The sequence below is a fragment of the Oreochromis niloticus genome, linkage group LG3, assembly GCF_001858045.2.
Source record: "Oreochromis niloticus isolate F11D_XX linkage group LG3, O_niloticus_UMD_NMBU, whole genome shotgun sequence".
Classification (NCBI taxonomy): Eukaryota; Metazoa; Chordata; class Actinopteri; order Cichliformes; family Cichlidae; genus Oreochromis; species Oreochromis niloticus.
In genome coordinates, this window is record NC_031967.2 from 84,563,904 (window position 1) to 84,623,410 (window position 59,507).

Sequence of the window (59,507 nt, forward strand, 5' to 3'; positions counted from 1 at the left end):
TTGGATCTTCTTTTGCTGCTGGTTCAGTCAATATTGTTTGGAGAGAGATAAAACTAACAGCTTTAGAATCAGTGCAAAAAGGACATAACACAAAGCACGGACTCGCCGACAGATCAGAATCAGCGAGCTGTCGGCTTTCAGCCCCGACCGTGAGAAAGGCGACATCTCACTGATTCTGATCCGTCGGTGGTTCGCGCTTTGTGTTTACGTCTTTGTGCAGAATCCATGTACCTGCTCTCATTTACTGTTTTAGCTGTTTGGTGTTGTTGAAAATTTGTGAGGTTTAACCTGAGATTCTGGCTTTTCGGGCAAAATAAATTTATATTAAAAATCCATTCAGGATTTTAATGAATCGATATCACGTTATCCAAGCTAGAATCGATTTTAATCGATGAATCGATCATCAGAACCCACCCCCTGCGTTTACAAAAGTGCTCAGATGTTTTCAGAGATGTCACTATTTCTGCTAACAGTCAGCTGACAGAGTGTAACAAGCTCAAAGCAACATGTGGAATATGTTGTTTACATATTCCACATGTTGCATTCGCAGATTCTCAGTTTCACCGAAAGATCGTCTCTTTCCGCCTGGTCTTCTGTGTCTGTGCTTCAGTAACATAAAGAACGAGCTGACATTTTTCTCACGACACCAGCGATCAGCTCAACAGGCCCTCAGTTTACCTGCATTCATCCTCCTCCTCACCTGTCAGCTGTTTAACACCTGCTGCTAATTCAAGAAACAGGCCCACGTTACCTGGTATAGTCACAGTTTAACTGGGCAGTCGGCGCAATGTCGGCACATTTTCTGCACAAGATAAGTAAATGTAGTTTTTTTCCCGAGCGCAGAGCTGCTGGAGCTTGTTGCCCTACAAAGCGCTTCACCGGCACACAGCTTTGAACCTCACCTGAGTTTTAGCTCTGAGTGGTTCAACACTGGACTTAATTCACTCAGGTTCTGTCTGTCGGGTCACGTTTACTTTGCTGTTTTATTTACAACTGAGCACATCAGTTTGGCTGAGGTTAAAGTTACGTTTCATAACTGCATAGTCTTACAGACGTTTAATGGTTCACTGGCACATGTGTTAGACTGAACCATTCGCTTTTCTTTATCTGGTGTGTTTGGATTTAACAGTAAATTTTGAGATTAAACTGACTTTTAAAATGTTTTATACAAAGAGAAAAGAGAAGGCGCGTTTCCACCGAGAGGAGCAGAGTTTGCAACAGCAAACAACATCCCCAAGAACCCGAAGAGTACAGTCCTGGCCCCTAGCCCTGCCAGTGTAGCAGAAATGATGACGGATGATGATGGCAGCAGCAGCCATTCTCCTCTGCGTGAGTAGCTTAATGTTGTTCATGTGTAATTTACGTTGAGTACGCTAAACACATTATTGCATTAATGCACGCAAGGTGAACTAGCAAACACCACCGTAGTTACATGCGGCTGTCTTCTTGTTTGATGGCAGATGCTCCCTTCACCCTGCCCAAAAAGGCTAAAATGACCAAAGAAAAAGTGAAAAACAGTTAAACATGAGAGGTTTTTGGACAAAGTTTGTGTTTTTTCAATTGTTTAAGCACTGCTTCCAGCCAAGAGTGATACCATATATGCCCTATAGCTGCAGAAAAGGCTAACATTGTTATCTTTTTACAAAAAAAACAGCTGAACATGAGAAGTTTTGACCAATTTGTGTTCTCCATTCTTTAAGCACCGGTTGAGCACCGGTTCGAGCACTGTTTAAGCACCGGTTTGGTACTGGTATCGGATAAACCTAAACGATACCCATTCCTAGTAATCTGTGATACTCCTTAACTATAATTTATCCAAGTTAACTTCAGTTAACCATTCAGACAGTTCTTTTGCAATGACAAACATAAACCCTCATGTCGCCGGTAAGTTTCCGCTGTGCCAGCTGTTTAAATTACAGCTGCTTATACAGTAACCATGGTAACCACGGACTCTGAGCGGCTGGATCGACGGAGGTCAGACAACAATTTTACATGTATGATCTTAAAACAGGACACAGCCACTATACGTCCTGGCCTCATATCAAATGTGAACGCAGACTGAGTCTATGTTTGACGTTTGCTTTATATCTAATCTTCCTCTCAAACATTTAAACAGCAGCGAGTCTGCAGCTGAGGGAATACAAACTCCAATTGTCGGAACAGGTTCGATCTTGTCTTGCGTGTATTCATTTGGTGATTTATTAAATGTATAAATGTTATTTTAATCTGCTGCTGAGTCTCTTACACTGATGAAAATGCAGACAACACAGATCACGAACACATGTTCAACCAATCACTTTCATTCCACTTTGATCTGCGACGAACTAATGCGTTCATCTCTGTTCATGTCTGGTGACTGAAACACGTAGGACACATACGAACATCAGGAAATAAAAACCTGATAAATATAACCTCAGTAAATGAAGTCAGTGTACTGCTGGGTTATGGCAGCTATGTACCGGGGCCTGCGCTTTGTTGGCGGTAATAACTGCTCGATTGCTTGCGAAGGAAGCGGGTTAAAATCTGTCTCTTGATCTCCCTCTCTCTGTCTTTCACTCACACAGAAACACACACACACCATCAACTTTGCTAAATTACTAATGAAAAACATTAACCAGGCAGCTGTGATTGAGCAGCAATGTCCATCCAACTCTTTTCATGGCTGTTGTAGTCATGATAATTTTGTGAGGCCACATTGAAAAGCCTCGGATACAGAAGCATAGAGCTGCCACCCAGGCAAAAGAAAAATAGAGCTATATCACGTTATAACTATATAATACCATGTTATTACAATATACATAATTATCACGTTCGTACAATATAAATATTATATTGTACGAACGTGATAATTATATTGTACAAACGTACAATTGAGATTAAGAGGCTACATTGCAGCTCAAGTCACGGCTTCCATCACTGTCTTTCTCGTCTTTTCCCAGAGTAACAGCCAAACAGGAGATCTATTGGCTAGCACTGCTTAGCCTTGCATGCGTTCTTATTTTAAACTTAATCTGGAATTCACTGCAAACTGTTTTGCGGGATATGAATGACAAGATTTTGTTTCAACAAGTAACAGTAAAAAACATCTCCAGTGTGATCAATCTTCTTGCCAAACATCTGCAGCTTGCATGTATACAGCACTATAATGACCAGACCTAAATCTTTTGAAACCTTACATCTTTCCACAGGTCTCCATTTGGAGCAAAAATTATAAAGTTTACAGCATATCTTGTCACTGGAAATTGTTTGCACGTTTATTATTTATTATTTACTGTAGATATTGATTAAAAAGGATTTATGTTGTGAAAACTGAAATCTGGAATTAGATTGTTGTGCCTTATTTGTGATATTTTACATATATCCTTTTGAAAATACTAAAATTTGTATATTATTTGTTTTGTTGTCTGATAGCATTATTTAAAAAAATAAATCGACATTTCAAACAGTTACTCACTACTTGAGTAGTCTTTCACCAAGTACTTTTTTACTCTTACTTGAGTAACTTTTTGACGACAACTTTTCACTTTACTTGAGTAATATATTTTAAAGTAATGCTACTCTTACTTTAGTACATTTTTGGATACTCGACCCACCTCTGGATTCTACCAGCGAGCACACAGAGCTCTTCACTCACTGTGATTCGATGAGGTTGCAAGGTTCTGAGGAGGATAACCTCAGAAAGAGCCGTCAGTTTTGAGATGATATCATTGTGTCAACGTGATAATTATGTATATTGTAATAAATGTATATAGTTAACGTGTGTTAAAGAAGCTATCCTAGACACATTAGACCCCAGCTCAGTCCACCCTGTACACCGTTTTCCCCTGACTGTGTCCCCTCCAAGAGCAACACCCATCATTAAGTTGCTAACAACACAACCATGTCGGCCTGATCACTTCTGGTGGGAGAAGCCCTGCAGGGAAGAGTGGCTGAGCTGGTGTCCTGGTGCATGGAAAATCTCTCCTTAATGCTGAGAACTAAGGAGATTATTGACCACCAAGGACAGCATCCACCCACAGCACACGTGATCACACTCCTCAATCTGACGGACTCTACAGGAGTGTGAAAGCGAGGACAACCACACTAAAAAAAAGTTTCTATCCACGGGCCATCAGGCTACTGATCACTGACTACGACCAACTGTTTATCCATAACTGTAAATTTGCACTTTTGCACATATCTCTACATATACACCTTAATATTGCATATTCTGTATATATTATCACTGTGACAGTGTTGCAACTACTTGCACTTTAAATTATGTTACACTCATACATAAGCTACAAGATCTAAGAAGCACCGTTTACTTATTATTACTTTCTTTTAGTGTGTGAAGGGAACCTCTAAAGTAGGAATTTCATTGCTCTGAGTAACAATTTGTGTTTTGCAGACAATAAACTTCTCGAATCTTGAATGTATACAGTGCTGCAGAACTGCACCTTTCTGAGTGAAGCCTTCCTGCTGCCTCTGTTCCTCAGTGGTCCAGACCTCTGCCAGCCTTCCTCCTCCTCCTCAGATACGTCACCTCCACCTGTGAGCTGTGAAATAAAGATTTAGATGCTGGATTATTTATTCCTACAGTTCTTAGACAGTCACACCATTTTTGTACATCACCACAGTGGAGTTTAGATAAACGTTAACATGTGACTTAAGTGCAAAGTTTCAACTGTTATTTAGGGCGTTTAACTAAACCAGGGGTCGGCAACCTGCGGCTCTTTATCCGTACACTGCGGCTCCGCGTGGTTTGGGAAAATAAATTAGAAGTATTTAGCTGAAGTTAGAGCTGGGCGATAAACGATAACGATATGTACTGCGAAATAACTTTTCTCGATAGAAAATTAAACTATTGCAATAGGCCTCATCTCTCTTGTCCTCTTAAAAAAAAAAAAGAACAGCCAATCCAAATTAAGTAGCGCAGAGCTGAACCAATCACAGCCGCAGCGGCACGTCACGTGACTTGTTACGTACAGCACAATTGCCAAGGCGCACATGTGTATTTGTTTTTGCAGCCGTGCCGCCTGGTAATGGAGGAAATGAGTTTGCCGACTAGAGAAAATCAACCGAGAGCGTGAGCGAAGGTTACCGAAGAGAAAACAGATGATGGTTCCAATTCCGGAGAGCTTGTCGAACGGAAGGCCACAGAAGTTCCGCAGTGTGAAGGTATTTCGGCTATTTCAAGTCTGACAAAAACAGAGTAGCGCGCACTGTAATTGTGCCGAAAGCAAGTCTGGAAATACAATAAGCGTGCATGCTCAATCTCTGACTGAAAGCGCTAATTCGTCATTCGGCTTTTGTCAGACTAAAGTAACTGTTAAAACTGTTTGAAAAGCTAAGCTATGCAACAAGGAGAGATGAGAATTTCCTTTTAGTTCTCAGTTTATTGATATTGACAAAAGTTAGTCAATTTTGTCTGTTCTTCTGTAAAACGACCTAAGATTTATTTTAGAATTAAAATTTGTTTCTAAGTGGAATTGACAATTTAGTGGTCTGTTTGTTTGTTCTATTTTGAAACTTAAACGCTTTAGCGGCTACCTTTTGTGTAGTTTGCAATATTTGCCTTTATTATCTGAAACTGAAGTCTCATGTTCCTTAAGTACATCTACCCTGTTGAACTTATTATGGGAAATAAATATTTAAATTAAAACAAGCTGCTAATTATTTCACATTTTACTTGTGAGCAACGGCACATTTAAATCTTACAAATATAGTTATTTGGCTTATATCGTGATATATATCGTTATCGACTGAAATGAAAAAAACATATCGTGATATGAAAAATCTTATATCGCCCAGCTCTAGCTGAAGTGTATTTATTTATGTTAGTTCTTTCTTTTTTTTAAACTTGTACTTCTAATTGGAAGATTATTGTGATATTGAAATATAAAATAAAATTATATTTTATTATTTTTCATCACTCAAATAGAAGTCACACTCGCAGAAGCCGGTGTACCCGGTGAAACGCCGTGCATTTATCGAGACTTTCAACCACAGGTAGGCCATTATGGATCTTCGGATCCACATTATGTCAGCAGCTGTTGACTATGTTCTTTTTAACTATGTTAAAAACAAACACCGCTCACGCTTCACAGATGACAGCTTACAGTCCTGGGTAAAGATGAAAGCCCCGATTTGCAGACGCTGTCAGTGTTGCCAACTTAGCGACTTTGTCGCTATATTTAGCGAGTTTTCAGACCCCTTAGCGACTTTTTTCTAAAAAGCGACTAGCGACAAATCTGGCGACTTTTTCTGGTGTTATTGGAGACTTATTTATGACAATTTTTTTGACGTGAAAGCACGTATCACTATTACGGTGTGTTCACACCGAACGCGATAGGCGCGAGCGAAAACGCCCCAAACGCCCCTAATTTGACGCGTGCACATTCAAGGCGTGTCCAAGAAAATCCATCGCGCGTCAAATTGCATATTTGACGCGCGTGAACCGGAAATGTGGAGGGATGTGGGAGGAAGTTGTGCCAGACAGTATCTTTGCTAGATGGCAGCTGTCGAGCTAGCGTTTGAAGAGAGAGTCTCCCTTCTCTATTTACTGTGGAGAGCAGAGCAGCGGCGTTAAGGACGTCCTCGCCGTACCTGGGTCCATCAGGTCCTCCAGAGGCGTGAGCAGTTTGGTGAGTTTCACCACTTGCTCGAGGAGCTGCGCCTGGATGACGGCCGATTTCAGCGATATCACCGTCTTTCACTCGCCCAGTTTGAGGACCTGCTGTCCCGCGTCGGTCCCAGAATCGCCCGCCTAGACACCAACTACAGGCGCTCAATCCCACCTGCAGAGCGCCTGTCCATCTGCCTGAGGTTAGTAAAAGTGTTTAATACGGTAGTCCTTTATTGATACCTGTGCTAATATATGCTAAACTATCGTTTATACACTGCTAACATGGCTGTGGTATGCTAACAGTGAATGCCGTCGGTGTTTACTGATAGCAAACTGTGGTATGGAGACGACTGTTTATAATATTTCTAGTGATACTCGACAGTTCTCATCAAGTCCCGATTTAATTCAATTTATGCTGTTATCAGTGTTAGCAATGATAGCATGGCTGTGGTGTCATATCAATGTATGCTCTGTGTTTGCTGATATCAAACTCTGGTATGAGGACCACTGTTGGTAATCTTTGTAGTGATACTCACTCCTTTTTTTTTTTTTATTTAGACCTGGTTTAATTCTGGTATAGTTGAATATTTGTATATAATCCCTGCAGCTGTCAGACTCTATAACAGGGGTCAGCAGCCTTTCTTAAAACTGAGAGCTAGATAAAATTGTGAACAGTTTGGTTCATCTTTAGTTATATGGTTCTATCTAGCATATTCTATCTTGATAAGCTATGTCTTATCACAGGTTAATTTTTCAAAAATATTAACAATGATTTAAGCAAGGAAAGGGCTACATGTCAACATACAGCTCTTTATTTCTATTAATGTCTTACTTCATTCCTACCTGATTGACATGTCTAGGAATTATGAGTGATTGGCTCACTGTAGGGTAAAAGTTGCTACCAATCAAATTATGATATGTTAAAGTTAAAACAAAACACAACTGACTGTTTATATTATATCTAATATATGTTATGTAATTATCCTTATAATTACAAAATGTTTTATGTAAGATTTAAGTTTTGTAATTTAAATCTGACATCACAAAAGTGTTTTGGAATTTGAATAATGTATTTGTAACTGCAGTACACATAATACTAATTTTGAACAATTTTGTCCAGGTCCCTTGCCACCGGGGACTCCTTCAGGACCATCGCGTTCAGGTTCAGAGTCGGTGTGTCCACAGTGTGCCAGATCACCCCCCAGGTAGCGACGGCCATCTGGGACTGTCTAGTGGGCAACTTCATGGCTGTGCCTTCACCTGGAGACTGGCGGTCCATCACAGAGGGATTCCAGGAGCGCTGGAACTTTCCTCTCTGCTGTGGAGCTCTGGATGGGAAACACGTCCAGACAAAGGCACCCCATATATCACATAGGAGACACACACATTGATATACACTAAATATTTATTCCATTTCTTTTTTTGTGGTGCCCAAATTTATGCACCTGCTTGATTTTGTTTAAACAATTATTGCAAACTTTCTGTAAATCCAGTAAACTTCTTTTCACTTCTCAAATATCACTGTGTGTGTCTCCTGTATGATATATTTAACTGACATTTTTATTGTAACAACCAACGATTGATACAGGAAAATAATGGCTATTAACAAGGTTGCCCAAACTTTTGCATCCCACTGTATTAGTATATTCTGTCATTAGTATAATATGAAATAAATTCTACATGTGTCAAGTCGTGTGCCAACATTTGCTGTGTAGTAGAACAGAGACATTAGTCATTATAAAATTTATTTGAAATAATATTAAATTCTCAAACAGAAAAACATTAAACATAAATATATAAAATATAAGTATTTACAGAGAGACAGGAATAAAAAGGACCCAGCTGCTCTCCAGAGCAGGAACAAGGCTGAGGAGGAAATGCTCCATTGGAGACCGGCGTGGCCTCTTCAGGGACACCAGGATGGCCAGCTCCACCGCCGAAGGACCGTCCTGGGACCAGTCCCTCATCTGCCTCGGACCTGTCCTCTCTGGGCCTGTAAAACAGCACAAAACACAAAGAAATGAGAAGGCTGCTACTAGATTTAATTTCAACATTGAAAAAAACAAAAAAAAAACAGGATATAATCAGATTAGTTGTAGATATTTAGTAAAGGTGATCACAAGGAATCCCACCGAGTAAAAAGCTATCAGTGCTGCTGTACATCTGATGCTACAATTACATACCTGTGGTGCAGCAGCAGGAGCTCAGGACTGGGGAGCAAGGAGAAGCAACAGGGGATGCTCTGCTGCAGAATCAGTTGGTTCTGTCAAGACAATATTAAATGTTAACAGGTTGAATACAATAATCATAGCGAAAGTATATACAGTGGTCCCTCATTTATTGCAGCAGGGGTTGTCAGAATAACTAGCCCCTCGCCACGCACTCTATACACTTTTTTTCCCCCACACACATGAACATTAGTCACAGTTCTCACAATGTGATTCTCAAAGTGCAAACCTTTGTAGATTGCAAAACGTAAAAGTATTATGCCGTGTTTTGTCTTCATCTGCCTGCCACTTTCGTGCGCCTTTTTCCCTCGCGGTGCAGGTGTCTATTTCCGAATGAGGGTCATAGTTATGGGTGTTTTTGTGCTGTTTTATCTATTGGACGGGATGGTTATAAAACAAAACATGATAATTTGACAAGCGCAGGAGACACGACACGGAGATTGTCAATCAGGCTGCAGAATGCAATGCTGTACTGTGCAAAAAAAAAAAAAAAATCAGCGAAAAAGCGAGGCAGTGACGGATGAGCGGACCACTGTGTGCTGTTTATTAATAAACAAATATATTCCTATATGACAACATGCATAAAAGCAGAACGGTATTTGTACATCAGTGGGAAAATAGCGGTGGCTTGCTAGCTTTTGTGCGGCTTCCCCGGGTCAGTGAAAAATGTAAAAAGAGAAATGAATGAACTTACCAGGTTGCCCGATCTCTTCACATATCTTCCTCCAAGCTCGGTCCTTTATATTCCTGTCTCGGTACAGAAAGCAGCTGGTGTCGTACAGCTCCGGGTTGTTTGCTACGGCGTTGATTAGCCTTCCCTCCATTGAAGAATGAAGGGCTTTGGTTTGATCTGCCCCTTTGACCTGGTTACAGCCACGTCACCAGGCTCCTGATTGGTTGACGCGGCGCGATTTGACGCTGGAGTTCAAATTTTTCCAACTCGAGCGGTAGAGGCGAAACACGCGTATGCACAAAATGCAACACAAAAACTGACGCGCGTGATTTTTTTTCGCGAGTCAAACGCGCCAGATGCGCTACACTGACGCGTGTTTCACGAGTTTTGGCGTTTTCGCGACGCAAATCTGCTTCCGAATTTTCGCCGGACGCGCAATCGCGTGTCATCGCGCTTTTCCATTGACTTTACATGTAAACCTGACGCTCTGGCCGCCTCTATCGCGTTCGGTGTGAACACACCGTTACTCTCAACAAGCAGCGTGGGCACCTCGCTCATGCCAAAGTGCTCACAGGCGGAGGATAGTCCTCCCCCAGCTGCTATCAGGGCAGGAGATGTTCACCCTATGCGTCCAAACTGCAAATGAATCGCGCATGAGCGAAGCCGCAGCTCCCTCACTGACTGTAACGCAGTCAGTTCTTCTTTTACTGTTATGTTGTTTTGTGGATCACAAGGTTTAAAACTACTTATAAACACACACACACGAAGTAACTCCACCAGAGTACCTATTTCGGGTCACTTTTGCCGGTCCAAGCTCGGATAAAGGAGCAGGGTTGGAATTGTGACATTAAAAAACAATAATTGCTAAAAGAAATTTAATTTATAGTTCTAAATATAATCTAAATGAATTAAGGATGTTTTTAACTTACTTTATGTCTCTTCCACGATGTTATTTTTCTCTCCTACAAGGCAGGTTACAATTATATTAGCATAACCAATTATGCAAATTAGTCGATGACATCATTTAGCGACTTCTAGCGACTTTTAGGACAGCCAATAGCGATTTTCCTTACTGAGGAGTTGGCAACACTGGACGCTGTGCGCAGAGGTTCAGAAGCAGAAGTCCCATTGTAAACATACCACGGCAGACCCGACGATGTTTCCATGAACATACTTTTGTTATATTTCTTTAAGAGTTCAAAATGTGTTAATTACATAAATAAAATGTCATTTTTTCTCTGTAGCACTTCATGGATTTAAGCAACACACCTTAGTTGTTCACACAAAGCATAAAGGTAAAAAACAATATATACAGTGTAATCTTAATTTTAGATGTCAAAAAGTATTTGCGGCTCCCAGTGTTTTCTTTTGCGTGGAAACCGGGTAATGGCTCTTTCTGTGTTAAAGGTTGCTGACCCCTGAACTTAACTGTGTCATGAGGCGTCTCATTTTCAGAGGCTCAGAAGTCACCGGATAACTGACAGCAGTTTAATGTTGAGGTGAGGCCTGTTCACCTGGTATGTCATGATACAGGAAGCAGGAAAAAAACTCTGGAGTTGATTTCAAGCGTTGTACTTGTAGCTGTTCACTGTGATTTTAAACACTCAAACATTTTCACACCCATAGGTCGTTTATTCTGAAACGAATCAGCCGATGAGTCAGTGAACTTGTAGCTTTGATAGGGAAACCACAGCCTGCAAGCAGTTAACTGCAGCCAGCTTGTAAACAGAGGATGACCTCTCTTAGCAGCTCACAGTTTATAGCACAGTGTGCGTCTATCTGACCGGTTCAAACTGGTGTGGAGAAGCTGCTTGTTTTGCACTGAGCTAAGAGCTAACCGTCAAACTGTCAAAAAGTGCGCTGTGTGGAGACCTGACACAGACGACAGACTCAGACTGCAGACACATCTCTGTGATCCTAGTTTGAGTTTACAGAGGTCAGAGTTACAGCCTGTAAGGTCAGCAGGAAAACACCAGCTAATGTTCCCGCTCCTTTAAGGGTCAGAGGTCACAGCAACCCACGCGCGACCACTCGTTTTCATATCTTAGTGAGGACATCTCGTTGACATAATGCTAACTGTAATCCTGACACTAAAACCACATTTTCAGCCTCAAAATAACTTCAAACTCGTGAGGACAGACACTTTGTCCTCGTTAGTAACTGTTGGTCCCCACAAGTATGTTAGCATGACAATTTCCTGTTCCCCCCGGAGCGCTTTTTCTTTACGAACGTGGGACTATTTAACGCGACAGAGAAAAAAAAACACGTTTCCCGTCTGAGCTCAGTTTGTGCCCACTGTGCCGTGCGTGCGTGCCCGTTACACGAGGAAGCGGGGCGTATACGTGCTACCTACCTCCGGCTCAGCACGAGGATGCGAGGCTGCTCCGGTTTGTCGATGTGCGGTGTATCCTTCCGCGGAGCGGTGAGGCTTCGGAGTGCGCGTGGAAGTTTGTGTTGATGATGTATCGAGGCCTCGCGAGTTGGTCGTACCACGTGACTCATTAAAAAAAACTGAAGATTAAAGACTTCTTATGGAAGGACGGAGAATTAGAGCCGCAGTTGAAATATGTCTCTTACCCTTAGATGAACTCCATTTTCCTGCAATTCAGCCTTTAATATTTCCCTTCCTCGCTTGTACTTATCACACTCCAACACTACATGCTCAAACGTCTCCTCTTGTCCACAGAAGTCACAATTCCCTGTGTCATGTTTACCCATCTTTTTAAGTGTGCTATTCAAGCCCGTGTGACCAAATCTCACTCTCAAGATTATATCCTCTTCTCTTCTACAGCTTCTTCTACACTGCCCAACTATTTTCTGTATGCCATAATAATAGCTGCCTTCCCCTTCTCTGTCCCATTGTGCCTGCCACTTCTCCTTTAACTTTACCTTGATTATACTTTTCACCTCACTTTTACTGTATTTTATAGTCATACCTACATGACTTCTTCTTTTTGCAACTTTTGGAAACTTATCGGCCTGTTCATTGCCATCAACACCAATATGCGCAGGAATCCATAAGAAACCCACTGCTATGCCTCTGTTTAATTTCATACAATAAATATATTGAGTCTGAAAGTCTGAAGACATATTACCTATACTCACTAGCATGCTGCTAGAGTCCGAGCAAACCAAATACCTCCCTATTGGTGCGTCCTCCACCAGTGTTGGGTGTAATGCGTTACTCAGTAACGCGTTACTGTAATTAAATTACTTTTCCACTGAAAAACTAGAGTAACTAATTACTGTTCATTTTTAGGTATTTTAATTACAGTTATTTACAATGTACTTGCGTTACATTGTAAAATAATTAAAGTCGCTGAATATCATTATTTAATTTCAATAATTTATCTTCTAAACGTAGAAGTAAACTCTGCCGCTTTAATATCGCTGTAGTGCAGGTGCACGTCATTTCGCGCCAGTTTGCTGCATAGTCGTATTCTAAAGCGGAAGATGTCGGACTCGGCTGAAGCGAGTGGCTGTTTTATGAAATGGACATATTCCCGTCAATTCACTTTTCTGAAACAAGCAGACAAGAATATTACAGTGATAAATAAGCTACTAAATAAGCTAATTATTTAGTAATTAAGTTACTTTTCTGACACAGTAATTAGATAAGTATTTTAAATACAATATTGACTAAGTAATTAGTAATTAATTACTTTTTTAAAGTAACTTACCCAACACTGTCCTCCACCCAGTTCAAAGCCAGTAAAATGCTACAAGTTCCCTAAACCGCCAAATCATCTGTAATTCGTTCCACTCACCACAAAACTTATTTCTGGGATAACAAATGCAACATCCATTCTTTTATCGAACAGTTTTGACACATCAGTAAATATCTTTAAAGAATCTGAGTACTTCCCCACCAGAGATAGGAAGTAATGCGTTACTGTAATTTGATTAGTTTTTTCAAGTAAGGAGTAAAGTATTGCAAAAAAGGTAATTAGATTACTCTTACTTTCCCATAAGCACGCTGCGTTACTGCATTACTAAAACCGTCATTTTTTGCGAGAGTGTGTCATGACAATGACGTAACCGTGGCAACAGCTTTGTGCAGATCAACAATGGATAATATATCGAGTGTGGAGAGAGTATGAGCGTGGAAGTACTGACCTTACTGTGAGTTTGATTCCGTAAAAAGTGACAAAAACATTAGTGTCCGCTGTTCACTGCGTGGGAAGGAAACTTCTTTTTACACCGAAAAAAAACCCCTTAACTTCCGAGCAAGCACCGAGTACGCTACCAGGGAATGGGAAATTCACAGACAAACTCGTGGATTCTTCCACTGACAGCTGCGGCACACCTGCACCAGGGCAAACATCCGCCTGCTATACAGGTGAAAATAGAGCAACAGGACCCCTGAGTCTTTGATTTAATTTATTTTCTGCTGTGGTTCACTTGCATTTATTTGAAAGACTGAGTGTAAACACCAAAATATATTTTATTTTATGTGCTGGAATATGCAGAAAATAGGTTTAAATGTTAAACAAATTTCTTGCAGTGAGTGAATGTTGCATATAATTTAATCTTTGCTTGATGCATAAAGTTAAAAGATAAAACTAATAAAACAAGTTTTTTTAAAAAAAAAAAAAAGACTTTTCCATTTGATTACATTTTGTATAATGGATTAGACAGAGAAAGTAGAACTGGGCTGAAAGATCTATTGCTTTATTACCTATTCAGGTTGTAAATCGTGTTTTTAAAAAGTAACTAAGTAATTAATTACTTTTGAAAGTAAGTAATTAGTAAAGTAATGGAATTACTTTTGGGGGGAAGTAATCAGTAATTAGTTACTGATTACTTTTTTCAAGTAACTCAACACTGTTCCTCACTATATGGTCCTGTACCTGGCTTTTAGTCACCCCTCCTCCCTTATGTAGCAAATAGAAATCAGGAATGATTTGGTCATATAGCCATGGTGGTAACACTGACAAGGCTACTGCTGGGCTAATTTCTTTGCCACTAATTCCCATCTCATTGATTTCTTTCCCTATAGTCCAATGGAAACTTCTTCTTTGTCCACTCCCTTTTTCTTGTTCTTGGCAAGGCTTAAGTACACTCTGCACAATATGACTTTCACTATGTCCCTTTAAATTTGAGCAGTCAGTCAAAGCAATTTAACGTCTCCTTGGTTCTAATGGTTGTTTCCCCATTTCCACTTGCAAAGCGGCCACTGGAGTAGTCTTAACAGCCCCACAACACAACCTCAAAGCTTGATATTGAACTTTGTCCAAGTCATTTAGCAAAGTTTTAGCTGCTGAACCATAAACCAGACACCCATAATCCAGAACTGACCTAATGAGACCTACATATAAAGCTCGTAATGCTGTCCTATCTGCACCCCAGTCATTACCTTTTAAACACCTAAAAATATTCAGAACCTTTTTACATTTCTCAGTTATTTTCCCAATTTGTGTTTTCCATGTAAGCCTTTTATCAAACCAAATACCTAAATATTTAAAGCAACCAACCTTTTCTATGGAAGCGTAGAGCTGCCACCCAGGCAAAAGAAAAATAGAAGTATATCATGTTATAACATGAAAAGTTTATTGTTCTAACAAGATACTTTTCATGTTTGAACAACATAATATCACGTTATTAGAATATACATAATTATCAGGTCCGTACAATATAATTATCACGTTCATACAATATAAATATTATATTGTATGAACGTGATTGTTTGAACAATAAAGTTTTCATGTTATAACATATCTTTTATTGTTCGAGCATGATATATTGCCGTAAAACACAGTGAAGTGGGTGACAGTGCAGATCAGAGTGCAAGAAAATGGCTCATTTATTGGAATTAATTAAGTTCTATTTTATTCTTGGGTTAGGCATGGGGAGATTTTGCTGTGATTGAGCAGTTTGGACAGCATTGTGATAAGCATGTGGACACTTAGAAGAAACCTAAAACGCATGGGACTGTACAGGAGAAAGAATGAGCCCGATCCGATTGAGGTGGCAGGATTTCTTATTGATCAACTGGAGGGACACGGGAGGCTCCATGGATATAAACTACACCACCTGAACTGCATTCAGGCAGGTTATGTTGTCACGCAGAGTACTAAGAGACATTTACTGAAATATCTTGACCCTTCTGGTGTTGAGTAACGATGCAGAAATCGCCTAATGCGACGAATGTATGTAAATCCTGGACCAAATTTCATATGACATGTTGACTCCTATGACAAACTGAAGCCTTTTGGAATCTGTATAAATGGAGCCATTGATGGCTTTTCGAGAGTTATGATTTGGCTTCATGCCTATTCAACAAACAATGATCCCAAAGTCTTCTGGCTACTTCATAGCAGAAGTTGAAAAGAGGATGGGAACACCTGCTAGGATTCGCTCTGATTTGGGAACAGAAAATGTCATAATGGCAGAGATGCAACGATTCTTGTGATGGACTATAGATCTGAACGTCAGAAACTGTTATTACTGCATCCAGCAATCACAATCAGCGTATTGAAGGCTGGTGGGCCTTTCTGAGACGACATCATGCTCAGCACTGGACAAATCGTCTCCAGGAACTAAAAGACAATGACTGCTTTTCTGGATGTTTTTTGGACAAGCAGCTCATATTGTTTACGTGCCTGAACGTAGGGCTGCCACGATTAGTCGACTAGTCACGATTACGTCGACTATCAAAATCGTCGACGACTAATTTAATGTTATTGTTTGGCCTTTTTTAGTATTTTATTTGTTCCTGAGTAAATCGGTTTGGCTGATATTAAAGTTACAGTTTTTACACAGCTGAATAAACGTCAAGCAGACAACTGATTATCAGAAGTGTGAGATGCTCGAGAATTTATTCCGGTGTCCTGTTATATTTTAGATAGCAAGGATCAGACGGCTGAGTTTATTAAACTCCACGAAAACAATCTGCAAATTTCATTAAAATTTAATAAACTATCATCTTGCCTTTATTTTTAGTTAGCACATACCTTAAACACTTAATCTGTAAGCTAATGATAGTTACATAAGAGCAGATGCATGCTGGTGCAATAAGCTGTACGTTTTACGTCCAATGGATTCATGATCTGATTAGTCGACTAATCGCACAAATAATTCGTGACTAGTCGACTATCACTATTTGGCAGTCCCACCTGAAAGTCATCGAGGTATGTAACCATGTTTATATTCTTTTAATGAGTCATTGTGTGTGTGTGTGTGTGTGTGTGTGTGTGTGTGTGTGTGTGTGTGTGTGTTAGAGAGAAAAAGAGACACGGGGAGAGAATAAAAAGTTTGCTTTAACACCCATTATGCACCATCCCTATTGTCACTGTGTTCAGGATATGAAAAGATGCATATTTCACTGGCCAGAAAGATAATATCACACTGTGTATAACAATTCAGGTTTAATAATTACTTTAGATTTTCCACAGTATCACGTGTCTACCACTGTTATTCTTGTTGTTGAGTATTTGTGATGAACTCTCTTCTTCTGACTGTCACTGTGTGGTGCTTTTGGGTAAAATGTTGAGCCAAGAGAAAATTGTTGTTATACTGATATATGTTAATTGTTAATAATTAACAGGAAGAGCTGCAGCAAGTTGCACATATGTGGAACACCCACATAATACGCAGAAACAGAAATGCAGTTGCTCCAAGTGGACGTCCGATTCTCGTGTACACCATCCTTCATCTCTTTGGAGGACAGGATCATTTGAAAGAGGTTCCTCTGGAGGTAGCGGATGCTTGTAAACAAGAATGCCAACAGAGAGGACTTTATACCTGTGATGAAACCGTTTTCAGCTTGTGTTGCCTTATAATGTCAGAGAAATTCTTACGTCCAAGCACAGCAGATGAATCCATTGAACTGTATCTCTTCCTGAGAGCCTATATACCGAAGGACCTAAATATAATTGGGCTTTGGGAATTTTCTATGAACATATTTTTTGGTACAATGTTTTATTTGTGCAATAAACAATAGAAAAGACAATTATTATTATTTTGTTTGGATTTTCGGTTCGAGATAGTAGCAAGCAAGCATGTCTAAATATATTTAACCAAATCTATGTACTCCAGTGAAGAATCAAAATTAACCTCCTGGGACCTGGCGTCCACATATGTGGACATCACATTTTGAGTTGTCTAGACCAAAATACTAAATTTAGCTGCACAAGGGCCTGATATCCACTTACGAGGACATTATACTCCCTCTGTTTTATCAAAATTTCAAACGAATGTCTTCATATGTGGCTCTCATTTTTCTTAGAAACAAAAATCGGGTAAAAAAAAAAAAATCTGGTGATTCTTTGTTTTTACATTCATCAGGTTCCAATCAGCCCAAATATAAAAGAGAAATTAAAAATGCATGCCATGGAAGAGTTCAGGTCTTAGGAGGTTAAACCAGGTCCTTGTATTATTATTGCTTTTCTTTTTTTAATATTTTGACTGAGACATTTATGCAAAAACCAGGTGTTTGCTTCCCAGCTAAAGAAAACATTTGACACCTGTTTATTAATTGAAATTAGAACATTGAAGGAAATGCTTGAATACGCAAAATGCATTGAAGAATCTCAACGTTTTGGCATTTCCAATTATTTTATAACTGAATTTCTATTATATGTGATTTCTGTTTTTAAACTGTTGAACCTATACATTCTCATTCATGAAATATTGTTTTCAATTTTATTAAACACATTGTGCAACTTGTTTTGTGCACATTGTTTCTTGTAAACTGGCAAATATAAACATTCTGCATTATTTAACAAACACTGTTAGATGTTTTTATTTGTGTTCAAGGAGAAGAAAACACGGACTCTTGCTAAGCACTAAAAAACTTAACTTATGTCCCAATTTTCTGTGTCTTTTGTTCCAGTCAACTATTGCATCAAACACATTGCCTTCCAAAGTTATTCCCTTAAAATATGTTCTAAACAAATGACTGGTGGAAAGGTAAAAAAAGATACTTGAAAATATTTAATATTAAATCTTTTGAATTATTACTAAACAAAACATCCCTTCTAGCAGACATCTTGTATCCTACAAAACTGTATCACAGACCTGTGGAAACGACCTTGACACATGATAAGAACTCTAATTATAACTGTAATTATAAGCATAGTTCATCTCTTGCTGCTAACGATATGAACTGATTAAACATAATTAGCATTTAAACTAGTAAAACTTTTTAAGTATGAAACTTTAAACTGAAATTTACATTTTTCATGGTGGAAACAAATTGATGTTATCCACAATTTTTGAAAAAAATTCAAATATATATATAAAAAAGTTTTTTGGGAGGTTACTAATAAAACACTAATAAAACATTTCCCTGAAACAAACTTCATAGCCCCTCAATGTTAGTGCAAACCTTTCATTCTTTGGTTTAAACATGATGAATAATAGTAATGGATTGGATTTATATAGCGCTTTTCAAGGCACCCAAAGCACTTTACAATGTCACTATTCATTCACACACTAGTGGAGGCAAACTACAGTTGTAGTCACAGCTGCCCTGGGGCAGACTGACAGAAGCGAGACTGCCATATCGCGCCATCGGCCCCTCTGGCCAACACCAGTAGGGTAAAGTGTCTTGCCCAAGGACACAACAACCAGGACAGAGAGCCCGGGGATCGAACCGGCGACCTTCCGGTTACAGATGGGCTTCCCAACCCCCCTGCTTTTAGCAGCCAAAACATTGTCCTGTTCATTTCGTAGTTCTGGGTAGGACGTGTATGTCCATGGTAGTTCCAGAAGAGGGCCGCATGTGTGTGCCACAGGTCGTCGTGCCAGTCCATCCACAGGCGTGAACAGTACCTCAACCTTGTCAACACAGATGACATCTGACCCAGTAAGAAACCTGAACATCCTTCTCAGTCCTGTATCGTCAAGTCCTCTGATGTACTAGTGCAGAAATCTGAAGCTCTGCTTCTCTGCCTGAGTGGTGGGAGAGGCAGTAAGCTACTTCAAAACCTTTCTCGTTGTTGGCTTTTTATCTTCATACATTAGTAGGACATCTTGTGGGCTTTGAAAAGTGGCTTGCAACTAAGGACATTTTCTCTGCGGCATATGCTGGTTTTTAGATTAATTGTTTGTGTGCGACTTTCAGAAGAAGGCCTTTTAAGTTCTCTTTGGTTGGAAGCACTGATACATCCAGGCGATCCATGAGATCCACCACTTCATCCCTGACTTCATCTGAAAGATCTTCTTTTTGAGCCCTTGTTATCAGATCCCTATCTGATTGACTTAGGTAAAAGAGAAGACTTTCAAACAGCAGATCATCTGATACTTGATTCTCACCGAAGATGAGTGCCACTGTGAAAACAGGAGCAAGGTGAAAAATCCATGGTCATGAAATCGCTTCAGTAAAATTCTACCCATGGATTTCCACTCTTCTTCCTGACATTTAGGAGACAGTGATGGCACTCCCCTCCTTCAGCTGTGTTTTCCACAAACTCTGACCAAAGTGCAGCATACACGTCTCTTGATACAACCTTTCATCAAACCACAATCCAAGAAACTTAAAATTACTCATCCTTTCTAATTCTTGACCGTACAACTTAAGCTTGACATCCTTACCAACTCTTTTCCTTGTAAAAATCATTATCTTGGTCTTATCAACTGAAAATTTAAAGCCCCACTTATAAGACCACTCTTCAACTCTTCCAATTGTTCCCTGCAGTTTCTTTACAATATGCTCTATATTTTTCCCTCTCTTCCATATTGCTCCATCATCATCATCACTTTACCCTCCCGCCTACTGATGTTGGCCAGAGGGGCCGATGGTGCGATATGGCAGCCTCGCTTCTGTCAGTCTGCCCCAGGGAAGCTGTGGCTACAACGTAGCTTGCCTCCACCAGTGTGTGAATGTGTGCGTGAATGGGTGGATGACTGGATGTGTAAAGCGCTTTGGGGTCCTTAGGGACTAGTAAAGCGCTATACAAATACAGGCCATTTACCATTACCATTATTATTATGAGTATATCATAGACTTTTGCTATATCAAAAAACACTGCAACTACACTTTCTTTGTTTATGTCACGGTTTGGCTGGCAGACCGTGGGAGTGTAGGGAAGGAGGACCCAGGCGCGGTGCTCTGTGTATAAACAGTGCGTTTATTTACAGTGTATGGAAAAAACAACAATAAATCCCCGTGCTTTCCCCTGACTCCCGTGTCGTGTCTCTCCGTGAACAGTCCGTGTCTCAGCACTCCTCGTGCTGGCTGCTGTCTGGCGCTCCACACTTCTCCTGGGGACACAATAGAAGCAGCCGTCAGGACACATACAACCGCGGGCATACACACACACACACACACAAACAAGCTCAACTGGATGACTAACGTGGAGTCTCACGCAGTGATCCCGCGTCGGTGGGAGCTCCAAGACTCTCCTAGCTCCCCCAACGAGCCCTGATCAGCAGCAGGTGTGTGGTTTCGGGTGTGGCCAGTCCCCTAGCAGGGCCACACCCACCAGGCCTGAAGGAATTTTGTGCTTTCCTAACTTCATGTTCCAAACACAATACTGCATCCACTGTATTCCTCCCTCTTCTAAACCCACTTTGATATTTAGAGATAAATCCTCTAGTTTCTAAATAGTACATTAATCTTTCATTTATCATACGCTCCATCACTTTACAAATATGCGATGTTAATGCCATAGGTCTAAAATTTCATGGATTTGTGTCATCCTTCCCTGGTTTCCACTGAGGCCGTCACAGAGCAGGTGTGTTTATAATGAGACTAAATCACACACAGGTGAGCTCTATGATCTAATTAGGTGACTTCTGAAGGCAACTGATTGCACTGGATTTTATTTGGGGGTATCAGAGTACAGGAGGCTGAATACAAATGCACGCCACACTCTTCAGATTTGTATCATTTTCATACAACTTCACAATTATGTGCTACTTTGTGTTGGTCTGTCACAGAAAATCTCAATGAAACATTTAAGTTTGTGGTTATAAAGTGATAAAATGTGTAAAGAGGTATGAATCCTTTTTCAAGACATTGTATTCACACTCACTGGAATCCTTTGATAGTCGGTCCCACTGCATCATTTTTAGATCATCCACCTCAGTACTATAGTAAGTGTGTTTATGTCAGCTGTGTGAGCGTCCACTTGTTTTTTCATAAATGTCTGTATCCTGACCTCTTCTGGTTGTTTGGTAGTATTGCATTTTCTTTCTGACACCATGTCTGACTTTAGTGTTTCTGGAAAGTAAATATAATTAGATGTGCTCAGAAGTTCAGTTATGAGCAGTGCATACCTGTTACTGTAGGAAGAATTATTCTTCAAATAATCAGCAGAAACATAAAACCAGTTTAATTAAACTGCAGTTTATTTACATGTCCATCACCTGAAGACCAGTGAGGATCTTTAATTCCATTTAATAAAAATCACTGAGATGGAAGAAATAAGATCTTCCCACTTTTATTTTTCATGAAATCACAGACTTGATTTTTTTAAAAAAGTGAATAAAATTCCACATTAGCTTAGAGTCATAGCACATATGTTAAATACATTTTATGTTTAAATAAGAAGAAAACTGTAGTTTATTGGAATTAACAAAAGAAAATACATTGATTTAGTTTATGTGAGATTTTGGTAGAATTATATTTCATGAATTCAGCAGAAAAACAATTTAACAGAATTTTTAAAAAATATATTGAAAAAACTAAAAAAAGAAAAATAACAAATACAAAAAATAAAATGAACAAACTGGTTACCACCAGAGATGGGCAGTAATGCATTACAAGTAACGCGTTACTGTAATCCGATTACTTTTTTCAAGTAATGAGTAAAGTAAGGGATTACTATTGCAAAAAAGGTAATTAGATTACTGTTACGGTTACCACACACCAACACATGTGGGCTAGGTTCCAGTATTATGTCAAACTCCCTCTACTATTGGTTTATATCCTGTGGTGTGATACGGGTCTACAGACATCTTTAAGTGTTTGGGTCACGGCGGTGGCAGCAGTCGTGTGGGGTTTGTGAGTAAAGGACCCAAGATGCAGGCACCAGCTGTGATGCGAGTGAGCTTTATTACACAGGTGAAAACACAAACACAAGTGAGGACAGAAATATGAAACCTGTACTGGGAAAAATATAACAAACAAAACCTGAAACCATACTTGCTGGATAAGATGCAGGGAGAAACACATGCGGGGAACACAGGGCATGAACAACAAGGATGACACAGAGAATGTAGACCAGGGGCCTGTTCTTCGTACCTCGCTAAGTAAGTTAGCCGGATTTGAATGTTGACGATTTCGCGTGATCTTGGATCGTTCGGTTCTCCGAAGCTCATCTGGGACTTGCTGTCATAGCAACAGATCCGTAAGAGTAAGCCTGCTCGGGAGCAGGTTTACTTTATGTAAACAGGATTAGATCGCGGCCACTCAGGTATGTCCGCTGCAGTTATATGAAAGCAAGAGCGACATTTCTCCACTGTTTTACCATAAATAAATATTATCAATGTAACTAAAGATAATGCAGTATTTGATTCTTTTATTGATTTCATACAGATACATACAGGTCATTTCCGAAAAAAAGGGAAATGTACTAGTAATCATTCTATTACATGTAGTAGATCATGTCAGATGTAATTCATATTTTAGAGTAGTAATAGTAAATTACTACCTGCAATCAAGATGAGAGACCACGGCTAAAAAAGCGAAGGTGGATTTGGGAAGTCTGTCGCAGCCATGTCCTGTCCGTTTGTACGCGAGCAAGGAAGGTGCAAGATTGATAAGGAGAGTTTTCAGAATTTAGCGTATATTGCGGGACAGACAGGATCCTTTAGCTCAGCGCGACGGTGTGCTCATAGAGAGATATCGATTCTCCCGTGAGGGTATTATTTACTTTCTTCCTCCCCCTTTCTCTCTCTCTCTCTCTCCCTCTATATATATATATATATATATATATATATATAGATATATATAGATATATATATATATACTTACTGTACTGTATATACTTACTCCCGACTTACTGTGCATGCTTCAGTCACCCCTTGCATGGGAACAGGTAAAAGTGATGGAGTGTTATTCAAACTACACACATAAAACCCCCACAATGTCAATAAATGTCACAGTACAAAAAGGGGTGTGACGAGGGGGTGCAGGACCACCACCTGTCTTTATTTGCTCTGCCCTTTTCTTGGTTGCTGTTATAAACAAACAGATTATTTCAGGGTCTCTTTTCAAGAGACTAAAAGCAATATAAGTGATAAATATTACCATTCTGTAGAATATTCTTATATTTCACTTTTACTTTTTCCCATGTTCTAGTGGGTCCTGTTGTGGCTCTAATGTGAAAGAGGATATGATGTAATATAATATAATGTGGTATAATATAATATCACATGATATAATGTAATATCACGGATCACTTACGAGTTTAATTTGTCAGCAACTTTCTGCCAGCCCTCTCTCCTTGCTTTTGCAGCCTTTGCAGTGTTCCCCTGCGTTTTAATTAAACTCTGAAACTCCTGCTATCCCTCAATCAAGAGTTCTTGGTCTGCTGCCGTGAGATACTGCGCGCGCTCCTTCGACATCTTCGCCGACCAATCACAGGGTTGCCGATCAATGTTTCTACTATCGATGCGTAGCCCCTTTTAAGCCACCCAGTGATCTCAGATTACTTCATCCAGCTATACTAATCGTCAACAACAGGTGCGTTCGGAGAACCGGATTAGCGAGCTCAAAGTTAGCGCGATGATTTGATCTTGGATGTGTCATTTGATCTTGGATGTAGTAAGCGAGGTACGAAGAACAGGCCCCAGAGATACACAAAGTATCTGTATATTTGACCGACGACAAACATAGGAGAACACATACTAGATATACACAGAGGGAAACGAGGAAACAGCACACAGGAGGGAGACACAGCTGAACCTCATTGACGTGATGAGACAGGGAGGACGCAAAAAACAACACACCGATGTCAGACACAGACCTTCAAAGTAAAACAGGAACACACCGACTGACCTCGGAGACACCATACTAAGAGAGTACAGAGGGCACACACGGGCAGGGATCACTAAACACTAACCTAAACATACACTAACACAATAATATCCATACGAAGAAGAAAACACAAGTAAGGACCAGAGGCTAAACCATAATACAGAATAATACAAAAACAGGTTATGACTATTGTTGTCATTATCTTTGTGCCTCAATAATGCCATGCTTTTTATTAAGTGTTATAAAGTTATATAGTGTAGTATTAAGTGGACACAGCCCTGAAAAATAAAGGCATGAGACCATGTGTCCTTGGGAAGTAGAAAGCTGCAGACTCTCGCTCATGCTTGCCTGGGAAAATATAGATAAGAGGGAACATTGTCTGTGGAAAGTTACTGGAATGCTGTACTGTTAGGGGCACACCACAATTTTCAGATCCGCGGCAGCGTGTCATGCAGGACGCATCTCCCTAGTAATAAAGTCTTAAATGGTCTACTGAGCATTGTTTTGTCTTCTATTGGATGCCTCTGAGGAATCAAAAAAACTCGGTAAAGTGTTGATATTTATACTATCTCAGCAGAAGTTTTCTACTTATGCCGAAAAATTTCTTCCTGTTAAAAGGGAGTTTTTCCTTCCCACAGTGTTTTACCTTTACAATATAAAAAACTGTTATGCCATATCATATATCAGTAAAATTTAATTTAACAGAGAGACTGGAACAAAAAGCTTTGGTCACACATCTGGACGGTGTGTGAACCCACGAGAGGAAAGGATGTCGCGGTTTTCCAAGATCACATCAGAAGGCCTCGTCTTTTTAATGATGAGTTATCTCAATGTCATAGTTCTGAATTCTAGACGATTCTATGAGCAAGAAACGATGTCCTTATACCGTTTGAGAGTTACAGAAATGTTTGTTCAGAAGAAATAAAATACCAAGCATTCCTGAACATAGTATTTGTTTATTTATATTTAGGAGATTCATTGAAAACAGATGGGATAGAAACAAAGTGAGTGGGAGGGCTCACCCACTCTCTGAGTCCTAATGACAAATCATTTTCAGTAACTGTATCAACAATGAACACTTTGGTCGGTCATGTTTGGACCTCCAAAAACAGTTTAAACAAACACCTCAGTTTGATTTTAACAAAGTTTTACACAAAGTACAAAGTCTGCAACATCCGCAACTTCAGCTGCCTCAAAACGAAGTTCTATTGATGCAACAGAAACACAGTAATGATATAGGCCTGAACAATGTGCCTAAAACAACTCGTATCCATGTTTCAAAGAAAAGTACACTTTCAGATTGTATCTTCAGTGAGAGTACAGCAGTGATTTTGTACTCCTTCAGATCTTTTCTGCAAAGTGCACATTATTGCTGTTTCTTTCGGTGGATTCTTTTATGATAATCAAATGCGCCACGAGAAGTGAAGACCTTCCCACACTGCTCGCAGGAGAAAAGCATTTCTTTTGTGTGGTGGTTCCTGTGCGCCTTTAAAGCACCGAAGTAAGTGAAACGCTTTCCACACAACTCACAGCTGTACGGTCTTGTTCCGGTGTGGATGCGTTCATGTACTGTGCGGTGAGTCTGTGAAATAAAAGTCTTGTCACAGTGTCTGCACTTGTATGGTTTGTCTCCAGTGTGAATACGTGTGTGGAGTCTCAGGGATTTCAGCATGGTGAATGTTTTCCCACACTGGTCACATCTGTGTGATTTCTCCCCGGTGTGCACAACAGCATGATCCTTAAGGTTAGATGATGAAGAGAAAACTTTACCGCACTGCTCACAGGAGAAAATCATTTCTTTTGTGTGGAGGTTTCTGTGCACCTTTAAAGAATCTAATCGAGTGAAACTCCTTCCACACTCCTCACAGCTGAACGGTTTCACTCCAGTGTGGATGTGCTGGTGACGGACAAGACTGGAAAGCCATGAAAAACTTTTCCCACACTCACCGCAGCTGTAGGGCTTTTCTCCTGTGTGAACCACCTGATGGTTCTTCAATTCGCTTCGGTTGACAAACCCTTTGTCACATTGCTGACAATGGTGCGGTCTCTCTCCAGTGTGATACCGTCGAATGTGAGTTGATAAGTTTCCCAATGAGATAAATTCACTGCCGCACTCCTCACACATATGTGGTTTTTCTCCACTGTGCGTTTTCTTATGAACATTTAGCGCGCTTACTGTTTTGTATGTTTTCTCACACTGATCACAGCTGTACAATCTTTCTTCAGTGTGACATCTTTGATGACTCCTGAGTTGCTTCAGGTTGTGGAAAGCCTTCTCACATTGCTGAAATCTGTGTTTTTTCAACATTTCTTTGCCCATCTTGTCCTAATTCAACAGAAAAAGACAAACAGATTATAACTCAGGTGTACAGGCAACATGGTGACACTTCCAGACGTCAGGTTTATCAAACTGACTTAAATCTCATGAGACTTCATTCAACAGTACGTTCACCTTGAGCTAGCTCAGATATGAATCTGTGTCAGTGCACATCAAAACATTTATATAAAAAGAAAATGACACAATTACAATTTATTCACAAGCTACAGTCTGATGAACAAAATGTGAGGAGGCTCTTAAGGACTGTTTTGAGTCGACTGTGTGGGAGGTGATCTGTGACAACCACGGAGAGGACATCGACAGCCTGGTGACATGCATTACGGACTATATTAACTTCTGTGTAGATAACGCCGCACCCACCAGGACTGTGCGGTGTTTCTCCAACAACAGACCATGGATTACTCCAGAAATTAAAGCTGTCCTCAAGCAGAAGAGGAGGGCCTTCAAACCTAGAGACAAGGAGGAGCTGAAAAGGGTGCAGCTTGACCTGAGGGGACTGATAAGGAATGGGAAGGACGGCTACAGGTAGAAGATGGAGAACCAGCTTCAACAAAACAATGTTGTTGAAGTCTGGAGAGGCCTCAGAACCATCTCGGGCCACAAACATCAGAACTCTCTGCCTGGGAGGGATGTGAGGTGGGCAAATGAACTGAATCATTTCTTCAAAAGATTTGATTCAGCCATGAGGCAGTCTCCAACATCGGCTGCAGACTCACCCACCCCCACTGCTGCTGTTCCACCTCTGACACCTCAGACACTTCACACCTCCTCACCCTGCTCACTCCTCCCCACCCCCAAAAACAGCATCCAATACACACTTAGCACAAGGCTCCCGCCTGTCTCTCTCAACCACCCAGGATAGGAGGGAACTAAGGAGGATTAAAGCCAGGAAAGCTGCGCGTCCAGATGGCATCAGCTCAAGGGTTGTCAGGTCCAGCGCAGACCAACTGTGTGGGGTGATGGAGCACCTCTTCAACCTGAGCCTGAGGCTGGGGAGACTCCCACAGCTCTGGAAAACCTCCTGTGTCGTACCAGTGCCAAAGACTTCACGCCCCAAGGACCTCAACAGCTACAGGCCGGTGGCTCTGACATCCCACCTGATGAAGACCCTGGAGCTACTGGTCCTGGCTCAGCTTCGGTGCCTAGTGAGCTCATCACTGGACCGACCCACTTCAGTTTGTCTTCCAGCCTGGCATTGGAGCAGATGATGCTGTCATTCACCTCCTACATCGTTCCCTCTCTCACCTGGAGACCGCTGGGAGCACTGTGAGAATCATGTTCTTTGATTTCTCCAGTGCCTTTAACACCATTCCTCCCACAGTCCTGAAGGACAAGCTGGAGAACTCTGGAGTGGACCATCACCTCACAACATGGACTTTGGACTACCTCACTGACCGACCACAGTATGTGAGAACTCAGGGCTGTGTGTCGGACAGGGTCGTCTGCAGTACGGGGGCCCCACAGGGAACGGTTCTGGCTCTGTTCCTGTTCACTATCTACACTGCAGACTTCTCCCACAACTCCACCCAGTGCTTCCTGCAGAAGTTCTCTGATGACTCTGCAATAGTCGGCCTCATCACTGATGGGGACGACAAGGAGTACAGAGGACTGACTCAAGACTTTGTGGACTAGTGCCAGCAGAACTACCTCCAGATAAACACTACAGGGAGTGCAGAATTATTAGGCAAGTTGTATTTTTGAGGAATAATTTTATTATTGAACAACAACCATGTTCTCAATGAACCCAAAAAACTCATTAATATCAAAGCTGAATGTTTTTGGAAGTAGTTTTTAGTTTGTTTTTAGTTTTAGCTATTTTAGGGGGATATCTGTGTGTGCAGGTGACTATTACTGTGCATAATTATTAGGCAACTTAACAAAAAACAAATATATACCCATTTCAATTATTTATTTTTACCAGTGAAACCAATATAACATCTCCACATTCACAAATATACATTTCTGACATTCAAAAACAAAACAAAAACAAATCAGCGACCAATATAGCCACCTTTCTTTGCAAGGACACTCAAAAGCCTGCCATCCATGGATTCTGTCAGTGTTTTGATCTGTTCACCATCAACATTGCGTGCAGCAGCAACCACAGCCTCCCAGACACTGTTCAGAGAGGTGTACTGTTTTCCCTCCTTGTAAATCTCACATTTGATGATGGACCACAGGTTCTCAATGGGGTTCAGATCAGGTGAACAAGGAGGCCATGTCATTAGTTTTTCTTCTTTTATACCCTTTCTTGCCAGCCACGCTGTGGAGTACTTGGACGCGTGTGATGGAGCATTGTCCTGCATGAAAATCATGTTTTTCTTGAAGGATGCAGACTTCTTCCTGTACCACTGCTTGAAGAAGGTGTCTTCCAGAAACTGGCAGTAGGACTGGGAGTTGAGCTTGACTCCATCCTCAACCCGAAAAGGCCCCACAAGCTCATCTTTGATGATACCAGCCCAAACCAGTACTCCACCTCCACCTTGCTGGCGTCTGAGTGGGACTGGAGCTCTCTGCCCTTTACCAATCCAGCCACGGGCCCATCCATCTGGCCCATCAAGACTCACTCTCATTTCATCAGTCCATAAAACCTTAGAAAAATCAGTCTTGAGATATTTCTTGGCCCAGTCTTGACGTTTCAGCTTGTGTGTCTTGTTCAGTGGTGGTCGTCTTTCAGCCTTTCTTACCTTGGCCATGTCTCTGAGTATTGCACACCTTGTGCTTTTGGGCACTCCAGTGATGTTGCAGCTCTGAAATATGGCCAAACTGGTGGCAAGTGGCATCTTGGCAGCTGCACGCTTGACTTTTCTCAGTTCATGGGCAGTTATTTTGCGCCTTGGTTTTTCCACACGCTTCTTGCGACCCTGTTGACTATTTTGAATGAAACGCTTGATTGTTCAATGATCACGCTTCAGAAGCTTTGCAATTTTAAGACTGCTGCATCCCTCTGCAAGATATCTCACTATTTTTGACTTTTCTGAGCCTGTCAAGTCCTTCTTTTGACCCATTTTGCCAAAGGAAAGGAAGTTGCCTAATAATTATGCACACCTGATATAGGGTGTTGATGTCATTAGACCACACCCCTTCTCATTACAGAGATGCACATCACCTAATATGCTTCATTGGTAGTAGGCTTTCGAGCCTATACAGCTTGGAGTAAGACAACATGCATGAAGAGGATGATGTGGACAAAATACTCATTTGCCTAATAATTCTGCACTCCCTGTAGTAAATCCACGGAGCTGGTGGTAGACTTCCGCAGGCACAAACATCCTCCACTGCAACCACTGAACATCCAAGGTATGGACATTGAGGCTGTGGACAGCTACAGGTACCTTGGTGTTTATCTGAACAACAAACTGGACTGGACTCATAATTCAGACGCCCACTACGGGAAGGGTCAGAGCAGGCTGTACCTGCTGCAGAGACTCAGGTCTTTTGGAGTGAAGGGCCCACTCCTGAAGACCTTCTATGACTCTGTGGTGACCTCAGCTATCTTTTACGGTGTGGTCTGCTGGGGCGGCAACATCTCTGCCGCAGACAGGAAGAGACTGAACAGGCTGATCAGAAGGGCCAGCTCTGTTCTAGGATGCCCTCTGGACCCAGTGGAGGTGGTGAGTGACAGGAGAATGGTGGCTAAGCTTTTGGACTGTTGGACAACATCTCCCACCCCATGCAGGAGACTCTGACAGCACTGAGCAGCTCCTTCAGTGGGAGACTGCGGCACCCACGGTGTGGGACGGAGAGATTACGCAGGTCTTTCCTCCCCACTGCTGTCAGACTCCAACTGATCAAACACACACATCCACACATGTGCAATAGCAATAAAACCAAGTGCAATACTCTTTCTGGCACCGTTGTATTACACTCATATTGTATATAGCATTTGTATTCAATTTTATTTAATTGTATACAGTACTTTATTTTATTCTATTGTGTGCAGTATCTTATGGATATATTATTCCAGTGTTTTTTCTATAATTTTTCTATGCAACTTTGAACTGTCCACTGCTATAACAAAACGCTTTTCTGAGGGCAGCAGGTTGAACATGTAAAAACCAGGGTGGGAGCTGACTTTGAGGATGTTTGCTGCTCTGCTGAGGCAGCAGGAGGAATAAATCAAATCAAATCAAATCACTTTTATTGTCACATCACATGTGCAGGTACACTGGTACAGTACATGCGAGTGAAATTCTTGTGTGCGAGCTTCCCAAGCAACAGAGTTGTGCAAAAATACAATAACGTAAAACAACGTAAAACAAGCAAAATATAAGAATGGCTAAATCTGAGAGTAACAAATATATGTACAATATAAGAGTGTATGCATTACTGGATGTGTATACTAAATATGTTTTTGGGGGTTTTTTTGTTTTGTTTTTTTACGTGTGTGTGTGTGTGTGTGTGTGTGTGTGTGTGTGTGTGTGTATACATATTTTACAAATTAAATAGAGTAAACAATAAAATAAAATATATAAAATATACAGAGGTTGGTGGTTGGACATGTGCAAAACAAGTGGCATTCATATACAGTGTGGAGTGCATAATGTTGAAGTTCCAGTAGTAAGGGTGAGGTGTCTATGAAGTGTTCAGTAGTCTGATGGCCTGGTGGAAAAAGCTGTCTCTCTGTCCAGCAACAACACACAGGAAGTTTGGCAGGGCATGATCTTCTACAGCTCGTCCAGTGAGAGCCTGCTAACATACTACATCCCAGTATGGTGCGGCAGCTGCACTAAGGCGGACAGAGCGAGGCTTCAGAGAGTAGTCAAGGCAGCACAGAAGATCATCGGCTGCCCTCTCCCCTTCCTGATGGACATTTATTCCTCCTGCTGCCTCAGCAGAGCAGCAAACATCCTCAAAGACAGCTCCCACCCTGGTTTTTACGTGTTCAACCTGCTGCCCTCAGGAAAGCGCTACAGGTGCATCAGCACAAAAACTCAAGAACAGTGTCTTCCCAAAGGCCATAACCACCCTCAACTCACACATGCACCGATAACACAGTCCCCGCCCCCATTTTCCCATTTCCCTCTATAAATCACCACTGTGCAAAATTCTATGTGCAATAACCCGAACTGTGTATACAAAACACTATTTATTTACATATTTACTTTTTTTAACACCGGTTTGTATATTTGTACATTTTATATATTTTTTCTGTTAATGTTCTTCATGAAGTGCTGCAGAAAAGTTTGATTATTTCTAAGCACCTTTTTCAGTGAAGTCATCCTGCTGCCTCTGTTCCCTCAGTGGTCCAGACCTCTGCCAACCTTCCTCCTCCTCAGATACGTCACCTCCACCTGTGAGCTGTGAAATAAAATATTTAGATACAGGATTATTTATTCCTACAGTTCTTGAACAGTGACACCAGTTTTGGTTTTTGTACATCGCCACAGTGGAGTTTAGATGAAACGTTAACATGTGACTGAAGTGCAGTTTCAACTGTTATTTAAGGCGTTTAACTAAACTGTGTCACGAGGCGTCTCTCATTGTCAGAGGCTCAGAAGTCACTGGATAGCTGACAGCAGTCTAATGAGGCCTGTTCACCTGGTATGTCACGATACAGGAAGCAGGCAAAAAACTCTTTGTACTTGTAGCTGATCACTGCGATTTTAAACACTCAAACATTTTCACCCCTATAAGTCGTTTATTCTGGAGCGAATCAGCCGATGAGTCAGTGAACTTGTAGCTTTGTTAGGGAAACCACAGCCTGCAAGCAGTTAACTGCAGCCAACATCTAAGAGGAGGACCTCTGTCAGATTATTACACTGTTTTATGCTACATTATACCTCCGATTAGATATTGTGAAATCACTAGTGTTGTAAGTTACATTATACTTTTGATTTAGAAATTGTGAATTACACTGATTTATATCACACTATACTGCTGATTTATGACTGTGAATGAGTTACACTGTTTCATAGTACAATATACTGCTGATTTATGAAAGAAATACTGTACGTAAGAACATACTGCACGAGAGATTCTCCCTCATCTCACACAGGAGCAGTATATGGGTTCAAAATGTGGTCATAAATATTTTGTACTTGTAAATCAGTTTTGTACTTGTAAAAAAGATTTGTGTGTGCGTAAAAAAGATTTGTGTGTGGACTTAGCTCAAAAAACCCCTGCAAGTTACAAGTACGAATTTTGACCCTATTTTTCTTCCTTTCATCTGATTGGTCAATGTCATGTCAATCACAAATGTAATAATCCAATCAGAGAACAGATGGGTTTGGCTGTCGGAGGGGCACTTTTTTGAACTGCAGGTCCTTGAAGGGTAATACAGTTTGAAGCTGGAGGATCTCTATATAAATATCCGATAGCAGCTAGGTCCCCTAACCTTCAGCAGCTGTTGAAAGGATAAAGTTGTGGTATATCAGTGGTTAGAAATACCATTATTACTTTAGGATTAGTTTAACACAAAGTCAGGGCTGACCCGGGACCATTGCTGTGAGTCACAGCGCGCAGCATGAAAGTCCTTTCACATCGGACACAGGATGTGCTGCTAATGCTAACTAAAAGCAAAGGATCCAGAATTTGTTGCGCTGGCTGCTGAGCTCTATGGGTTTTTGCAGCAGCTCTACCTGCACTAGATGCACCTGCTCCTTGTCGTTTCTATCTCTGACTTTATGTCCTCTACAAGAGTTTCGGGGTTTTTTTGCTAGTTCTTCAAATGTTCAATAAAAATATGTATGCTAATTCATAACTAAGAAAGCTTTGTAATGAAAACTGTCATTTCCAAAACACTGCCCGCCCCCCCGCGGTCCGCAGCGCTGTTGAAAAGGCTGTGGAAGTCCCTGTATTAAGCACATAGACCTGTGACACAAAAATCACCAAACTCGGACGACCACAGACTGTTTTCCTTCGTGGTGATGAAGGAAAACGCTGGGTTGGCATGTAAAAGGGCATTTATTCCCTTCAAAGACCTGCAGTTCAAAAAAAGTGCCCCTCCGACAGCCAAACCCATCTGTTCTCTGATTGGATTATTACATTTGTGATTGACATGACATTGACCAATCAGATGAAAGGAAGAAAAATAGGGTCAAAATTCGTACTTGTAACTTGCAGGGGGGTTTTTTGGGCTAAGTCCACACACAAATCTTTTTTACGCACACACAAATTCTTTTTACACATACAAATCCTGATTTCAAATTCAAATTTTATTTGTCACATACACAGTCATACACAGTACGATATGCAGTGAAATGCTTATACAAGTACAAAATATTTATGACCACATTTTGAGCCCATAGGAGTAAAACAGGGAGCCAAGGTTGTAACTTAGACTCTTGGGGGTAAGGAAAGAATGTGAAGGTTCATGTTTTTATGACCAAGGTGGGGGTTATAAGTTATAAGAATGAGTGAAACTGTCGGACATTTTGAGATCTGCAAGACGCCCTCTCTGTGCACATCTCCTGTCCAGACGATTGTAATGCTCAGTGTTTGTATGAAATAAAGAGATTCTTGATTGAGCATTAAACACCGCGTGTTGCCCTTCCTGCGGCTCGAGGATCAACAGCAACAGCACACCTCCCTTCGCAGCTCACAGTTTATAGCACAGTGTGCGTCTATCTGACCGGTTCAAACTGGTGTGGAGAAGCTCCTTGTTTTGCACTGAGCTAAGAGCTAACCGTCAAACTGTCAAAAAGTGCGCTGTGTGGAGACCTGACACAGACGACAGACTCAGACTGCAGACACATCTCTGTGATCCTAGTTTGAGTTCACAGAGGTCAGAGTTACAGCCTGTAAGGTCAGCAGGAAAACACCAGCTAATGTTCCCGCTCCTTTAAGGGTCAGAGGTCACAGCAACCCACGCGCGACCACTCATTTTTATATCTTAGTGAGGACATCTCATTGACATAATGTTAACTGTAATCCTGACACCAAAACCACATTTTCAGCCTCAAAATAGCTTCAAACTCGTGAGGACAGACACTTTGTCCTCGTTAGTGACTGTTGGTCCCCACAAGTATGGTAGCATGACAATTTCCTGTTCTCCCCGGAGCGTTTTTTCTTTACAAATGTAGCACTATTTAACGCGACAGAGGGGGAAAACAAAACAAAAACACGTTTCCCATCTGAGCTCAGTTTGTATGGCAAGCCATTAGTTTGTGTCTACTGTGCCGTGCGTGCGTGCCCGTTACACGAGGAAGCGGGGCGTATACGTGCTACCTACCTCCGGCTCAGCACGAGGATGCGAGGCTGCTCCGGTTTCTCAGAACACCGGTGAAGTCGGTGTGCGGTGTATCCTTCCGCGGAGCGGTGAGGCTTCGGAGTGCGCGTGGAAGTTTGTGTTGATGATGTATCGATTCCTCGCGAGTTGGTCGTACCACGTGACTCATTTAAAAAACTGAAGATTAAAGACTTTTTATGGAAGGACGGAGCATTAGAGCCGCAGTTAGAAAAAATAATATTTATTTTAGGAATAACGTGGTTCTACTGAACGCCTCGTGTGGATGAGACCGCAGTTTTGTTCAATAAGTAGGTCATTTATTCCTCATCACAGAGAAACCATTTCGAAACTATGATACTGTCTTTTAGCAACCACTCAAATGTTAAGCTTAAGTGTACATGGGAAGGGGAACTAGGAATTCAAATACATGAGGAGTCTTGGGAACAGGCTATAGCGAGGGTACGGTCTTCCACCTCCTGTGCTCGTCTTGGACTTATTCAATTTAAGGTCATACACAGGGCACATTTCTCTAAATCTAGACTTTCTGAATTTTATCTAGAAGTGGAAAACAAATATGATAAATGTCATGGCTCGCCTTGTCACCTTAACGACGTGTTTTTTCTGTGTCCTGTGCTGGAAGGTTTCTGGACAGGGTATTTTGCTATTATGTCAACTGTTCTTGGGGTTAACTTATCATCCTTGTCCCCTGATTGCTACATTCGGGATTGTTCACTTCCGCTTGATTCTACCCAAAAGGATATCATAGCTTTCACATCCCTATTAGCGAGACGTCTAATATTGTTGCACTGGAAGTCTGTTAAGTATCTTACCGTTCCCAGTGGCTTGAAGATGTCATGTTTTTGTTTTTTTAAACTTGAAAAAATTAAATATACGTTGAGAGGTTGCACAGCCAAATTGTTCCACAAGTGGCAACCCTTTATTTCTTATAAATGTACCTCTATTACTGTTATATTCCTGCAATATGTTTCATGGTTGTGTTGATCCGTTTGGGACTGGGGGGGGGGGTGTCTTTGTCTTAGTGTATATAAGTATATTTACTTAGGAAAAATAAGAAAGGTTAACTGTATTTTGGTAAGCGCAAGTACTGTGTTGTTTTCTTTTTTCAATAAAAATATTTACAACAAAAAAGAAGTTGCAGTTAAGTTTATAAAGAGTTGTACAAAAAGATGGTCTGATACAACAGAAACGTTAGAAAGTTTCTCTCAGACTTGAAAAATAAATTCTGAAGTCTTTTATTCATGTTTGGGGACATTCCCTCCAAACCGACAAACATATATGAACGTAATTTTGTATATTAAAAAAAATTATAAATAAACAGCAGAAAATAGGTCAAAATTATTCAACAACATTGATTGAAATTTAAACCTGAACTCTAGAAACAACGAGGTGGGTCTTTGCATTTATATCAGTGAACAATGGGCTAACAACACTCACCAGACTGAGTTACTGATGGTTAAATGCAGACCTTTTTTCCTCCACAGGGAGTTCTCTTCAGCAGTGGCAGTGTATATAGCTCTGGACGCTAATGCCAAATCCTGCATTAAACAGGGATTCAGGGCCGTACCAAGACCCCATCTGAGCCAGTCGGACCACATATCCCCGTTTATGCTGCCAGCTTACACCCCCTCAGGAAAAGAGACCCCCGACCCCCCTTTTCTTAAAACAGTGAACACTTGTCCTGAAGGGGCCTCCAAACAACTGTTTTGAGCTAACAGACTGGAGAATATTTGAATCTCCAGACCTGAAAGAGTACACTACTTCTGTACTGTCCTACATCAAGCACTGCACAGACACCATCACTACTGAAAAACATATCTGGGTGTATGCCAATCAAAGACCCTGGATGACAACAGAGGTCAGGACCCTGCTGAAGGGTAGAAACGCTGCCTATAGGTCTGGAGATGCAGAAGTGTACACTGCAGCTAGGGCAGACCTGAAAAGGGGCATCAGACGGGCTAAGTTGGACTACAAAAATAAAATTGAGGACTACCTTCACAGTAACAATTCAAGGCAGGTGTGGCGTCTGTAACATCACCAACTACAAACCTAGAACCAAAGCTGTGGATGGTGATGCTGCACTCAGAGAAGTTGAACTGCTTTTACACCCACTTAGAACAAAAAACCAGAAGCAGTGTTATACCAGGCTTCTTTTTATTGATTTCAGCTCAGCTTCTAACACCATCATCCCTGATAGGCTGGTAATCAAACTACATAACCTCCCTCACTCCACCCGTCTCTGGATCAAGGACTTCCTCAGTGACTGCCCACAGAGAGTCCAAGTAGCGCCACACCTGTCCTCAGCCTCAACACCAGCTCCCCTCAGGGATGTATGCTCAGTCCCCTGCCGTACACTATATACTCACGACTGCACCCGCATCCACCCGTACAACACTATTGTTAAGTTTGCAGTTGACACAACTGTGATCGGGCTCATCACGGGGAGAGATGAGTCTGCATACAGGGACGAAATGGAAAAACTGTCATAATGGTGCAGCCAAAACAACCTGTTTCTCAACACCAGAAAAACCAAATAAATGTTGTTGACTTCAGAAGGAACAAATCTGACCCTCAGCCCATAAACATCAATGAGGACTGTGTGGGGAGGGTCACTGACTTCAAGTTCCTGGACCTGCATGGTGACCTATCCTGGAAAACAAACACCACAGCTATGATCAAGAAGGCACAGCAGCGACTCAACTTCCTGAAGATCCTGAAGAACAACGCCTTAGCCAAGGAACTGCTAGTGTCCTTCTACAGGCGCTCCATTCAAAGTACACTGACATACTGCATCCCAGTGTGGTTTGCCACCAGTACTGCTCAGGAAAAAGCATCACTCCAGAGGGTCATCAACACAACACAGAGGATCATCTGCAGTGCTCTTCACTCCCTGAAGCAGCTGCACAGGTCCCACTGCCACAGGAAAGCCTGCAGTATCCTGAAAGACACATCCCACGCCACGCATCACCTGTTCCAGCTGTTACCCTCAGGAAGGCAATACAGGACAATTAAAGCAAAATCTAACAGACTGAGAAACAGCACATAAACCAGGGCTGTTCATTAATAAATGTACTCAGGGGATAAACCACTGTGAAAATACAACATTGTTAACTGTGCAATATCTCTAAGGACTAAATCACTGTGTGATCACAGTTGTTCATTTTATATACAGTAGTTTAAATAAAAAAAAAGTAGTATAGACAAGATATTGTTTTTTTTTTCCTCTTAAAATTGTGCTTCTTTTTTTTTTTTTTTTTACTTGAACCAGTTTGCACACAATTTCATTGTTCTTAAAGCACAATGACAATAAAGACTCTGAAACATATCTTTATCCCTGACCTGTCTGGTGAGTTCCTCGGTCTTCATGATGCTGTTTGTTCACTAATGCTCTCTAACAAGCCACTGAGGCCGTCACAGAGCAGGTGTGTTTATAATGAGACTAAATCACACACAGGTGAGCTCTATGATCTAATTAGGTGACTTCTGAAGGCAACTGATTGCACTGGATTTTATTTGGGGGTATCAGAGTACAGGAGGCTGATATTGCACATTGGGAAATGGGAGAAAAGCCGAGCCGTTTATTAGCATATCGTCTTAAACTGAAAGACAGTATGAACCATATCCCAGGCATACGACAATCAGAAGGGGTTATTTCAACTTCTACTAGACATATTCAATTCAATTCAATTTTATTTATATAGCGCCAAATCACAACAAAAGTCACCTCAAGGCGCTTTATATTGTACAGTAGATAGCACAATAATAAATACAAAGAAAACCCCAACAATCAGATGACCCCTTATGAGCAAGCACTTTGGCGACAGTGGGAAGGAAAAACTCCCTTTTAACAGGAAGAAACCTCCGGTAGAACCAGGCTCAGGGAGGGGCGGGGCCATCTGCTGGGACCGGTTGGGGTGAAAGAAGGAAAAGAGGATAAAGACATGCTGTGGAAGAGAGACAGAGATTAATAACAGGTATGATTCAATGCAGAGAGGTCTATTACATAGTGAGTGAGAAAGGTGACTGGAAAGGAAAAACTCAATGCATCATGGGAATCCCCGGCAGCCTACGTCTATTGCAGCATAACTAAGGGAGGATCCAGGGTCACCTGATCCAGCCCTAACTATATGCTTTAGCAAAAAGGAAAGTTTTAAGCCTAATCTTGAAAGTAGAGATAGTGTCTGTCTCCCGAATCCAAACTGGAAGCTGGTTCCACAGAAGAGGGGCCTGAAAACTGAAGGCTCTCCCTCCCATTCTACTTTTAAATACTCTAGGAACAACAAGTAAGCCTGCAGAGCGAGAGCGAAGTGCTCTAATAGGGTGATATGGTACTACAAGGTCATTAAGATAAGATGGGGCCTGATTATTTAAGACCTTGTATGTGAGGAGCAGGATTTTGAATTCAATTCTGGATTTAACAGGAAGCCAATGAAGGGAAGCCAAAACAGGAGAAATATGCTCTCTCTTTCTAGTCCCTGTCAGTACCCTTGCTGCAGCATTTTGGATCAGCTGAAGGCTTTTCAGCGAGTTTTTAGGACATCCTGATAATAATGAATTACAGTAGTCCAGCCTGGAAGTAATAAATGCATGAACTAGTTTTTCAGCATCACTCTGAGACAGGATATTTCTAATTTTAGAGATTTTGGGCAAATGGAAGAAAGCGGTCTTACATATTTGTTTAATATGTGCGTTGAAGGACATGTCCTGGTCAAAAAATGACTCCAATTCCTGCAGTTTAACCACTTGGCGAGTGTTATCTAGCTAACATGAACTAAAATGTAGTGGGTCGTTAAATCTTTATATGACATTTGTAGAATTTGCCCACTTCCTCTCACCCACCAGTGAAAGCAGAGGGGAAACCTCAGTCCTGTTTCTGCAGCTCTATAACATCACACTGGTAAAAAAATTCTTTTTTAGGATCAAATCAGGCCACCAGGGGGCGCAGCGGTCCCAAAAGTTTAGTGGTGAATAATCTCTGACCTCTTCCTCACAGGTCGTCTGACTGTGAGTCCTGACAGTGTGGAGATGGGTGGGGAAAGCTACATGGTCATTCCTGTCGCATCGGTACTCTGATGTCTAACGATACTGGAGTTTACTGGTGTGAGTCCAGTAATGGTACCATCAGTAACCTGGTTAATATCACAGTCACTGGTAAGCTGATAACTCTGACTTTACTTCTTATTTCATCCACATATTGAGCTGAACAGCTGAGATTCTCTGTGCAGGTAAAGCCGGCTCAGGCGTGCTGCATTCGTGCTACCTGCTGGTGTTCTGTCCGTACTTCATCTCCACTCTTCTTATGGTGTCTTTGCATTGACACAGAGCCACAGGTGACACTAATTCACTGACCAGTAAATCAATAATCAGTCACATGATGGCAGACGTCGGACTAATCAAACTTGTCTTTTAAACGTTTCATAAAATAAATCAGCTTTTCCTTTCTGATCTTCTTCTTCTCTGATTGCAGGAAGTGACCTGTCTACCCAAACTTCAGAGGCTGAGCATGGATTGGATGAGGAGGCTGATGATGTCATTAAAGAGCATCACCAATGTCTCTGGGCTTTATTCACAATTCAGTTCAACTTAATGTACACAGAACTAATTAAAAACATTTGATTTATATTCATGTCAGCACGCTGTTTGTTTGTTTTTTTCTTTTAAGCTATAAAAGCAGGTCTTTTATTTATTTTCTCACCACCAAACCATCTTTTTTTGAAGCACAGTCGTCTGGGAACACACTGGTCACCACACAGCAACACATGTGGGTTAGATTCTGATATCATGTCAAACCACTCTCCCTCTACTTTTGGTTTATATCCTGTACTGTGCCACGGGTCTACAGACATCTTTAAGTTTTTGGAAGTCGGTGAAGATGTTCCAGAAACCTCCATTCTGTGCTTTGCCTGCAGATTATGTCTGAAATCACACATGCAGCATGTCTAACATTGTTTGAATGGATCCATTTGATTTAGAACAGCTGTAAAACAACTGGACCATTACTCGCTCCATTCTCAAAAGAGTTTAACTAAAACAGACCTGATTGAGCCCTGCAGAGGCTGATGTTTGCATTCTCACCTGGTGATGCAGAGAAAACGGTGCAAAAAACAGGTTGGGGGGGTGGGGGTCTCTAATTTAACAGAGACACTGTAACCAAAACAACAAAGCTTTGGTCACACATCTGGACATTGTGTGAACCCACGAGATGAAAGGATGTCGCGGTGTTCCAAGATTGATTGATTGATTTTTATTGATTAGCATACAGAATACAAAATAAAGATTACCAAAAAGCAAAAAAATCATGAGACAAGGCTAATCAAAGGGTATTGGCTGAAGCATTTGCTTATTATGCCAACCCTTTTAACAAAAAATCTTTTGCATGCAGCTCCTGTACACAGGGCTCGAAGCAAAGAATAAAAGAAAGCAAAGCAAAAACAAACAAACAAACAAACAAAAAAAATTTTCCACCTTAGATAATTACATCAAAGCAAAACAATCAAGAGTTTCAGAATTATTATTTTTGCTCTTTTCATTCTTGATTAATATATTTTTCTAATACTCTATTTTTAAACATGTTTTTAAACAAGGAAAATGAACTACACCTTTTCAAATCACTGTCATAACTATTCCACAGGTTAACTCCTCTAACAGAAACACATCTCTGCTTTATGTTTGTCCTTATCTTGTTTGTTTTAAAGACATCTGTTCCCCTTAAGTCATATTGACTCTCTCTGACTTTAAACAGCTTCTGAGTACTGCGGCAAAGCAAGTTATTTTGTGCTTTATACATTATCTGTGCCATTTTATATTCGACTAAATCATAAAATTTTAGGGTATTCAGATTAATAAACAAAATGTTAGTTGGTTCTATATAGTTTGATTGATTTATAATTCTTATAGCTCTTTTTTGTAACTTGAAAATAGGAAGAGTATTTGTTTTATATGCATTACCCCATATCTCCAGACAATAAGTCATATATGGAAGCAACAGAGAACAATAAAGTGTGTATAATGATTTTTTGTTCAGGACATGCTTTGTTTTGTAGAGAATAGCAATGGTTTTTGACATTTTTGTTGTCACATGATTTATATGAGACTTCCAGCTCAGCTTATCATCAATTAGCACTCCAAGAAATTTATTTTCGAACACTCTTTCAATTTCAATTCCATTAACCCTGATTTTAGATACATTTTTCATTTGTCTAGTGCCAAAAATAATCAATTTTGTTTTCTTTATATTTAATGATAACTTATTTACATCAAACCAGTTTTTTAATATATTTAACTCCTTTTCCACTGTAGTCAGAAGCTGTTCTAGGTCTTTACCTGAGCAATACAGAGTGGTATCATCAGCAAACAATACACATTTTAACAGTTTGGAAACACTACATATGTCATTTATATATAATATGAATAATTTAGGGCCCAGCACAGAGCCCTGAGGAACACCACAAGTTACCTTCAACTGATTAGATTTTACATTATTGATTTCAACATATTGATATCTGTCATCCAGGTAACTTTTCATCCACTTATATGCTATCCCTCTTATGCCATATCTCTCTAGTTTATTCATTAATATAGAATGATCAATTGTATCAAACGCCTTTTTTAAGTCTATAAAAACACCAACGGTATATTCCTTATTATCTATTGCATTAGATATCCCTTCTACAAGTTCCATCACTGCCATCGAAGTGGACCTTTTCACTCTAAAGCCATATTGGTTATCACTTAGGAGATTATGCTTCTCTATATATTTATCAAGTCTATTAACAAATAACTTTTCTAAAATTTTTGAGAACTGTGGGAGTAGTGATATTGGCCTGTAATTGGTAAACTGACATCTCTCTCCGTTTTTATGGATTGGAATAACTTTTGCTATTTTCATTTGTGAGGGAAACACACCAGTTCGAAAGGACAGATTACAAATGTATGCGAAAGGTTGCACTATATATTCTATAATACTTTTAACTAACATCATGTCAATACCAAAACAGTCACTGGACTTTTTATTTTTGAATGTCTTCACAATGTTAATTATTTCTCTATGAGTTACAGCACCAATAAACATGGAGGACACATTCTGAGTAATATGTTTATTTAGGTCATTATTATTTCTTGACTCTGGAATTTCTTTTGCTAAATTAAAGCCAACATTTACAAAGAAATCATTAAATTCATTTACAATGTCTTTAGTTTTATCAAGCACAATATCTTTATCTTTTTTAAAATAGTCTGGATAATTCTTATTTTTTGAGCCCTTTTTGATTATGCTATTTAATATCCTCCATGTTTCTTGTGTGTTACTTCTGCTTTGCTCCAATAATGTGTGGTAATATTCCTTCTTACTTGTTCTTATAATATTTACTAATCTATTTTTATATAACTTGTACTTTATTTCAGCATCTTTTGTCCTCAGTTTTATGAATCTCTTATATAGATTATTTTTCATTTTACATGCATCTTCTATCCCCTTTGTGATCCATGGCTTATTTGATCTGTGATGCTTTCTAGTGATTTTCATTAAAGGACAATGTTTTTCATATAGTGAAATTACAGTTGATAGGAATGCATCATACGCACTACTTGAATCTTCATTTGCAAAAACCTCATTCCAATTGTGTTCCTTTAAGTCCACCTGGAGGGCAGCAATGGCTCTTGTTGTTCTATGTCGTATCATATCAAATGTTTGATTCTTTTTTTTAGTTTTAATCCCAAAATAATTTTGAAAAATTGCAAAAACAGGAAGATGATCGCTTATATCAGTTATAAGAAGTCCACCTACTATTTCATGGTCAATTTTATTTGTGAATATATTATCTATCAATGTAGCTGTATCAATTGTTATTCTACTTGGTTTTATAATTACAGGGAAAAGGCAGTTACTATACATTGTACTGATGAAATCTGTTGTTTTCTGATGTCCGTTTGGGTTTAGCAAATCTATATTAAAATCACCACAAATTATTTGCACTTTTTTATCATTTAGGTTGCTAAACATAGCAGCAAGTTTTTCATTGAATGTGTCAAGGCATGATCCTGGTGTCCTATAGATGCAACTTATAATTATATTGCTAGCTTTTTCAACATGGATTTCAATAGTAACACATTCCAATACGTCGTCTATGGTGCTTGACATACATTCAATCAGACTACATTTCAAAACTTTATCTACATATAAAGCAACACCGCCTCCTTTTTTATTCACCCTGTTCATTGTAAATAATTCGTATCCTTCCAGTCCCATTTCACTAACTTTCTCATTATCGAGCCATGTTTCTGATATTGCAATTATATTAAACTTTTTTAACTTACTTAAACATTCCGTAATTTTAGAGAAATTTTTATACAGGCTTCTACTATTGAAATGTATGACTGACAATGCATTTGCCATTTTAATATTCATATTAAATTGGTCATCTGTATAGTACTCACAAGTACTATTATTGTTATTGTAGAAGTAATTATCTGGGTCAATGTTAGTTTCAGGGTCATGCATGTTGTGCTCTGCATAGTTAAACATTTTGAAGTTCATCTTCTCAGCGTGTGTGGCAAAATAACCTCCTTGACAGTCCTTCTCATAATCAAAGTCTTCCTCTTCAATATCTCTGAATGGAAACCTATAATCTGTGTCCAAACTTGTCATTTATGTGTTTTTGTTGTTGTTTTTCCCATTGTTTTTTGAGCCATAAGGCCAGAAACACTTTCCATACCCATTGTTCATTATCCAGTCGTCACTTTTCCAATAGATTCCATAGCAGATTCCTGATTATTTATATTGCTCCAAGTCTTTGAGTTCTCTTATCATCACAACTTTCGCTTCTTCTGGAGTGCCATTTAGTCTTATCATTACTTTGCAGTTCCTCGTCCATGTCGCTTGTATCTTATTTTGTTTTCTCAGGCTGCGTGCCTGTCTTGCAATTTCAGCAGTCTTTTTTGTTAAATGTTCATTTAAATACACACCGGTCCCTTTTAGCTTCTTACCCTGTTTCAGTAACTCAATCTTTGTTTTGCGACTCACAAACCGAAGAATAATTGCTGGCTTTGTTTTACTGTCTTTTCTGGGGAGCGTGTGACATGCTGCGATATGATGGCTCTGAATACTTACATTCTTCGTTTGAAGGAATTTTATCACTTGCTGTTCAAGCGTTTGCAGCTCCTCAACCGGGGCATCTTCACCGTCTTTACCTCCGCCAGCTGTTACTCTGGCATAGGTTCGGTGTTGCGTCTCCAGTCCACTTATGACTAAGTCATCCATTCTTGTGTACTGTTCAAGATCCTCGAGTCGCCGTTCCAAGTCGTCTATTTTCTTGTCCTTCTCCTTTATCAAGTTTTTTAGTTGTTTTATTTCATCCATTAGGTCATGTAGCATACCTTGTTGTTTAGCCACTTTGCTCAGTTCATCAGACATGAAATTAAGTGATTTCCTAATCTCCTCCAACTCCTCTTCAACTCCTGGGTTTGCTTTTTTAGGCGGCATTTTGAAAATGGTGAGATTGGTATTACCTTGTGATGGCCCGTTGAAGTCACTGTCGATTTACTTGTTGGTGCCTTGCTAGAGGAGCCTGGGCCCAGCGGTTGCTGGAGGATCCCGGGCCTGGTGGAGCAGGAGGATCCTGGGCCTAGCAGCTGCTGGAGGATCCTGGGCCTAGTAGCTGCTGGAGGATCCCGGGCCTGGTGGAGCAGGAGGATCCTGGGCCTAGCAGCTGCTGGAGGATCCTGGGCCGAGTGGCTGCTGGAGGATCCTGGGCCTGGTGGAGCAGGAGGATCCTGGGCCTAGCAGCTGCTGGAGGATCCTGGGCCTAGCAGCTGCTGGAGGATCCTGGGCCTAGTAGCTGCTGGAGGATCCTGGGCCTGGTGGAGCAGGAGGATCCTGGGCCTAGCAGCTGCTGGAGGATCCTGGGCCGAGTGGCTGCTGGAGGATCCTGGGCCTGGTGGAGCAGGAGGATCCTGGGCCTAGCAGCTGCTGGAGGATCCTGGGCCTAGTGGCTGCTGGAGGATCCTGGGCCTGGTGGCTTCTGGTGGATCCTAGGCCTGGTGGAGCAGGAGGGCCCTGGGCCTAGCAGCTGCTGGAGGATCCTGGGCCTGGTGGCTGCTGGTGGATCCTGGGCCTGGTGGCTGCTGGTGGATCCTGGGCCTGGTGGCTGCTGGTGGATCCTGGGCCTGGTGGAGCAGGAGGGTCCTGGGCCTAGTGGATGATACAGCTGCAGCAGCAAGTCAGTGTATCAGGTAAAGATCCACAGCAATGACAACAATAATTTAAGGCTCTGCAGCTGCTAGATGTCTTTGTGAGCTGATGTTTTCAGCTCTCGGTACCTTTGTGTGTTAAAGACATGACGATTCAGAGACTGTATACATGTTATTAGTGAAAGGAAAGACAGGGAGGTGGAAATAGGTGGAGTGGGTGAGATCATTAACATCAGAAGTCCTCATGCTTTTAATGATGAGTTATCTCAATGTCATAGATCTGGATTCTAGACGATTCTCTGAGCTGAAGGCAAGAAACGATGTCCTTATACCATTTGAGAGTTATAGAAATGCTTGTTCAGAAGAAAGAAGAGTCCAAGCATTCCTAAAAATTGTATTTGTTTATTTATATTTTGGCAATTCATTGAAAACAGATAAACAGTTCATGTTAGAAATGACTGAACAGCAGCCAATAAGGCAAAAACTTAAACACAAGGTCCAAAATTATCATTATTATTATTATTATTATCAACATTGCTATAAGTTAACAAAACCCTGACAAACATCCAAGCTTTAAGTCAGTATTTCCACGTCACTCACAGCAGAAGTTAGGTCCTCTCTGAGTCATAATAACAAATCATTTTCAGTTACTGGATCAACAACAAACACTTTGGCCGGTCATGTTTGGACCTCCAAAAACAGTTTAAACAAACACCTCAGTTTGTGTAACACTTTGTTAAAATCAAAGTAACTTTACAAAGTCTGCAACATCTGCAACTTCAGCTGCCTCAAAACGAAGTTCTATTAACGCAACAGCAACACAATAATGATGTAGGCCTGAACAATGTGCCTAAAACAACTCGTATCCATGTTTCAAAGAAAAGTTCATGTCAAGTGTCATATAATGAAAACCTCAAGAAAATGTTTTTATCACACCAAAACTCAGATAGTAATAAACAAAAAATATATTTATTCTTAGCAAGTCAAAAACGAATTAGTTTAAAAGAAACTTTCTTTTAAAAAAAACTTATGGATCTGGTAAAAGTTATAAAAATATATAATAATATATAATAAAAGAAAGATGGAGTATGTTGACATCATAACTGCTCAGTGAAGGTCTGCTTACAGCATTTACACTTTCAGATCGTCTCTTCAGTGAGAGTACAGCGGTGACTTTGTACCCTTTTGAATCTCTTCCCGCACTGGGCACATTATTGCCGTTTCTTTCGAGTGTGCGTGAGGACGTGACGCCTGAGGTGACACAATAGTGAGAAAGCTTTCTCACACTGGTCACATTTAAATTTTCTCTCTTGCTTGTGCCAACACTGGTGGGTTTTTAAGTAGCTGGACCTTGAAAAGGTCTTTCCACACTCACCACAACTGTAGGCTCTCTCTGCACTGTGGACATGCTCGTGTGCTGAACAGGACGATAATGTGGAGAATGACTTCTCACAATGTTTGCACTTGTAGGGTTTCACTCTACTGTGGATCCTTTTATGATAATAAAATGCCCTATGAGATGTGAAGACCTTCCCACACTGCTCACAGGAGAAAATCTTTTCTTTTGTGTGGAGGTTTCTGTGCACTTTTAAACTACTTAATTGAGTGAAACACTTTCCACACTCCTCACAGCTGTACGGTCTTGTTCCAGTGTGGATGCGTTCATGTACTCTGCGGGGAGTCTGTGAAATGAAAGTCTTGTCGCAGTGTCTGCACTTGTATGGTTTTTCTCCAGTGTGAATACGTGTGTGGACTCTCAGGTATTGCGGCGAGGTGAATGTTTTCCCACACTGATCACATCTGTGCAATTTCTCTCCAGTGTGCATAACAACATGCTTCATAAGGTTAGTTAATGAAGAGAAAGCTTTACCGCACTGCTCACAGGAGAAAATCATTTCTTTTGTGTGGAGGTTTCTGTGCACCTTTAAAGAATCTAACCGAGTGAAACTCCTTCCACACTCCTCACAGCTGAATACTCTCCCCCCACTGTGGATGCGCTGGTGACGGACAAGATTGGAAACCCATGAAAAACTTTTGCTGCACTCACCACAGCTGTATGGCTTTTCTCTAGTGTGAACTTTCTGATGACTCTTTAATTCTCCTCGGTTGACAAACCCTTTGTCACATTGCTGACAATGGTGCGGTCTCTCTCCAGTGTGATACCGTTGAATGTGAGTCGATAAGTTTCCCAATGAGATAAATTCACTGCCGCACTCTTGACACATATGTGGTTTCTCTCCACTGTGCGTTTTCTTATGAACATTTAGTGTGCGTACTGTTTTGTATGTTTTCTCACACTGATCACAGCTGTACAATCTTTCTTCAGTGTGACTTTTTTGATGACTCCTTAGTTGCTTCAGGTTGTGGAAAGCCTTCTCACATTGCTGACATCTGTGTTTTTTCAACATTTCTTTGCCCATCTTGTCCTAATTCAACAGAAAAAGACAAACAGATTATAACTCAGGTGTACAGGCAACATGGTGACACTTCCAGAAGTCAGGTTTATCAAACTGACTTAAATCTCATGAGACTTCATTCAACAGTACGTTCACCTTGAGCTAGCTCAGATATGAATCTGTGTCAGTGCACATCAAAACATTTATATAAAAAGAAAATGACACAATTACAATTTATTCACAAGCTACAGTCTGATGAACAAAATTCAGGTAATGGGAACTAAATATGGAACTATGACTTGTACTTATGGCTTAGAGAGTAGAAGCCATATACTCTCTATATGTAAGACATTTAAAATGCTCGACTGTGTTTGATCATATACAGTTTAAAATTTGTAAGTATGTCCAAATGAAATGCTGTCAGAAAAAGTCATCTATGTTTTATTATTCCCAGAAACACCCTTTTCCAAAATGACACCCTTCAGCTGACTGCTCTTTGGAAATCACATTGTTGTGCAAAATACGATTTTATGCTGTCAAACTGTTTCTGTGGCATTTTTCATAGATTCAACTAAAGAAATGAAAATAAATATTGTTTCTTGGAACATCCCTGTATTACGTACTTATGCATATCAGTGAGGAGTGATATGAGGCGTCTAACGTGATGGAGTCATACGTGTGAACATGGTCTGGTTCACATGTACAGTCGTGGCCAAAAGTTTTGAGAACCACATAAATATTGGAAATTGGAAAAGTTGCTGCTTAAGTTTTTATAATAGCAATTTGCATACACTCCAGAATGTTATGAAGAGTGATCAGATGAATTGCATAGTCCTTCTTTGCCATGAAAATTAACTTAATCTCAAAAAAAAATTTCCACTGCATTTCATTGCTGTCATCAAAGGACCTGCTGAGATCATTTCAGTAATCATCTTGTTAACTCAGGTGAGAATGTTGACGAGCACACGGCTGGAGATCATTATGTCAGGCTGACTGGGTTAGAATGGCAGACCCGACATGTTAAAAGGAGGGTGATGCTTGAAATCATTGTTATTCCATTGTTAACCATGGTGACCTGCAAAGAAACGCGTGCAGCCATCATTGCATTGCATAAAAATGGCTTCACAGGCAAGGATATTGTGGCTACTAAGATTGCACCTAAATCAACAATTTATAGGATCATCATGAACTTCAAGGAAAAAGGTTCAATCCTTGTTAAGAAGGCTTCAGGGCGTCCAAGAAAGTCCAGCAAGCGCCAGGATCATCTCCTAAAGAGGATTCAGCTGCTGGATCATAGTGCCACCAGTGCAGAGCTTGCTCAGGAATGGCAGCAGGCAGGTGTCAGCGCATCTGCACGTGCAGTGAGACGAAGACTTTTGGAAGATGGCCTGGTGTCAAGAAGGGCAGCAAAGAAGCAACTTCAATCCTCAAGAGGTGGGGGGATAAACAAAAACCCACTAATTCTGACAAACTCCAAGAAGTGATTATGAAAAAATGGATTGCTATCAGTCAGGATTTGGCCCAGAAGTTGATTGAGAGCATGCCCAGTTGAATTGCAGAGGTCCTGAAAAAGAAGGGCCAACACTGCAAATACTGACTCTTTGCATAAATGTCATGTAATTGTCGATAAAGCCTTTGAAACGTATGAAGTGCTTGTTTCAGTACATCACAGAAACAACTGCGACAAAGATCGAAAAGCAGTTTAGCAGCAGACTTTGTGAAAACTAATATTTGTGTCATTCTCAAAGCTTTTGGCCTCGACTGTATGTATGCATCTCACTGCTTTGGTTCCCACATGTTTTTGGATGCAGCATTTCTTTTGCCTGTTTCAGCCTGAGTGAGCAGCAGTTTTCCAACCCTACGCGCCACTCGTGGTGACCGTAGGAAGAAAGACCCCCCTATTAACAGGAAGGAACATCCAACATAAACGGGCTCAGAGTTGGGGATTTGGGGGAAAGAGAAGAGGTAAAAAGGAGCACAGAGAGACAAGGACAGCACACTGTGGATGAGCAAAAACAACAGAGACGTTACAGTGTTTCCCAGCTAAAAGTCGAGTGATACTCCTGATTGAAATGTTCATTCTTAATCAGTATATAATACAAACTCTCCATTGTCCAGCCCCACAAACAAGTTTCAGGTCCAGAGCACGCTCCATGCTCCAGTGAGAAAAGCTGCTCTGGTATTTATTTATTTTGTCTCGCCTTCTCTTGTTCAGTAAGCAGCAGCACTTCATCATGTGGTTTCTTTTCCTATGCTGCCGTGTTTAACTTAGAAAATGCTCCTTTTTTATTCACAGTGATTACTTCTAAGCACCTTTTTGGGTGAAGCCATCCTGCTGTTTCTGATCCCTCAGTGGTCTTGACCTCCGCCAACCTTCCTCTCCTTCTCCTCCTCCTCAGACACGTCACCTCCACCTTAGAGCTGTGAAATAAAAGATGAGACACGGGCTTATTTATTCCTACAGTTGTTGGACAGTGACACCATTTTTGTTTTTTGTACATCGCCACAGTCCAGTTTAGATGAAACATTAACATGTGACTCAAATGCAAAGTTTCAACTTTTATTTAAGGCAGTGGTTCCCAAACGAGTATGGAACGCCAGGACTGACATAATGAATTAATTAAATACACCATTAAATAATTAATTAAATGTGGCAATAATTAATTAAATAACTATTTACGGCACATGTAATTAATTAATTACTGACACATTTAATTAATTATTATTTACACATTTAATTAATTAATGACACATTTAATTAATTATTGACATATTTAATTAATTAATAACACATTTAAATAATTATTGATAGTTTTAATTAATTATTTAATGATTTATTTATTTAATTCATTTGGCACTTTTGTCCCCTTCATGTCTCGCCTTGAAATAATTTTATCTGTCAGCCTCACCCATCAAACTAAGTGGGCGGGGTTAACGCTGCCACTGCAGCTTCTCTAACATTTGATTAGTTGCTGTGCAAAGTAAGTCAAGACAGGTCGATCCTAGATAATCGATTGCTTGTGTGGACTTGGGGCAGCCAGGTATCCCAGAATGCATTTCAAATCACAGGCAGCAATGGTGGTGGTGTAAAGTTTTAAAATGCCCCGTTTTTCTGTCACCAACTACACTTTTAATAGTGTTTTAGCCGTGAATGTAGTGGCGTAATCGTCACGTCTGGTCAGGTTGTCAACATAGAACTAGGGCTGGGTATCATCACTGATTTCTAGAATCGATTCGATCCACGATTCGATTCGGGGAAATTTTGCCTCAGACAGTCAGAAATATTATAATTCAGATCATGCATCAGTACATTTCCATATTTTTGCATCTATAAAAAGAAAACTGACACTTGCAAGACTTTATCAAAGGTGTAAGCATCACAGCAGATGCTGTCATGCTACTTGTTAAGTAGCTGAGGATAAAACAGAGAAAAACGCAAAGGCGACTTTCCTGGGATTTTATAAAAATATTCTGCAGTAGATCAAAAACGAAAGAAAACTATTAATCAACATTTAAACATTACCTGATGCTGCTGACGTGAAGCAGAGCAAAGTTACAGAGGTTTTATTAGAGACACGGCTAAGTGTTTTGCAATTTTGCATATTTTTAAATTTTAAATTTGTTCAGAAGCCTATTGAACGGCAGAAATGAGGCTTCTTTTCAGAAGTAAAAGGAAAAAACAGTGTCCGACAGCGCTGTAAACAACGGTAGACTTGTGCGTAACAAGCAAATGAATAATGCAGAAAAAAGATTTTTAGATGGGAAACTGTTCTTGAAGTACAGAGAGAGAGAGAGAGAGAGAGAGAGAGAGACACAGAGAGAGCTGTGCATGAAGTGTGATTTTATCGTGGTGGAAGCAAAAGAGCAAAAGTAAGAGGGAATTCATGACGATGTTTATGTGAAGCGTAGTTTGGATCTTCTTTTGCTGCTGGTTCAGTCAATATTGTTTGGAGAGAGATAAAACTAACAGCTTTAGAATCAGTGCAAAAAGGACATAAACACAAAGCACGGACTCGCCGACAGATCAGAATCAGCGAGCTGTCGGCTTCAGCCCCGACCGTGAGAAAGGCGACATCTCACTGATTCTGATCCGTCGGTGGTTCCGCGCTTTGTGTTTACGTCTTTGTGCAGAATCCATGTACCTGCTCTCATTTACTGTTTAGCTGTTTGGTGGTTGTTGAAAATTTGTGAGGTTAACCTGAGATTCTGGCTTTTCGGGCAAAATAAATTTATATTAAAAATCCATTCAGGATTTTAATGAATCGATATCACGTTATCCAAGCTAGAATCGATTTAATCGATGAATCGATCATCAGAACCCACCCCCTGCGTTTACAAAAGTGCTCAGATGTTTCAGAGATGTCACTATTTCTGCTAACAGTCAGCTGACAGAGTGTAACAAGCTCAAAGCAACATGTGGAATATGTTTGTTTACATATTCCACATGTTGCATTCGCAGATTCTCAGTTTCACCGAAAGATCGTCTCTTTCCGCCTGGTCTTCTGTGTCTGTGCTTCAGTAACATAAAGAACGAGCTGACATTTTTCTCACGACACCAGCGATCAGCTCAACAGGCCCTCAGTTTACCTGCATTCATCCTCCTCCTCACCTGTCAGCTGTTTAACACCTGCTGCTAATTCAAGAAACAGGCCCACGTTACCTGGTATAGTCACAGTTTAACTGGGCAGTCGGCGCAATGTCGGCACATTTTTCTGCACAAGATAAGTAAATGTAGTTTTTTTCCCGAGCGCAGAGCTGCTGGAGCTTGTTGCCCTACAAAGCGCTTCACCGGCACACAGCTTTGAAACCTCACCTGAGTTTTAGCTCTGAGTGGTTCAACACTGGACTTAATTCACTCAGGTTCTGTCTGTCGGTCACGTTTACTTTGCTGTTTTATTACAACTGAGCACATCAGTTTGGCTGAGGTTAAAGTTACGTTTCATAACTGCATAGTCTTACAGACGTTTAATGGTTCACTGGCACATGTGTTAGACTGAACCATTCGCTTTTCTTTATCTGGTGTGTTTGGATTAACAGTAAATTTTGAGATTAAACTGACTTTTAAAATGTTTTATACAAAGAGAAAGAGAAGGCGCGTTTCCACCGAGAGGAGCAGAGTTTGCAACAGCAAACAACATCCCCAAGAACCCGAAGAGTACAGTCCTGGCCCTAGCCCTGCCAGTGTAGCAGAAATGATGACGGATGATGATGGCAGCAGCAGCCATTCTCCTCTGCGTGAGTAGCTTAATGTGTTCATGTGTAATTTACGTTGAGTACGCTAAACACATTATTGCATTAATGCACGCAAGGTGAACTAGCAAACACCACCGTAGTTACATGCGGCTGTCTTCTTGTTTGATGGCAGATGCTCCCTTCACCCTGCCCAAAAAGGCTAAAATGACCAAAGAAAAAGTGAAAAACAGTTAAACATGAGAGGTTTTTGGACAAAGTTTGTGTTTTTTCAATTGTTTAAGCACTGCTTCCAGCCAAGAGTGATACCATATATGCCCTATAGCTGCAGAAAAGGCTAACATTGTTATCTTTTTACAAAAAACAGCTGAACATGAGAGGTTTTGGACCAATTTTGTGTTCTCCATTCTTTAAGCACCGGTTTGAGCACCGGTTCGAGCACTGTTTAAGCACCGGTTTGGTACTGGTATCGGATAAAACCTAAACGATACCCATTCCTAGTAATCTGTGATACTCCTTAACTATAATTTATCCAAGTTAACTTCAGTTAACCATTCAGACAGTTCTTTTGCAATGACAAACATAAACCCTCATGTCGCGGTAAGTTTCCGCTGTGCCAGCTGTTTAAATTACAGCTGCTTATACAGTAACCATGGTAACCACGGACTCTGAGCGGCTGGATCGACGGAGGTCAGACAACAATTTTACATGTATGATCTAAAACAGGACACAGCCACTATACGTCCTGGCCTCATATCAAATGTGAACGCAGACTGAGTCTATGTTTGACGTTTGCTTTATATCTAATCTTCCTCTCAAACATTTAAACAGCAGCGAGTCTGCAGCTGAGGGAATACAACTCCAATTGTCGGAACAGGTTCGATCTTGTCTTGCGTGTATTCATTTGGTGATTTATTAAATGTATAAATGTTATTTTAATCTGCTGCTGAGTCTCTTACACTGATGAAAATGCAGACAACACAGATCACGAACACATGTTCAACCAATCACTTTCATTCCACTTTGATCTGCGACGAACTAATGCGTTCATCTCTGTTCATGTCTGGTGACTGAAACACGTAGGACACATACGAACATCAGGAAATAAAAACCTGATAAATATAACCTCAGTAATGAAGTCAGTGTACTGCTGGGGTTATGGCAGCTATGTACCGGGCCTGCGCTTTGTTGGCGGTAATAACTGCTCGATTGCTTGCGAAGGAAGCGGGTTAAAATCTGTCTCTTGATCTCCCTCTCTCTGTCTTTCACTCACACAGAAACACACACACACCATCAACTTTGCTAAATTACTAATGAAAACATTAACCAGGCAGCTGTGATTGAGCAGCAATGTCCATCCAACTCTTTCATGGCTGTTGTAGTCATGATAATTTGTGAGGCCACATTGAAAAGCCTCGGATACAGAAGCATAGAGCTGCCACCCAGGCAAAAGAAAATAGAGCTATATCACGTTATACTATATATACCATGTATTACAATATACATAATTATCACGTTCGTACAATATAAATATTATATTGTACGAACGTGATAATTATTGTACAAACGTACAATTGAGATTAAGAGGCTACATTGCAGCTCAAGTCACGGCTTCCATCACTGTCTTTCTCGTCTTTCCCAGAGTAACAGCCAAACAGGAGGATCTATTGGCTAGCACTGCTTAGCCTTGCATGCGTTCTTATTTTAAACTTAATCTGGAATTCACTGCAAACTGTTTGTGCGGGATATGAATGACAAGATTTGTTTTTCAACAAGTAAACAGTAAAAACATCTCCAGTGTGATCAATCTTCTTGCCAAACATCTGCAGCTTGGCAGTGTATACAGCACTATAATGACCAGACCTAAATCTTTTGAAAACCTTACATCTTTCCACAGGTCTCCATTTGGAGCAAAAATTAATATAAAGTTTACAGCATATCTTGTCACTGGAAATTGTTTGCACTGTTTATATATTTATATTATTTACTGTAGATATTGATTAAAAGGATTATGTTGTGAAAAACTGAAATCTGGAAATTAGAATTGTTGTGCCTTATTTTGTTGATATTTTACATATATTCCTTTGAAAATACTAAATTTGTATATTATTTGTTTTGTTTGTCTGATAGCATTTATTTAAAAAAATAAATCGGACATTTCAACAGTTACTCACTACTTGAGTAGTCTTTTCACCAGTACTTTTTACTCTTACTTGAGTAACTTTTTGACGACAACTTTTCACTTTACTTGAGTAATAATATTTAAAGTAATGCTACTCTTACTTTAGTACATTTTTGGATACTCGACCCACCTCTGGATTCTACCAGCAGAGGCAGCACAGAGCTCTTCACTCACTGTGACTTCGATGGAGGTATGCAAGGTTCTGAGAGGAATAACCTCAGAAAAGCAGCCGTCAAGTGTTTTGAGATGATATCATTGTGTCAACGTGATAATTATGTATATTGTAATAACATGATATTATATAGTTATAACGTGTGTTAAAGAAGCTATCCTAGACACATTAGACCCAGCTCAGTCCACCCCTGTACACCGTTTCCCCTATGACTGTGTCCCTCCAAGAGCAACACCTCCATCATTAAGTTTGCTAACAACACAACCATCGTCGGCCTGATCACTTCTGGTGAGGAGAAGCCCTGCAGGGAAGAGGTGGCTGAGCTGGTGTCCTGGTGCATGGAAAATAATCTCTCCTTAACTGCTGAGAAACTAAGGAGATGATTATTGACCACCAAGGACAGCATCCACCCACAGCACACGTGATTCACACTCCTACAATCTGACGGACTCTACAGGAGTGTGAAAGCGAGGACAACCACACTAAAAAAAAGAGTTTCTATCCACGGGCCATCAGGCTACTGAATCACTGACTACGACCAACTGTTTATCCATAACTGTAAATTTGCACTTTTGCACATATCTCTACATATACACCTTAATATTGCATATTCTGTATATATTATCACTGTGACAGTGTTGCAACTACTTGCACTTTAAATTATGTTTACACTCATACATAAGCTACAAGATCTAAGAAGCACCGTTTTACTTATTATTACTTTCTTTTAGTTGTGTGAAGGGAACCTCTAAAGTAGGAATTTCATTGCTCTGAGTAACAATTTGTGTTTGCAGACAATAAACTTCTCGAATCTTGAATGTATACAGTGCTGCAGAACTGCACCTTTCTGAGTGAAGCCTTCCTGCTGCCTCTGTTCCCTCAGTGGTCCAGACCTCTGCCAGCCTTCCTCCTCCTCCTCAGATACGTCACCTCCACCTGTGAGCTGTGAAATAAAAGATTTAGATGCTGGATTATTATTCCTACAGTTCTTAGACAGTCACACCATTTTGTACATCACCACAGTGGAGTTTAGATAAACGTTAACATGTGACTTAAGTGCAAAGTTTCAACTGTTATTTAGGGCGTTTAACTAAACCAGGGTCGGCAACCTGCGGCTCTTTAGTCGTACACTGCGGCTCCGCGTGGTTTGGGAAAAAAATTAGAGTATTTAGCTGAAGTAGAGCTGGGCGATAAAACGATAAGATATGTACTGCGAATAACTTTTTCTCGATAGAAAATTAAACTATTGCAATAGGCCTCATCTCTCTTGTCCTCTTAAAAAAAAAAAAGAACAGCCAATCCAAATTAAGTAGCGCAGAGCTGAACCAATCACAGCCGCAGCGGCACGTCACGTGACTTGTTACGTACAGCACAATTGCCAGGCGCACATGTGTATTTGTTTTGCAGCCGTGCCGCCCTGGTAATGGAGGAAATGAGTTTGCCGACTAGAGAAAAATCAACCGAGAGCGTGAGCGAAGGTTACCGAAGAGAAACAGATGATGGTTCCAATTCCGGAGAGCTTGTCGAACGGAAGGGCCACAGAAGTTCCGCAGTGTGAAGGTATTTCGGCTATTTCAAGTCTGACAAAAACAGAGTAGCGCGCACTGTAAATTGTGCCGAAAGCAAGTCTGGAAATACAATAAAGCGGTGCATGCTCAATCTCTGACTGAAAGCGCTAATTCGTCATTCGGCTTTGTCAGACTAAATAACTGTTAAACTGTTGAAAGCTAGCTATGCAACAAGGAGAGATTGAGAATTCCTTTTAGTTCTCAGTTTATTTGATATTGACAAAAGTTAGTCAATTTTGTCTGTTCTCTGTAAACGACCTAAGATTATTTTTAGAATTAAAATTTTGTTTCTAAGTGGAATTGACAATTTAGTGGTCTGTTTTGTTTGTTCTATTTGAAACTAAACGCTTTAGCGGCTACCTTTTGTGTAGTTTGCAATATTTGCCTTATTTATTCTGAACTGAAGTCTCATGTTCCTTAAGTACATCTACCTGTTGACTTATTATGGGAAATAATATTTAATTAAAACAAGCTGCTAATTATTTCACATTTACTTGTGAGCAACGGCACATTTAATCTTACAATATAGTTATTTGGCTTATATCGTGATATATATGTTATCGACTGAAATGAAAAACATATCGTGATATGAAAAATCTTATATCGCCCAGCTCTAGCTGAGTGTATTTTATTTATGTTAGTTCTTTCTTTTTTTTTAAACTTGTACTTCTAAATTGGAAGATTATTGTGATATTGAAATATAAAAATAAAATTATATTTTATTATTTTTTCATCACTCAAATAAAGTCACACTCGCAGAAGCCGGTGTACCGGTGAACGCCGTGCATTATCGAGACTTTCAACCACAGGTAGGCCAATTATGGATCTTCGATCCACATTATGTCAGCAGCTGTTGACTATGTTTCTTTTAACTATGTAAAAACAACACGTCACGCTTCACAGATGACAGCTTACAGTCTGGGTAAGATGAAAGCCGATTTGCAGACGCTGTCAGTGTTGCCACTTAGCGATTTGTCGCTATATTAGCGAGTTTTCAGACCCTTAGGACTTTTTCTAAAAGCGACTAGCGACAATCTGGCGACTTTTTCTGGTGTTATTGGAGACTTATTTATGACAATTTTTTGACGTGAAAGCAGTATCATATTACGGTGTGTCAACCGGAACGCGATAGCGCGAGCGAAAACGCCCCAACGCCCTAATTTGACGCGTGCACATTCAAGGTGTCCAAGAAAATCATCGCGCGTAAATTGTTTTTGACGGCGTGAACGGAAATGTGGAGGGATGTGGGAGAAGTTGTGCAGACAGTATCTTTGCTAGATGGCAGCTGTCGAGCTAGCGTTTGAAGAGAGAGTCTCCCTTCTCTATTTCTGTGGAGAGCAGAGCAGCGGCGTTAAGGACGTCCTCGCCGTACCTGGGTCCATCAGGTCCTCCAGAGGCGTGAGCAGTTTGTGAGTTTCACCACTTGCTCGAGGAGCTGCGCCTGGATGACGGCCGATTTCAGCGATATCACCGTCTTTCACTCGCCAGTTTGAGGACCTGCTGTCCCGCGTCGGTCCCAGAATCGCCCGCCTAGACACCAACTACAGGCGCTCAATCCCACCTGCAGAGCGCCTGTCCATCTGCCTGAGGTTAGTAAAAGTGTTTAATACGGTAGTCCTTTATTGATACCTGTGCTAATATATGCTAACTATCGTTTATACACGCTAACATGGCTGTGGTATGCTAACAGTGAATGCCGTCGGTGTTTACTGATAGCAAACTGTGGTATGGAGACGACTGTTTATAATATTTCTAGTGATACTCGACAGTTCTCATCAAGTCCCGATTTAATTCAATTTATGCTGTTATCAGTGTTAGCAATGATAGCATGGCTGTGGTGTCATATCAATGT

General features: G+C 40.6%; 1 protein-coding gene and 1 long non-coding RNA gene across 7 annotated transcripts; one reads left to right on the forward strand and one right to left on the reverse strand.

Moving 5' to 3' along the window:
* Positions 1-25,376: 25,376 nt before the first annotated feature.
* LOC102076416 (zinc finger protein 239) lies at positions 25,377-57,037 on the reverse strand. 6 transcript variants are annotated; one of them, XM_019356449.1, is made up of 3 exons: positions 56,931-57,037; positions 31,977-32,073; positions 25,377-26,760 (listed from the first exon to the last, which is right to left on the reverse strand). In XM_019356449.1, the coding sequence occupies exons 2-3, from the start codon at positions 31,992-31,994 to the stop codon at positions 25,801-25,803; spliced, it is 978 nt and encodes a 325-aa protein (XP_019211994.1). In that variant the 5' UTR covers positions 31,995-32,073; positions 56,931-57,037; the 3' UTR covers positions 25,377-25,800. The 6 variants fall into 6 exon arrangements, with proteins under 6 accessions (XP_019211994.1, XP_005464477.1, XP_019211993.1 ...); XM_005464420.4 differs by lacking the exon at positions 56,931-57,037 and adding an exon at positions 38,300-38,419; XM_019356448.2 differs by lacking the exon at positions 56,931-57,037 and adding an exon at positions 36,398-36,520.
* LOC112846402 (uncharacterized) lies at positions 39,977-40,446 on the forward strand. Its single transcript, XR_003219331.1, has 3 exons — positions 39,977-40,111; positions 40,186-40,290; positions 40,428-40,446. It is a non-coding gene; the product is annotated as an uncharacterized LOC112846402 (long non-coding RNA).
* Positions 57,038-59,507: the final 2,470 nt, after the last annotated feature.